Source organism: Zingiber officinale, chromosome 3A (assembly GCF_018446385.1).
Source record: "Zingiber officinale cultivar Zhangliang chromosome 3A, Zo_v1.1, whole genome shotgun sequence".
In the NCBI taxonomy this organism is placed as follows: Eukaryota; Viridiplantae; Streptophyta; class Magnoliopsida; order Zingiberales; family Zingiberaceae; genus Zingiber; species Zingiber officinale.
The window spans coordinates 132,877,259-132,949,347 of NC_055990.1; the positions used below are offsets into that span (position 1 = coordinate 132,877,259).

Below are 72,089 nucleotides of genomic sequence, written 5' to 3' on the forward strand. Positions count from 1 at the left end.
ACCTCTCCCTAGACTTAATCTTCCCTTCTCCCCCTTTGATCACATAAAAAATGAGGTAAAAAAAATCTAAGGGTAATTTAAATAAGAGAGTTTTTTTTATAAAAAATACTGATTTTCCAATAATTTTTAAAAAACTTATCAAGTGTTTTGAAAATTGTAAAAAAAACTTTGAAAAAAAAAGTTTGATGTCACTTTGCAACGTAAATAATTTAGAAACTTTAAGTTTTGCAAAAGAAATTTCCAAAAATAAAAAATTTCCAAGGAAAGAAAAAAAATTTGAGAAATGTTGACAACTATGTAAAACATTATCTAATCATTATTTAATACTTTATCAGTTAGTTAATTAAATATTTTATTTTGTTAATTGGCTTCCAGGCTGTGGCGAGACACTAGGCCTTCTTGATTATTGGATCATCAACCATTTCTAGATAAAGCCTCATAATGAAATCAAATATTTAATGTACTATTTGAAAACCCTAAGTCTAATTAAACTTTTAATTTAGACAAGTTTTTGGAACCCAATATAGGTTCCTTCCAACTGGGTTAATTAGAAAATTCTTTAGTATATATTTCTGAGAAAATTTTCTAACTTGTCCTTTGTGGTAATAAAAATATCAATTTAGACCATTAAATTTTCTACTACTTGTATTATATGAGCATGCATGATTTTTCAAGTTCTTTACTTCTTTTTGCAAAATATCATTTTCCAATTTTATTTTTTTAAATTCTTCTAATGGACAAGATTTGGCTAGAATTAATGTCAACTCTTTATTTTCTTTTTCAAGTTTACAATAGTCTTTAGTTAATAATTTAACATATTTAAACAACTTATCAGGTGAAAGAGATTGTACATAACTTATCTTGTCGATCTCATTGTCCATAGTTTCCTCTGAACTGTTGCTTTCTTCTGTTGACGCTCCCCCTTTATCGATACTCTCGATGCTTATTTCGGACGAGCTTTCTTTGTGTTCGACTTCTTGATGACTTGCTATCAATGCAAGTTTGGAAAAGGCTTTGACCTTTGATTCGGATGATGTTTCGTCCCATTTCGCCTTTAGGGTCTTGTATTTGCTCTTTTGGACGGGCTTCTTGTTCTCGCCTTTGTCCTTCTTGTTGATCTTTAACTTAGGGCAGTTGTCTTTAACGTGTCCTTCTTCATTGCAGTGGTAGCATCTTATTGTTCTTCTCTTTCTACCCTGCCGATGATTAGATTTTCTAGATTTAAGTAACTTTTTAAAACGTCTTATCATCATTATCATTTCGTCGTCATCGAGAGAGCACTTTGAATCTTGTTCGTCCATCTTTGCCTTAAGGGCAATGTCGTGCTTTGGCTCATTCTTTGTATTTGCATATCTTGATTTATGGACTTCAAAAGTTGAAAATAACTCTTCTAAGATAACAAATTCTAAATCCTTAGAGATATAGTAGGCATCTACTAATGATGGCCATTTCGTATCTCTAGGGAATGCATTAAGAGCGTACCTTAGTGAATCTCAGTTGTTTACCTTTTCTCTGAGATTCGAAAGTCCGGTGATGAGCTCCTTAATCCTCGAGTGAAGGTGTACAATGGTCTCATCTTCTTCAAATCGAAGGTTGGTGAGCTGGTTGCGAAGTAGGTCCCGTCTCGTAAGTTTCGCCTCCAAGGTTCCTTTGTGTAGTTCCAGGAATTTCTCCCAGAGTTCTTTTGCGGACTCATAGGCTCCGATCCAATTGACTTCTTGTGATGGTAAAATGCTCAGCAGATGAAACTTTGCTTTACCGCTTGCCACAAATTCAACTTGTTCCTTCTTCATCTATTGAAACTTTTCCTTGCCCGGTGCTTCAAAACCAAATTCTATTATTAATAATAAATCAAAGTCTATTTTGAAAAATACCTCCATTCTCTTTTTTTAGCTCGCGAACTCCCCCTCGAACTTTGGTGGGTAGTGAAGGGCGTTGGAATTTCGTTCTGTTTAAATTTCCCTGTACAAAAATTGTACAAGTACAGAACTATTCCTAGCAACCCGCATGTTCGATCAGACATGTGTTTGATCAATTAAGCAAGTTCTTGATGGATCAAAGCATACCTTGATCGAAGTACAAGATCGCTGGCCTCTTGTGTTGGTATTCAAAATCGATACAAAGAAAACTTGACTAATTACACAGCGAAATTAAAGAACTAGTCGTATCTTTCCTTTGTAGCTAAAGACCTCTTGATGTTCTGCCGTATTCCTCTCCTCTTTTTGGACGTCATGTGGACGACAATCTACCAAGACAACACCACCCTCCTTCTCTTCTCGGTTTCTAAACCGCCAGCTATAAAAGGAGGCTCTAGGATGGGGCACCTTCTAATCTTTTTCCTTCTTCTTTCCTCTTCTTCTTGTCGCCGGCCACCAATGGATTGCTAGGAAGGGGCGCCAACCCTAGCTAGGAGAGGAAGGGGGAAAGGGGCGCCGACCCTAAGCAAGGAGGAGGGGGAAAGGGGCGCCTGTTGGTTGCTACTCGGAACATCGTTCTATTTCCCTTGTATAAAAATTTGTACAAATACAGAACTTAACCTAGCTACCCATGTGCTCTACTGAAGTTAGACTTGTATTGCAAACGATGCTTAACATTATGAATCCAAGTTGCTCTTCAGAAGTTAAACTTGGATTGGAAATGATACTTAATATTTTTACTCCAAGTTTAACCGATGTGATCTTCCTAAGTTAAACCATATTACAGAAGTTAATTAAATATTTATTTCAAAGATTGACTTCTAGGTTAAACATGGCGAAGCACTAGACCTTTTTGGTTATGGGATCATCCACCACTTCCTAGACTGAGTCTTTCAAAGAAATTGGATATTTAACTTCTTACAATAATCCTAGGTTTAATTACAGAGATCACAATAGAAACATAAGATCAAAACACAAAATCGAAATACAAAATCGATAGCACAAAATCGAAACATAAAATCACTAGCCTCTTGTGTTGGTGTTTCAGAATCCATGCAAAGAAAACTAACTAATTAATTCGAAGCGGAAACCATTAATTAGTTATACCTTTCTTTGTAGCTAAAGACCTCTTGATCTTATGTTATATTCCTCTCCTTCTCTTGGACATCGTGTAGGTGACAATCTACCAAGATAACTCCACCCGAACCACTTCTTTGCCTCCAAGAAACTCGAGCCACCAAGGGATGCCAAAATAGGAAATTTCTTTCTCTTCTTCTTCCTCTCCAAGCAACCGACCACAAGAAGATGCCAACTTGATGTGTCGCTGGCCCTTAGGAAGCAAAAGAGAAAAGAAGAAAAGAGAGAATCGAAAATCTGACCACCAACCACCAAGGGATGCTAGGATACAACACCTCCTTCTCTTCTTCTTCTTCTCTATACAACCGACCACCAAGGATGAGGTTCTCTCCTTAATGCCGCCGGCTACAAAGAAGAGGGAAGGGGGAAGAGGATGGCCGACCACACCAAGGAAAAGAGAGGAGCTAAGAGAGATCAATTCAATAACCATAAGACAACCTCTACCTCTCTTTTATAATCCTTGGTTATGGCAAAAAAGGAAATTTTAATAATAATTAAAATCTCTTTCTTTTAAATTTCCTATTGTACATGGCAACAAAAAGAAAGTTTTAAAATTAATCTCTCTATTTTAAAACATGTAGACAACTATAAAAAGGAAAGATTAATTAAAACTTCTCTTTTTAAATCATAGTTATAAAAAAGGAAAGTTTTATCAAAAATTAAAATATCTCTTTTAAACATTATAGATAACTACAAATAAGGAAAGATTTTAACTAAATTAAAATCTCTCTTTAATCTTTTGTAGATAGCTATAAAAAGAAAGATTTTAAAATTTTAAAACTCTCTTTTAAAACCATGAGGATGGCTATAAAAGGAAAATTAAAATCTTTCTTTTAACCATTGTAGATAACTATAAAAAGGAAAGATTTTAACAAAATGAAATATCTCTTTTAACCATTGTAGGTAACTACAAATAAGGAAAGATTTTAACAACATTTTATTTTTAAAAACAAAACTTCCTTTTCCTTTTCTAGTGGCCGAGACCCCTAGCTTGGGCACCAAGCTTGGCCGGCCACCTCTTGGCTTCCAAGCCCATGCTTGGCCGGCCCCCTTGCACCAAGCAAGGATGTGGCCGATCCATTACTTAGGTAAGAAGTGGACTTTATGGATACAAGGATTTATAAAGGCTACAATAGGGACCGAGAGGAGAAATTGATTTTGGTCTCCTGATGAGCTTAAGCTTCCTGTGTTCACCCCGAACACCCAACTCAAGTTCATCAACAATAACTCATACCACTAAAGAGTTATTATTGAACTACCGCACAAATCCCAGATTACATTATGAGCTCCTTATTATGAGTGCATTAATCTCCCTGTGTTTAAGATATCGAATGCCCACTAATTAAATGAGTTACTGACAACTCACTTAATTAATATCTAGCTCCAAGAGTAGTACCACTAAACTTCATTATCATGCCGGACTAAATCCACATGCAGGGTTTACATGATAATCCTTATGAGCTCCTTAAGGGGACATCATCAACCTAGATTACTAGGACACAGTTTCCTTCTATAATCAACAACATACCATATAAATAATATCATTTCCCAACTTATCGGGCCTATTGATTTATCGAACTAAATCTCACCTATTGATAAATCAAAAAAATAAATACTAAGTATACGTGCTTGTTATTATATCAGGATTAAGAGTACACAAATCCATAATAACAGAGGTTTTGTTCTTTTATGCAATCAGTATAAAAAGAAACAACCTCAAATGGTCCTGCTCAATACACACATAGTGTACTAGTGTAATTTTATAATTAAGATAAACTAATACCAAATTACACTACAATCATTCCAATGGTTTATCCAATTCCATCTTAGTTGTGAGCTACTATTTATAATTTATAAGGAACTAATAACATGATCTTCTATGTGGCACCACACACCATGTTATCTACAATATAAATTAAATGGACAACTACATTTAACATAAATGTAGACATTTTACCAATGTGATTCTTATGTTCATACAAAAAGTTAGGCTTTAAGTATACATCCCAACAACGCCGACCCTAGAGGGAGAGAGAGGTGCCGTCGGCCACAAGTAAGGGAAAAGAGAATTAGGAAAATTAGGTCTTAGGAACCACCACCTACTCCTTTTTTATAGACTTGCCGTCGGTTACAAAGAAAGAATTAAAAATAACAGAATTATGTTTAGAAAAAAATCTCTCTTTCTATAACCAAATTCTATTTAGAAAAAATCTCTCTTTCTATAACCAAGTTAAACCAAACCTTTATATAGAGGCTACAACAGGGACCTAGAGGAGGATTTAGTTTAGGTCTCCTGATGGGCTTGGGCTTCCTGTGTTCGACCTGAACACCCAATCCAATTCCATCAATAATAACCCATACCACTAAAGGGTTATTATTGAACTACCGCACCAATCCCATATTACAATATAGACTCCTTTTTATCATGAGTATGTTAATCTCCCTGTGTTTAAGATATTATATGTCCGTTAATTAATTGAGTTACTAACAACTCAATTAATTAACATCTGATTCCAAGAGTAGTACCACTCAACTTTATTATCATGCCGGACTAAGTCCACCTGCATGGTTTACATGATAATCCTTATGAGCTCCTCAAGGGGGCATCATCAACCTAAATAATTAGGACACAATTTCATTCTATAATCAACAACACACTATATAAATAATACTATCTCCCAACTCATCGGACCTATTGATTTAACGAATAAATCTCACCCTTTGATAAGTTAAAGAAATAAATACTAAGTATACGTGCTTGTTATTATATAGGGATTAAGAGGACGCACATCCATAATAACAGAGGTTTTGTTCTTTTATATAGTCAGTATAAATCGAACAACCTCAGATGGTCCTGCTCAATACACATATAGTGTACTAGTGTAATTTTATAGTCAAGATAGACTAATACCAAATTACACTACAACCGTTCCAATGGTTTGTCTCTATCCATCTTGGTTGTGAGCTACTATTTATAATTTATAAGGAACCAATAGCATGATCTTCTGTGTGACACCACACACCATGTTATCTACAATATAAATTAAATGGGCAACTGCATCGACATATATATGAATATAAAATGCAAACATCTGACCAAAATGATTCTCATTTCAAAATATTTCAAAACAGATATTCATACAAAAGCTAGACTTATAGTATACATCCCAACAATCTCCTACTTATACTAAAAGACTATGCTGTCATAAATACTTCCATACATCTGATTCTCATCCCCTCAACATGCCTATCAAAAGCTCTCACCGGAAGGGCCTTAGTGAAGGGATCTGCCAAGTTATCTGCTGATGTAATCTTGGCGACAACAACCTCTCCTCGTTTTACGTTGTTTCGTATCAGGTGGTACTTGCGCTCAATGTGTTTACTTGCCTTATGGGCTCGTGGTTCCTTCGAGTTTGCTACTGCACCACCATTATCAGAATAAATTGTGATAACTTTGGGCAAACCAGGAATCACATCTAAGTACATTAAAAAGTTTCTGAGCTATACAACTTCTTTGGTCGCCTCAGAGGTTGCCACATACTCAGCTTTCATGGTGGAGTCTGAAACGCATTTCTACTTAACACTCCTCTATGCTATGACTCCACCTCCCAAAGTAAACACATACCTCGAGGTTGATTTACTGCTGTCCCTATTTGATTGGAAGTCCGAATCCGTGTAACCCAGAGGGAGCAAATCATCTGCCTAGTAAACCAGCATATAATCTCTAGTCCTTCTCAAGTACTTTAATATATGCTTTACGACAGTCTAATGTCTTGGTCTTGGATTACTTTGATATCTGCTAGCCATGGGCATGACAAAACAGATATCCGGTCTCATACATAACATCGCATACATTAGGTTTCCTACAACCGAAGCATAGGGAACTACCTTCATCTCCTCTATCTTCTTTAATGTCTTAGGACACATCTCTTTAGATAAAGGTACTCCATGCCGAAAAGGTAGAAAACCTTTCTTGGAGTTTTGCATGCTAAAACGAGCTAGAATAATATCGATGTATGAAGCTTGGGATAAACACATCATTCTTTTCTTGCGATCCCTTATTACTTTGATCCCAAGAATATGTCCACATTCTCCCAAGTCTTTCATATCAAACTGCTTGGACAACCATAACCTTATCTCTGACAACATTTTGACATTGTTGCCAATGAGCAAAATGTCATCTACGTATAGTATAAGAAATACCACCACGTTTCCGTCACTTTTCTTGTATACACAAGACTCATTCGGATACTGAATGAATCCATAAGACTGGATCACTTCATCAAACTGGATATTCCAAGATCTCGAAGCTTGCTTAAGCCCATAAATGGACCGATTGAGCTTACATACAAGATGTTTTTTATCCTTCGCAATGAATCCCTCTGGTTGGTTCATATAGATATTTTCTTCAAAACTTCTGTTAAGGAAAGTTGTTTTGACATTCATTTGCCAAATCTCATAATCCATATGAGTAACAATAGATAAAAGAATCTGGATAGACTTAAGCATGGCTACCGGCGAAAAAGTTTCCTCATAATCGATTCCCTTTTTCTTAGTATACCCCTTCGCAACAAGCCTCGCTTTAAAGGTTTCCACCTTCCCGTCTATTTCTCTTTTCCTTTTGTAGACTCATTTACATCCAATGGCTTACACCATTTGGTGGTTCTACAAGCTCCCAGACCTGATTAGAATGCATAGATTCTATTTCAGAGTTCATTGCATTTTGCCAAGATGCTGCATCTTTATCTTGGAGTGCTTTATTATATGTCCAGGGATCAACTTCCTATTCACCAGAGATCAAGTCCGAAGACTCTCCCAAAAACATGAATCATCAGGTTGCCTAACAACCCTCCCATTACGACGAAGCACTACCTATAATTGTGCATCATTTGTGACACGTGTTGCAATTACTTGTGGTATCTTATCTTGTACCGTTGGTACTAAAATAGAAGTGCTCTCTCTTATTTTCTCAAGAATAATTTTACTCATGGGCTTGTGGTTCATTACATAGTTCTCTTCTAAAAATCGAGCATTGGTGCTAACAATGACCTTCTGATCTTTAGGACTATAAAACAAACCACCTTTCGTTCCTCTAGGATATCCCATAAATAAGCGAACTTCTATACTTGATTCCAACTTATCAGCGTCTCCCTTCAGCACATGTGCTGGAGTACTCCAAATCCGAATGTGTTTCAAACTAGGCTTACACCCATTCCACAATTCTGTGAGAGTAGAGGGTACTAACTTAGAAGGTACCAAGTTTAGAATGTACGTCACCGTTTCCAGAGCATATCCCCAAAACAAATTTGGTAATTCTGAATAACTCATCATTGATCTAACCATTTCCATAAGAGTCATATTCCTTCATTCCGCTACACAATTCTGTTGGGGTGTACCAGGTGCAGACAATTGGGATTGAATCCCGACCTCTAATAAGTAACTCCTAAACTCTCCTAAGAGGTACTCTCCACCACGATCAGACCGTAGTGTCTTGATACTTTTACCATGACGTTTCTCCACATCAGTCTTGTACTCTTTGAACTTATCAAAGCACTCAGACTTGTAGCACATCAAGTAAATGTACCCATATCTCGAATAGTTGTCTATAAAAGAGACAAAATATTCGAAACCACCTCTTACCTAGATAGTCATAAGCCCACATAAATCAGAATGAACCAATTCCAACACTTCTTTGGCTCTATACCCCTTTGCCTTAAAAGGCCATTTGGTCATTTTTCCTTCCAAGCAATACTCGCAGGTCGGAATGTTTTCCACTACCAATGAACCCAAAGGTCCATCGACTATTAACCTTTGAATCCTACTCAAGTTAATATGACCCAACCTTAGATGCCAAAGATATGTTTGGTTCATTTCCAAAGGTTGCTTTCTCTTATTAGAATTAGAAGATGTGTTATTAATTTTCATTTGTTGCATCGTGGGAATTATTGGATTAAGAGTATACAAATTGCCAACCAACGCACCAGAATAGATAACCGCCCTGTTTTCCTTGAAAAGCACTTTGTCATCAAAAGAAACAGAATATCCATCCATAAATAATTTAGAAACTGAAACAAAGTTCTTTCTAAAACATGGTACGTAAAGACAATTTCTCAGAATAAAATTTTTATTCCTATCAAAAGATAAATAAACATCTCCTACTGCAACAGCCACCACTCTCGTAGTATTGCCCATGTAGATGGTGATTTCCCCTTCATGTAGTCGTCAGGTTTCCTAGAACCCCTGTAATGAATTGCAGACATGATCAGTGGCTCCCGTATCTACACACCAGGTACCGGTAGATAACACCCACTACAACAAAAATGTTAAACAACAACACCACAAAGACAACGGTTTTAGATGAAATTGTTGTAAATTTGGTTAAAGACAACGGTTTTATCTAAAACCGTTGTCTTTGAACTCCCATAAAATACAAAAGACAACAGTTTTGTGAAAACCGTTGTCGTTGATCAATTTTTTTTAAAATCAACAACGCATTTTACAATGGTTATCTAAAACCGTTGTCTTTAAGCGCTTTTTTAAGGGCTACGACAACAGTTTTGATAAACTATTGTCTTTGACTTTATTTGTTTCATCATTTCCCCTTGCAGTTTTACTTTCCCTCTCTCCGCAAATCTTTTTGGCGCCTTGTTTTCCCCTTCGCGCTCCCAAACCTAGCTAAGTAATTTTTCTTTCCTTTTCCTCATACAATCTCTTCACTCCATCCTGTTGGATCTTCCTCCACAACGAAGCGAGCACCTCCCATGGCTCGCTTTCTTGTTCCCGTCGGAATCGAATGGTTGCATCTGACCAAACAAACCACATCCATCGTAAGGTTAAGGTACAGGTTTTTTTCCCTCTCTCTTGAAGAAAAAGTCCATTTACGACTAACCCCACCCTCTACCCAGAGGAATCTTCCCTTCTCCTCATGTAACGCTTGCTCCTTTCTTCGATCTTGTCGCCCTTCTCTCTGCGAGAGCATATTTGAGGAATCTTCCCTAGCATCTCCTATGCCTTTCCAGCCGCGACATCCTCCCTCACCACCGGCCGCAACCCTCGGTCTATCTCTTTCCTCTACGTCGCCCAGGTCACCTCCTCATTCCTTGTATACGATTTTTGTCGCCGCTTGCTATTCTCGCTCTGGATTGTAGCTTGAGGATCTCCTGCCCCCTTTTGGAGTATATTTATTTTGCTACACAATCCTCGTTCGCGCGACATAATTGCAACTCCCTCTAGATGTCTTTTTTTGCAGTTATGTTAAAATCGTGGTTTTGCGCGCTTGCTTGGCTGTGTGCTGCTTCCTAGTGAATGGAAGTTGAGTTACCCAAAAATAAGAGCAAGTTACATATTCTGAGCTAATTTTTGAAATGGAACGCATTTTCCACAGAATTTTGCAATATATATATATATATATATATGTGCCGCAGAAGTTTATTTCTTGTTTAAATTCTTACTGCACTTTAATTGTTTGGACACTTTTACCTAATTCCAAATACTGATTATTGTACCATGCCTTTCAGGATTTTGCCCGCAGTCGTATGGTTAAATATCATAATTTTGATGTCTCTTTCTTTGCAAAGAAAACATGCTCAGGTGTTAGTCTTAGTAGGTGAGGTTACTTGTTGAAAATATCCAATCGTTCTGTTGTAAGAAATTGAGCATTTATTACACTCTACCTGCAAAATTTTTGAGGATGAGCTGTTGGATGAGTCTCCTTGATTACCATGTTTTGGCTACCTTGTTGGCTACATTTGATTCTCGATATCTAGGGTGAAGAATTGAATATTTACTATGCGATGTGTTTCCATTGAGTTTTGAGCTTATCTCGGGCTTTAAATCACGGACATCGTGAGGTAGGTTTGATTCAATGCGCTGCTTTATGCTAATCCAAAGGCTTAGGGAAAATGTAATTGTGTGAGCAATTGTATTGGCTGGAAGGATAATCAAACAGTGATATTTTTTCTACAAATCTTGATTCGCAAGAACCTTGTCATTTTGTAACTACAAATGTTGTAACTTTGTGAGCTCAAGTTCATCGAATTTGTTATTGTTCTATTCTGTGCAATCAAAATGGTCCTTATTTATCAATCATGTTTTAATCACTTTCTACATGCCAGGTAGCGTGTGTTCTAATGTTCAAGCTTCAGTGAGATGATTTCCCAATTTTTATCTAATCTCAAATTCTAGCAAAGTATCAACTAATATATGCAGAACCATGGTGCTTTTGCAGGTTTTTAGGATAATGAGGGACATTGGTTGGATCCCCATTAAAGCAAACAGAGAGCAAGCATATATCCACCTCAATAATAAAATACCTAATCATTTGAAGTTTGACCTGAATTGTCTTCTTGTAACTCATGGAAGACTTTTGTCACAGGTGTTATGTTAGAAGAGGTAATCAGAACACGGGAGATGGGAGCATGCGGTAATCAGAACACGCTTGTCCTTATCCTAATTTTCTAGATAATCCTTCTTTATACTTTACAGCCAATGTATTAATCCTTAAGGAATTTAATGTTGTTTTTCTTCTGCTGAAACAGGAATAAGATGCTCTGATGCTATCTAATTTTGCACTTGAGAATCAATTACACACAGCTAGGTAAGAGTTAAGTCATGCTCTGTATCAAGTATGAAAACTCTTAGACAAGTGCATGTTTTGTTGACCAGCTGCTTTATGCATCAGCATATATTATTTTTTTCCTTTTGCGCATGTAGTTATATCATATTTTTATCTTTAATTTGGTCATTTACTTTTCTCATTAAAGTTTGTTGTATGGATTAAAGCTCGAGGATATAGAAGTTTTGTCCAAATTAAACATAACGTCATAGATTTTGCCAACACATTAAAATGAGTCCAACTCAAGTACAACTACATCAACAACTTCCCTTTAAGTTTCTGAAAAATAATTGTACCATAACTAGAGATGATACTATAGGAAGGTTCAAGTCTATCTAAGTACTCACTAGAATCCATGACCTTGCTTGCCTTTCATGTAGTCATGTTGGCTTCTAGGAGATGATATCATAACTAGAGATCTCAGCATCCAAGTCGTTACAAAGAAAATAACCTATAATCCAAACCTCTAAGAACAAAGAATCCGATGCCGATGATTCCTCCTTGGCATGTAGGCTGCAGAGAATTACCCTTATTTTCCTGGCCAGGAGCCTTCCGTCCTTGGGGACGCTGATTTCTTGCTTAAGGTACTTGGATTTTTTTTGGATAGGAGTTTCAAATAATCTCTGGGGTTAAGGAAGTCGGTTTGAAGCAATAAGAGGCGAAGAATTTAGCTGCCCTAAGTTGGAGTTCTGTTTTAGGTTAGTACAACGGGTTGTGTGCCTGACATTTGACGTATGAATCTATGGTCTTTCACCAACTATGTTGGATGTTTGAGATTTGGTCTTTTAGAATTTTATTGCTGGAAATCAGTCATTCCTGTATTGTTCCAAACTCAAACAATCTAACTGTCTCATATTATCTATTTATCCTTGTGCACATTATTGGAATTATTGATCCAGTGTCATGGTTGATAAATTGGCGGTATAATAGCATTTTATGCATTATTAAAAGGAATTGTATTTTGTTGATACTTGTTTGATACTTTGCCTAATAGTAGTGTATTGTTGTTATCTTCACATTCCAATTTTTTCACAGTTAGATTTGCTATATATTCAGTAAAAGAACTATTTGTAATACTTGTTTAGGACCCCCAGCCTACTAGTAATCGTGAGTTTACTGATACATTACTTTTTTTTGTTCGAGAATGATTGTATATCACATTGTGGAGCAATTTATTGAATATACTCTTCATCTTTGCTAAGAATAAAGTGATAGAAGGAAGAACTACTATTTCTTACAATACCATCTGCTGGTCATACTCTAAGTTGTCTTGCTGCAATCAATCATATATGATTTGTTGTAACTTATTTAATGCTCTTAAATGAAAAAAAAATCCCTGACATATTTGCCTTTTCTTCCAGTGCATGTCAGAGGCAGGAGTTGATGGTGCCCTTATTGTGCAACCAATAAACCATATGTTTGATCATTCTTTAGTAACTAGGTTGTATTCCTTTTTTTTTTTTGCTTTATATGCAACACAAACAAACTAGTATTCTACTTTGTACATTCATTTGATGAAGTGTAGTTATGTAAACGTTAGGTTAAGATTTTTGGATCAGGAAAAAAGTTGATTTTCTTTTGTATTTTAATGCAATAGTGTTTTGAGGCGTCATCCATCCAAATTTGTTGGTTGCATTATGGAGGAGGAGAAGAAGGTGACTACAATCGAGGAAAATGGGGAGGATTAGGATTGGGAGAGGTGGAAGCAGCATTTTACGGAGATTGAAGAACACGAGAAACTTGTTTCCGTCTTAAAGGTAAAATCTTCTAGTCTTCGATTGATGTTTTCAGATTGGTGGTGGAGTTGGGTCGGTTAATATTTATTTATAAAGAAAACTGTTTTACTTTTATGTTCAATTACATGGTTATTTCATTGTCAGTCGTCTTGTGCATCCGCTTGTGATTAATCAATTAAGAGAATCAACCATTTGAGGGGAATATTGTAAAGAGCGAGGGAATCAGATAAGAAATGTTTGGGTTTAGAAGTATAAAATAACTTAAACAGTGTAAAAAAACCCTCAAAGAGTCCTTGTGACAAGTTGAAATGATATCAACTGGTTCTAATAGTTATACTGATCCATAAAATTGGTATAGTTAGCACAATTTGGTTTATGCCAATGTTAGTTCAGATCTTATTATAGGTTTGTAAAGGTTATATGAAAATGATTCACATGGTATAGGCCATCAACTTGCTGGTAAAATCAATCTTGTTCAAAGTTTTGGACCATGGTCACTCTGGCTTGTTATGCCCAAAGAGAGTAGCACAAAAACACCACTAATTAGAAGTTGAAGCTTAACTGAATATACTAAACTTGATTTCCTCTTGTTAGAGTCAAGTTTATTATGTTCTAGTGTACAATTTTATTCGTACCACTGTGGCTTTAGTTTTGCTGATAGTTTCATGCTATGTGATGGCCTTATTTTAGTCACAATTAAATGAGGCTATTTTAAGAGAGGATTATGGAGAAGCTGCAAAGCTGAAGTTGGCCATAACTGGTGCTACAAAAAAGGATATTGTTGGAGCAGTATTGACTATTATGAATGTATGAAACTTATCTTATGCACTTATTGTATTTAATTTATATTCTAAGCACTCTTGTTGCCACAGAGAGCTATAGAGGAAGAGTGATACAGTGATGCAACTTTCATTCATGATCATGTTGGGGCAGGACTGGTCAGTTTATTGGAATTAACTTGTTGCTAATTCTTACATCATCTTCATTAAGCTATGCTTGTCCCAATTTTTTGGTTTCAGCTACATGAAGCTATTCACTCCATTGAGCTTTATTCATTTTGCTATATGCAAGGCTATAACAGTGGCTGCCAATTCTTATATACTGATTGAAAAAGAATCAGCAAGTGAGAAAAAAGAGTTCAATGAAATCCTACAAGTTGAAGATTGTGATGAGACTTGTTCATTAGTTGGCTATTGTTCATTAGTTATAAATGAAACTTATTTGTTTATTTGTATTGAGATAAATTTTATTTAAACATGAGACATGTTTCTTCTTTTGTGATTGTAATTCTTGTATAAGTAACATTTTGAATGAAATTGATGTGAGGAATATTCTTTCTTTTGTGATTATGATTCTTTATTATATATTTATATTGAAATATAATATATTGGTATTAAAAGATAATAATTTAAAAGACAATGGTTTAAAACAGTTGTTGTTGTCTATCACCCTCAAAGACAACGGTTAAAAACTGTTGTCGTAGCCCCCAAAATGATTGTAACGGGCAATGTTATTAAAAAATACTCTAAACAACAACGGTTTTAAACTGTTGTCTTTTCATTCAAAAATAATGGTTTTAAACCGTTGTCTTTTCATTCAAAGACAACGGTTTTAAACCGTTGCAAAATTGTTGTCTTTTCAGTCAAAGACAACGGTTTAAAACCGTTGTCGTAGCCCCCCACTTTTAACAATACTGCCAATTACAACGGTTTTAAAGGCTTACGACAACGGTTTTTAACCGTTGTCTTTTAATGTTTTTGTTGTAGTGACCACTAAACATATTTCAACAACTAATGAATAAGATACACCTTTATTGTTTTCTTGCCTAGCAGCCTGATTTTGGTGTCCGAAGAGTTCCTTGAGATTGAGCATCATGTCATAGGTAGTGGGTAGGGCTTGATGCTGATGTTGCAGTACATTTGACATAGAACCCAAAATGTAACATCGCGTCATCTCATCTACCTTGACCCATTTCCTATGTCTCCTCTTCACTAGAATCCTTATCAGGCACGCTAGGATAGACCTCAAGAAGTACGAACTTGTATTCTTCAGCAGTTAAGACAATGTCCAAGTTTCGTTTCCAATCAATATAATTTGGACTAGTAAGTTTATTTTCTTTTAAAATAACAGCAAGAGAATTGAAAGCCATTTTGAAATCCTGAGAATCACAAAATAAAATATTTGGTCAAAACTTTAGAATTTAAAATAATATTGATTCCTCAAACAATATAATTTAAATTCACCAATACTTCAAAACACCGTGAATTTTGTATGTCACGATAGTGTGGACGTATACTAATTCAAACATTTGTAAGAGGAGGTTTTACCCATTAATTTTACTATCTTGTCAACCTAACTTTATAACAAAAAAATTAATTGTTGGTTCATCTTCAGTCATACAAATAATAGTAGTGACTCCGATGGGGAGGATACTATTAAATGCGCCTAAGTATATACCATTACTTGATACTTAGTCGATTAATTAGGATTGTGCCCCTTCAGATGGAGAAGATCACACATACCTAAATAATTTCCTATAATCATTCATAGAGGAAATTTGATATAGTGATCCGCAAACAAACTCATCCGATATGGAGGAAGACACTTAAAGCCAATGCGCAAGTTTGAATGCATCACTTACAAACCAGTAATGGAGATCGTGGAATTTATTTAAATAATCTCTCTCCTACTTAGATATTTAAATTGAGGAATTTTAACATCCACACATATCACAACACATAAAAATAACATCATCACAGCACATACAAACATAATATAAAGACAATAAATATGAAAATAAATTTCCAACTATTATGGCCTTAACTAACGCTGTCCTCCAATATGACGTCAATGGATCAAGCTGTCGTGTCTATCTCGTTTCCTTCTCCACTGCGCCTCTGGTCCTTAAAATAGCACCACGCATAGCAAGGATACAAGTCGCAACTAAAATAAAATTTACATTTATCGATCCTATATTCCACAAAGGAATTTACATGTAATCTAGATCGAATAAAATGTAAATAATAATAATAATAATACGACAACCAACTGTATTTAATTATTACAATCATGCACACACAAACAACCTCGACATGCCCGAGGGTTCAAATCATACACAAACACACAAAGCCATAATAGTTAGATCTAGGATGCCTACAACCACAGAGTTAATCTATCTAGCACATCCTACTATTATCCGGCCTAAATTTTGTATGAACAGTGCATAATTTAACTGAAAACCAATCACACAGAACCAGAAAACTTACTCTGATACCCCTTGAAGGGCGCTAGAATTCCATTTTGTTTAAATTTCCCTGTACAAAAATTGTACAAGTACAGAACTATTCCTAACAACCCGCATGTTCAATCAGGCATGTGTTTGATCAATCAAGCAAGTTCTTAACGAATCAAAGCACACCTTGATCGAAGTACACGATCGCTGGCCTCTTGTGTTGGTATTCAAAATCGATACAAAGAAAACTCGACTAATTACGCAACGAAATTAAAGAACTAATCGTACATTTCCTTTGTAGCTAAAGACCTCTTGATCTTCTGCCGTATTCCTCTCATCTTCTTGGGCATCGAGTGGGCGACGATCTACCAAGACAACACCACCCTCTTTCTCTTCTTGGTTTCCAAACCACCAGCTACAAAAGGAGGCTCTAGGATGGGGCACCTTCTAATCTTTTTCCTTCTTCTTTCCTTTTCTTCCTCTTTTTTATCTTCTTCTTGCCGCCGACCACCAATGGATTGCTAGGAAGGGGCGCCGACCCTAGCTAGGAGAGGAAGGGGGAAAGGGGAGTTGACCCTAAGCAAGGAGGAGAGGGAAAGGGGTGCTGGCCCTAGAGGGAGAGAGAGGTGTCGCCGGCCACAAGCAAGGGAAAAGAGAATTAGAAAAATTAGGTTTTAGGAGCCACCACTTACTCCTTTTTTTATAGGCTTGCCGTCGGTTACAAAGAAAGAAAAATAACAAAATTCTGTTTAGAAAAAATCTCTCTTTCTATAACCGAATTCTGTTTAGAAAAAATCTTTCTTTCTATAACCAAGTTAAATCAAACCAAGTTAAACCAAACCAAGTTAAGTTAAACCAAATCAAGTTAAGTTAAACCAAACCAAGTTAAGTTAAACTAAACCAAGTTAAATCAAACTCAGTTAAACCAAACCAAGTTATGGATGGGTGGATGCGAGGCTTTATATAGAGGCTACAATAGGTACCTAGAGGAGGAATTGATTTAGGCCTCCTGATGGGCTTGGGCTTCCTGTGTTCGGCCCGAACACCCAACCCAAGTCCATCAATAATAACCCATACCACTAAAGAGTTATTATTAAACTACCGCACCAATCCCATATTACAATATGGGCTCCTTCTTATCATGAGTGCGTTAATCTCCCTGTGTGTAAGATATCATATGCCCGTTAATTAATTGAGTTACTGACAACTCAATTAATTAACATATGATTCCAAGAGTAGTAGCACTCAACTTTATTATCATGCCGGACTAAGTCCACTTGCAGAGTTTACATGATAATCCTTATGAGCTCCTCAAGGGGACACCATTAACCTAAATAATTAGGATACATTTTCCTTCTATAATCAATAACACACCATATAAATAATATTATCTTTCAACTCATCGGGCCTATTGATTTAATGAATAAATCTCACCCATTGATAAGTTAAAGAAATAAATACTAAGTATACATGCTTGTTATTATATAGGGATTAAGAGGATGCACATCCATAATAACAGAAGTTTTATTTTTTTATATAGTCAGTATAAATCGAACAACCTCAGATGGTCCTGCTCAATACACACATAGTGTACTAGTGTAATTTTATAGTCAAGATAGACTAATACCAAATTACACTACAACCGTTCCAATGGTTTGTTCCTATTCATCTTGGTTGTGAGCTACTATTTATAATTTATAAGGAATCGATAACATGATCTTCTGTGTGACACCACACACCATGTTATCTACAATATAAATTAAATGGGCAACTGCATCGACATATATATGAATATAAAATACAAACATTTAACCAAAGTGATTCTCATTTCAAAATATTTCAAAACAGATATTTATACAAAAGTTAGGCTTATAGTATACATCCCAACAGGTAGATGCTGTTAGGATCGATGGTCGCGGCAAGAGAGGGGGGGTGTGAATAGCCGTCCCCAAATTGCTCGTTTCTTCCTACGATTAGGGTTAGCGCAGCGGAAATAACTAAATAGAAACGCAAAAAGGAAAGATCAAACCTCAAACTCGAACTCGACGATGTAACGAGGTTCGGAGATGAAACTCCTACTCCTCGGCGTGTCCGTAAGGTGGACGAAGCCTATTAATCCATCGGTGGATGAGTCCCCGGAAAACCGGCTAATAAGAACTCCTTCTGAGTGGAGAAACCTCACCACAAACTCTTGCAACAGCAATAAGGAGTACAAGTACAAGAAGCACAGCAAGATACAAATATAAAGATGAATGTAACAACTCTTGCTTGCCTTCTCGTCGTCGACTGAAATCTGTAGATGAAGCACCAACTTCACAGAATCACAGCAGCAGCTGAAACCAGTCGAAGAAGTCGAGGAAGCTCACGCGAAGCTTCGGAAGCGAGCTTAACAAAGCTCTAGAACAGCAGAAGCAATAACTTGCAGAAGCAAGAAGAAGATCAAGAAGAAGCAGAAGCTTCGGAGAAGAAGAATAAATGAATGCTGTAGAAGCCCTTGATCTCCTTTTATAACCTGCACTGCAAAGAAGACAGCGAAGAAGACGGAGATAGCCGTTGTCACTCACAACGGCTATATCTGGACCGATCAGGCTCCACCCTGATCGGTCTGCGGCCTCCCTGATCGGTCTTGGGGACCGATCAGGATAAGCCTGGACCGATCAGGCTAAGTCCTGATCGGTCCAGGAAGACCCTGATCGGTCCTGGGGACCGATCAGAGCTTCCTCTGATCGGTCCAGGGACCGATCAGCATGCATGTCTCCCGAACTTCTTGCCTTCTGATCGTTGTTTCGATCTTCAGACAAACAATCGAAATTCAGCAGGTTGGACGCCTTGATCGGTCACCGGACCGATCCGGATACTAATGTATCCGGATCGATCCAGCGATCGATCCGAGCTTGGATTTTGCCCAAACCAAGTCCCAAGCCTTCCAACCAACATTCGGTCAACCTTGACTGTTGGTACATCATGCTTAGCATCCGGTCACTCCTTGACTGCTAAGACTCCCAACCAAGTGTCGGTCAATCCCTTTGACCCACTTGGACTTTTCTCTTCGTGCCAAGTATCGGTCACTCCCTTGACCTACTTGACCTTCTCAACACCGGATGTCCGATCACCCTTGATCCATCTGGATTTTTCCCCGGCTTCACTCACGGGACTTTCACCTAGCTTCACTCACTAGGATTTTCACCGCCTAACTTCACTCACCAGGACTTCACTCTGCCTGACTTTCCAGTTGGCTTCATTCACCGGGACTTTCCACATCCGGTCCAGAGAACTAGAGCCCTCTCGACCACGGTTCGGAGAACGAGCTCGAGCCCTCTCACTTCCATCGGTCGAGCGAGCTCCGAGCCCTCTCGACCACGGTCGAAGAGCGAGCTACGAGCCCTCTCCGACTTCCCATATGCGAAGCTTCCATACTTGGACTTCTCCGTGCCAAGTCTCCATACTTGGACTTTTCCCGTGCCAAGCTCCCTGCTTGGACTTTTCACCATGCCAAACTCCCTGCTTGGACTTTTCCGAGTCAGGCCAACTCACCTCGGGTCAACCAGGTCAATCCGGTTGCACCCACAATCTTCCAAGCTTGTATCCTTGTAAAACATCAAGATACAACTTTTCTGTTCACGTCAAACATTGTCAAACATAACTCGTCAAACATCAAAACACAACTCGAGTCAAGTCAACTCGAGTCTGGTCAACCAGGTCAACCTTGACCTAAGGTTGCACCAACAATCTCCCCCTTTTTGATGTTTGACAAAACCCATAATCAGACCCATACTCAAGTTAGGTTAACCCGATAACCTAACTTAGGTTTTTCAATGTTCTTCCCTGAACATTCTCTAGACATTCTCCATTCTCCTTTCTAGTCTCCCCCTTTTTGACACACATCAAAAAGAGTGAATCAAGGTCAAGAGTTTCTTCCTAATGAAAGTCTCATACCTTTCATTGAAACTCTTAATTTTCCCCTTGATACTAAGGTCCAACAATTAACTTAGTGATAATCCCATATCACTCAAGTCTTTAGGAGTAAAAACTCCCCCTAAAAGTCAACTCCCCTTGACTAATAGGTAAAACTCCCCCTAAATGTCAACTCCCCCTTGACCATTGCACCAACAATGTCTTGGAGAGTTTCAACCCTTTAGAAATCCAAAACACCAACTTCATTGCTGAAATTTCAGAAATTTCAGACAGCACAGTCGAAACTGGCACGCCCTGATCGGTCACCAGACCGATCCAGCCTTCCCTGGATCGGTCACAGTGACCGATCCACAACTTCCTGGACCGATCAGACTCCCTTCTGATCGGTCCACAACCTCTGATATCAGTTTCTGAATTTCCTTCCGAAATTCAGAAACCCCTACAAAATTTCAGAAAATTTCAAAAATTATAAAATTTTGAGGATACATTCCTCATAACATATGCTATAAAGGAAAAATAGTTTTCTATGAAAATAGCTTCCATTTTTCAATCTTGATACAAAGTTCACAAGTCTTTGAAATAGCTCAAAGTTAACTCATCTTTGTATCACTTTGTTCAATGATGAAAGCTATCACTAGAAAAGCTTCATCAAGGTTTTTCAAATCAATTTTAAAATGATTTTAAACCCTTTAATTTGGGACCACAATCTTTGGGCTAAATGTACATGACTTGTACATAAGCTTTCCCTATGATCCCCAATTTTGAATTAGGCTCATCTAGGTACAAGAACTATGCACCTTGATCCTAACTCATCATCCTAATATCTCACACACATCTAAGGTGTATCAAACACATCCAAGTCAATTTTGATGTGAGATATGAGTTTAGGTTATCTTAGGCTAAGGTCTCATGCATTTTCTAAACATCAATTTGATTTCCATATCAAATTGTGTTTTTAACCTTAAATCAATTTCATTGATTATAAATGCAAGAAATGATGACATGACATAAAATGATATCATACATAATAACATGTGCCAAAGTCATGATGTCATGGCATAAAGTGTGAAACTTAAATAAAGCATGACATTTAACTAACCTAAGCATTATCATGCCATTTTAAATGATCATAAAATAAATATGATGTCATGACATGGCATATGGCAAGCAATATATGGCAAATAACACATAAAGGTATAGAAAATACCTAATTCTAGCATTAGTTGCCATTTTTGATAGTTTTGATCATTTTTCCATAAATTCTATATTCCTAAGTGTAATAGACCTAAAATCATATCCTCAAGACTTTTAGATCACTATGTGTCAACTAGATTGACTCTAGAAAATTCCTCAAATGTTGTTGGCACATCCTAATTATCTTAGGAATAATTTTCACTTTCATTTTCAAGGCTTGATTATACCTTGAAAAATCCTAAAGTGCCACCTTTTGCCATGATTAGGTTAACTACCTATTCAAGTAAGGTTGGCATACCTTAAACTCATCTAGCGTGATGAGATCACGCTCCTAGGAATCCAATACCTATTGGAGCTTATTGGGTTCACTAAGTATTCACTAGGGATGACTTCCCTAGCAACCCTTCTAATGACCCTCCTAGGCTTTAAAGCCTTGGTCATTTGGGACTCATCAAGATCCACTCTAGGGGTGACTCCCCTTGTGACCTTGGTGATGGTCTTCCTAGCCCTAGATTTTGTTCCATAATCGAATGGAACATTATGATAAGTGGGCTTGACCACTTGGGACTTAGGTTTGTGACCCAAACCTTTCTTGTCCTTGGACATTGGTTTTTGACCCTTAAACCCTAGAGATGACTTCTCCAAGTTCTTAAGAGCCTTTTCCAAAGTATCAAGTCTTGACCTCAAGACTTGATTCTCCTTCTCTAATACCTCAATTTTTAATTTTTCTTTTTTTCTTTGAGGTATTCCTAGGCATATGTCTAGATGATTTGGGATTTCTACCTAGATTTTCCTTAGCCTTAGATGAGTTAATTCTAGGGTTGACATTTCTAGTATTATCCTTATCTAGGTTAGCATGTTTGGCTCCTAAGCTCATGTATTGGTTCCTAAAGTTAACATGCTTATCATTCTTGACAATAGCAATAAGGCTACTAGCATGCATCCTACTAGAATTGCAAGAATGTGCCTTAGAGATTACCTTAGGGTTTGCCTTAGCTCCCCGTATCGATGTGCTCGGTCTCTTGTCCTTGTGAGATTGCCTTGCCCTCGGACATTGGCTCCTATAGTGTCCCTTTCGCTTGCATTGGAAGCACACCACGTGCTCCTTGCTCTTGCGTATCGGGACTCCGGCTTCCTTGATCTTTGGCGTCGGTGGAGTCTTCCTAACCCTCTTTGGACACTTACTCTTGTAATGTCCATACTCTCTACACTCAAAGCACATTATGTGTAATTTATTTGAAATTGAAATGCTTGAGTTACCTAGGGTTGAGGATGGATGAAGACTTTCTTCTTCATCCCTTCCGGAGGTAGAAGCTTCTTCCTCTTGCTCCATTCTTGAAGAAGAACTCTCCTCCTCTTCTTTCTTAGATGTTGAGTAGCCCTCAACTTCTAATTCCTCTTCTCCATGATGTGAGCTACTTGGCTCACTTGACTCCTCTTCATGACTTGAAGTGGAGCTTCCCTCATTGAACTTGGCCAAGTTGTTCCACAACTCCTTGGCATTGTTATATCCACCTACCTTACACAAAATGTCATTAGATAATGAAAATTCAAGAATTTTCGTTACCTCATCGTTGATTGTGGATTAGTGGATTTGCTCCTTCGTCCACTTTTTCTTCTCTAGGGTTTCTCCGTCTTTATCCATCGAATGAGTAAACCCTACCTGCACACAACTCCAATGAACTAGGTTAGTCATAAGAAAGTACTTCATTCTTACCTTCCAAAACGCGAAGTCGTCGCGATCGTAGAAAGGTGGAATCATGACATCTTCTCCAAATAGATCCATTCTCTAGCTCGTGCTCCCCCGGGTGTTGATCCAACGAAGAGCGACCTCGCTCTGATACCACTTGTTAGGATCGATGGTCGTTGCTAGAGAGGGGGGGTGTGAATAGCCGTCCCCAAATTGCTCGTTTCTTCCTACGATTAGGGTTAGCGCAGCGGAAATAACTAAATAGAAACGCAAAAAGGAAAGATCAAACCTTAAACTCGAACTCGACGATGTAACGAGGTTCGGAGATGAAACTCCTACTCCTCGGCGTGTCCGTAAGGTGGACAAAGCCTATCAATCCGTCGGTGGATGAGTCCCCGGAAAACCGGCTAATAAGAACTCCTTCTGGGTGGAGAAACCTCACCACAAACTCTTGCAACAGCAATAAGGAGTACAAGTACAAGAAGCACAGCAAGATACAAATATAAAGATGAATGTAACAACTCTTGCTTGCCTTCTCGTCGTCGACTGAAATCTGAACTTCACAGAATCACAGCAGCAGCTGAAACCAGTCGAAGAAGTCGAGGAAGCTCACGCGAAGCTTCGGAAGCGAGCTTAACAAAGCTCTAGAACAGCAGAAGCAATAACTTGCAGAAGCAAGAAGAAGATCAAGAAGAAGCAGAAGCTTCGGAGAAGAAGAATAAATGAATGCTGTAGAAGCCCTTGATCTCCTTTTATAACCTGCACTGCAAAGAAGACAGCGAAGAAGACAGAGATAGCCGTTGTCACTCACAACGGCTATATTTGGACCGATCAGGCTCCACCCTGATCGGTCTGCGGCCTCCCTGATCGGTCTTGGGGACCGATCAGGCTAAGTCCTGATCGGTCCAGGAAGACCCTGATCGGTCCTGGGGACCGATCAGAGCTTCCTCTGATCGGTCCAGGGACCGATCAGCATGCATGTCTCCCGAACTTCTTGCCTTCTGATCGTTGTTTCCTGATCGGTTTGCAGACCGATCGAGATAACCTCGATGAGCTCTTGTTTGTTCTTGATCGGTCACCGGCCGATCCGAGATACCAATGTATCCTGGATCGATCCCGATCGATCGAGCTTAATTTTGCCCAAACCAAGTCCCAAGCCTTCAAACCAACATCCGGTCAACCTTGACCTGTTGGTACATCATGCTAGCATCCGGACTCCCTTGACCTGCTAAGACTCCCAACCAAGTGTCCGGTCAATCCCTTTGACCCACTTGGACTTTCTCTTCTCGTGAGTATCCGGTCACTTCCTTGACCTACTTGACCTTCTCAACACCGGATGTCCGATCACCTTGATCCATCTGGATTTTCCCTGCCCGGCTTCACTCACGGGACTTTCACCTAGCTTCACTCACTAGGGTTTCACGCTTCACTCACGAGATTTCCAATCGCGGCTTCACTCACGGGACTTATCAACTGCCTAGCTTCACTCACGGGACTTTCCACTACCGAGTTACAGCCCTCTCTGACCACAGTTCGGAGAACGAGCTACCGAGCCCTCTCCGACTTCCATCCGGTCTAGAGAACGAGCTCCCGAGCCCTCTCTGACCACAGTCCAGAGAACGAGCTACCGAGCCCTCTCCGACTTCCCATGTGCGAAGCTTCCATACTTGGACTTCTCCGTGCCAAGTCTCCATACTTGGACTTTTCCCGTGCCAAGCTCCCTGCTTGGACTTTTCACCATGCCAAACTCCTTGCTTGGACTTTTCCGAGTCAGGCCAACTCACCTCGGGTCAACCAGGTCAATCCTTGACCACGGGTTGCACCCACAATCTCCCAAGCTTGTATCCTTGTAAAATATCAAGATACAACTTTTCTGTTCATGTCAAACATTGTCAAACATAACTCGTCAAACATCAAAACACAACTCGAGTCAAGTCAACTCGAGTCTGGTCAACCAGGTCAACCTTGACCTAAGGTTGCACCAACAGATGCTTGGTTTGGCCATCCCGTGTGCTTCGTTCGACGGTTAGTCCTCCTGAAGTGAACCTCACTCTGATACCACTTGTTGGACCGAATAGGCTGGTTGGAGAGGGTTGAGTTGCCTGAAACAAAAAAACTAAACACCTTCTCGATCTTTTAACTCAGGTTAGCAACAATAGAAAATAAAATTAAACAATAAGAAACTAAAGAAAGAGACATCGGAATTTACTTAGTTACAACTTAGGTGGTTGTTAATCTAAGTCAAATAAAAGCTCTTAAAAAGTCTCTTTCACTGAAGGTGGAGAAGCCTCTTACACTCGTTAATATCTCAGACTATTGCAAGGAAATGACTACACAAGTTGTTATATCTTTCCTAGGTTTAGGGGTCTTTTTATAGCCCTTGGAAAATCTTATCCGCAGGCTGAAAGCGCCTTCTATAGGGCTGGAAGGCGCCTCCAGCGAGGCGCTCATGGATAAAACTTTATCCACGGCCAACGACTCATTTCAGCATGGTCGAAGGTGTTGGAGCAATCCCGATGGTTCGCGGGACCATGTGTTTTGGTGTTTGGGCAAAGAGTTTAAGTTAGGTTCATCCTTGTATTTGATATATGTATTTGAGTTGTGCAGGTTTGCAGGATACACATGTGACTCAGGTTGATGGCTTCGGTTCGGGTGAAGGATGGAGCATCCAAGGGACCGTGGGCAAGGCAGCGAGGATAAGGGCCGAGGGAAGCGACTTCGAGGCATACGCGAAGGATGACATTGGGGACGAGCCGCGGGTTTGAATGCATCCGAGGGACGAGAGCCAAAGGAAGTAGGCTTAAAGGCAAGAGGTTAAAGCTACAAATGAAGCGTCAAATGAGTCATAAGGGTGAGGGTACGAGTGCATGAGAGATTGTACTCGGAGTAAAATCCTAGTTTTAAGGTTTTACTGTAGCAGTACTGTAGCGCTACTGTAGCAGTACTGTAGCAGTCGACTGCATGTTTTAGCAGTCGACTGGTGCAGTCGACTGGGGTAGTCGACTGGCAGCGAACAGAATGTCTCTGTTCGCTCGGTTAGTGTGGAATCGAGCCGTTGGGATGTAATAGTCGAATTTTCACATAGGGCAGTCGACTGCATGTTTTAGCAGTCGACTGGTAGGCGGGGTTTTCCAACCCGTGGCCTATATAACCAAGCCTTGGGAGCTTGGTTGAGGTTGACGAAATTAGATTTGGTTAAGGTCTAATTAATAGTCTACAAGTGCTCAAGAGTTTCCCTTGTGTCCAAGAGGTCTTGGTGAGGTTTCTCCACCCACAAGGAGGTTTGAACTAGCCGGAGATCTTCCGGGGAGTAATCCACTGACGGATAGGGATCGTCCACCTTACGGATACGCCGTGGAGTAGGAGCTTTATCTCCGAATCACGTAAATGATCGTGTAGCTTGGTTTGCATTTCTTGTCTTGTATTTTGTTTAGCTTGTTTATTTTTGTATTATTCCGCTGCGCAAGCTAACAACGTAGGAAGCGAACGATTTGGGGGCGCCGTCTATCCAACCCCCCTTCAAGCCGGCCGCCCGATCCCCAACAGAAGGTGCCTTCCATAGCCTTGGAGGGCACATTCTCACTATTCATTGAAGGCGACTTCCATAGAAGGCGCGGTGGCGTCTTCAGCATCTTTTGAAGGCGCCTCCAGCAGCACTTCCAGCTCCATTTCACTACTTTACTGTTGCGATCTCCTGGGTGATTTCAGCCACCAGAATAGGGCTCACCGAAACCTAATTTTCGGCCTTCTCCTCGAGCAGCCTTTCTCCCCGACTTCTCGTCCCTCGAATGTCACGTACATTCTTCTCGTCCACCAGTGTACTCTTCCGCGGTACCTCGTCCCTCAGACGTACTGATCCCGTCGGTTCTCTCCCGTGTCGTCCTTCTCACTAGCCGCATCTTCCGCTCGACTTCCTATGCTCCTAAGCACTTGTACACTTAGACACAGGGATCATAACATAACAATACCTAACCTAACTTGGTTGATCACACCAAAAATAACCTTGGGGTTCCAACAGAAGCTTTTTCTTGCTCCGATGTCAAGGAATGATGCTCCCTCTCAATCCTAGAGGCGGAGACCTCTTCATCTTCATCCTCTTGCACATGAAATAAGGAGTACACTCCTTTGCCTTTGTCTTCATGCTCTCTAGAGTATGGACCTTTTTCTTCTTCTTCTTCCCGTGTTGAGCACCTCTTTAACTTCGGATTCTTCTTCCCCTTGGTCTTGATCCAATGAGTCACCCTCTTTGGATTCTTCTTAGTTTGGTGCAATGGAGGGGACCTCATGGATTTTAGTCAATTTGCTCCATTGCTTACTTAGCAAGGGCACACTTAATTAATTGAAAACAAATAATAAAAGTAAAAAAGTAAGAGATAAAGGGCTATTTGATTACAACCAAAGTTGTTAACCCAAGACAAATAGAAGCACTAACAAACTCTCTTTTCAATAATATTGGAGGTGGAGAAGACCCTTACAACAGTCAGAAGCTCAGAAATAAAATACAGAAATGAGTATAAGGTGTGTTGTTGAACTCCTATCTTGAGGGTGTTATTTATAGCCCTCTGGGCAAAAGTTAATGTTGTCGACGTGACATTGGAGACATTTCTAATGACATCCAGGGCGTCTCCAATGAGATAGAATCTCATTCATATCGCAATGGCTCCTCAATGGTTCTGCGACATTGGAAGCACCTCTGATTATCTGGAGGCATCTCGACTATTGTTCATTTGAGGTGCCTCCAGTCCATCAGAGGTGTCTCAAGCCCCATTTGCGACAACTTAACTGTTGTGCATCTGAGGTGCCACCAATCAATTGAGGCGCCTCAGGTCTTCAAGTCAACTTCTGAGTTGACCATTTTTCGGACTCCACTCACTCGGGTGTTCCTCCGGTCATTCAAAGTTGAGCTTACTCGAACCCAACTCTGACCTTCTCCTTAAGCATACTTCCTCCCAGTTTCTCGTCTCTCGGATACGCCATGCGTGTCCTCCTTGCTCCATCAGTGTACTTTTTCGTAACTCCTCATCCTTCAGAAGCACCAAGCCGGTAGATTCTATTATTGTGTCATCATTCTCGCTCGCTGCATCTTCTGCTCGACTTCTTGTGTTCCTAAGTTCCTGCACACTCAGACACAAGACATCAAATATATAGGGTATAACTTAACTTGATTGATCACGTCAAAATTATCCTAGGGTACTTATAATAGTATCGTCTTTGATCTCGACTATGACTATGTCCGATTGGAAGAGTTTGGTTCTAGAAATAGATATTTGTCGATGGAGATATGATATGCGCTCGACCCTTATATGAAGGGGAGATTGATATTATCACCTTTGATTTCGATTCCGACTATGTCCGAGTCAGATAGTTCTTGTCCAGAAATGGACATTTGCCAATGGAGATATGATATGCACTCGACCTTTATATGAATGGAGATTGATATTGTCGCATTTGATCTCGACTCGTGATAATGTTCGAGTCGGGAGAGTTTGAGCCCAGAAAAGGATATTTACCGATAGAGATATGATATGCGCTTGACTCTTGTACTAAGCGGAGATTGATATCGTTACCTTTGATCTTGACCACGACTATATTCGAGTCGAGGGAGTTTGGCTCAGAGACGGGCATTTGCCGATGGAGATATAATATGCACTTGATCCTTGTACGAATAGGAGGTTGATATTGTCACCTTTGATCTCGACCTTAATTATGTCCGAATTAAAAGAGTTTGAATCCTGAAAAGAGTAATATGTGCACACTAAATCGAGTATAGGCAGAAATAATATATTTACCGCTATATGAATTAAACTACCATGTAATATAAGAGCATTGAAAAAGCTAAGATCACATAAGGAAAATGTAACCATATGAGGTAGGAGACTTATCTTGCCATGGAAAAAAGCTCCTTTGAGACTACCAACGGAGGTTCAAGTTGTTCACCAAGAGACAATTTCTAGTGAACAACCTAAAGCAAACAACTTCTTGAACTGACAGACATGAGAAGCGACTAATCCGATGGAGTAGCCTATGCCAGTTTGGTTCAGACATTGCGTCAAACATCTTCCTCACATCCTTGTATAGTTGCTCATCCTTGTATACATAGAGAGACTGCAAACTATAAATTACCATAGATCTTGCAATTATTTGTTTGAAAATAGTACCAGCAATCCACTCCCATTGAAGGGAAGAGGAGGAAGTCAAACAATGTTGTCATTTGTCGAAAGATGCGCAACAAGAATCATCGATGGACGGGAGCATGGCTTGGGAAGAGGCGGCACAATAAGTTGTTTGTGGCAACTATTTGTAGTGACGTGGGCAACTTCTAGGCATGTGATTGGCGATGGTGATGATGACATTGATGAGGGATGGGCCACAAGGGAAAAAAAGAGAAGGGGTCGACATTGACGACGAAATGGAAGGTTCAAGTGAGAATGACTTCTAACAGTCCATAGACTACAGTCAAAAGTTAAAGTAGACTCAACAAAACTTCTCAATTTGCTTCTGTCGATGCGGCCCCATAGGCAAACAACGGAAGTGCTGAGGAGTTGCTTGGAGGAGTGGAAATCATCCTTCCCATGTGGCTTGAACCCATCCATCCAAAGGCTTCCGGGCCATGTCCTTCTCCTTCTTTTCTTTGTTGGCAATCAAGAGATGGAGAAAGATTGTGATTGAGAATAGCAACTAGCCTTTAGAGAAGACGTTCTCTTAGTGTTTGAACTTATTTTGTAAAACAAATTAATCACCAACAAATAAGAACAACTTAAAAATTCAAAACTCCTTACAACCTAGAAGCATAGTTGTTAGTTTCATGGAAGTAATAATTTTGATTTTCTAAAAATCTGGCATGAGGAAGGAAACACAAATCTGCCCATATGATTGTTTGGTTGAATAATTAAGGAAAATGTTGGATCGGATGAGTGCGATAGGGGGGGTGAATATCACACTTTTTAAAATTTTTCTTTTCGTATTTAAAAGCAAGTAGAGTAAGCAACGGAAAGTAAATGACTCGATTCGGTTACTTGGTTCGGAGCGTAGGTCGACTCCTACTCCAAGGCCCGCAATTCTTGACCGTACCAATGGGCAATCCACTATAATCATTCTTTCCGAAATTCTCGAAAAAAAGCAAATCGTACAAATAAGTAAGATAGTAACAACCTATTATCTTATAAATGAAATAAAACAATGCAAGCTAAGAAATGATATACCGAGAAAATATATAATTTGAAACTTGGTCAGTACTTCCGGACGGAGTAGCTTGAAGAGTCATAGACGACTTGTAGCATGATCAGCTTGCACAGAGGAGAGCTTTGAGATGATAAGTAAGTATTGTTCAGCCTCAGACCTCGAGTCCCTTTTTATAAGTAACTTTGAGGTTCGGTCGACCGATCCCTCTGTTCGGTCGACTGAACTAGCTCCCTTCCTTCCTGGCTGGAGTCTGACGCTGGCTTGATCTTTTGCATTAACTGGTCATTAAGGGTTCGATCGATCGATCCCCTTGTTCGGTCGACCGAACATGCTCCTTCCCTGTTCGTCGAGATTTGCCGAGATTTATATTTACTGTGCATTAATGGTTGATTGGTTCGGTCGACCGATCAGTTCTATTTCCTTTTGCTTCTGATCGATGCTGATGAACTGGCCTGTATTGAGTCAGCTTAGTTTGGTCGACCGATCCCTACGTTCTGTCGACCGATCCGGCCGAACCTGCAACACAGAGTTAAACAAAGTATCCCTGCAACACAAATGTTAGCACAGTAATATATATAATGCATGAGTAATATTAGATAGTAGAACTGTCTTGATCTCAACTTAGAAACCTTCCCAATTTCTTCAGTTGGATCAACGACCTTGGGTTGTTCCCTTTAGGAACTCGACCTCACTGTCGCTCCTCCAGTTGTTTACCTCAACTTACCTGCCAAACATGGTCCTCCAGACATGTTTAGACTTTGCCTACTCAGTATATGATCGCTTGATCCACTAAGAACTTTCCTGCAATATTATATTAGCCAACATCAATAATAATGTAGAATACAATGGTAAATCTAAACCTAGATTTACCGAGATCCGCTGGTCCGGTCAACCGCGCGTGGTCGACTGGAAATCATCCGATCAACCTTACTTGGAGTTCACTCCTCCAATATTTCTCATTACCTAAGGTTATCTCCCCCTAGGTTTTCCACCACTTGGCTTCACTTACCAAGACTCAGTATTCGGCTACTCAGGGATCAGGTCCTCCAGACCTATTCACCTGACTTCCACGATCTACCGAGATTTCCCTTACCTCAGTATTCGGTTACCCAAGGATCAGGTCCTCCAGACCTATCCACCTGACTTCCACGATATACCGAGATTTCCCTTGCCTCAGTATTCGGCTACCCAGGGATCAGGTCCTCCATACCTATCCACATGGCTTCCACGATATACCGAGATTTCCCTTGCCTAGCCTACAACTAGGACTTTCCAAGACTCAGTTGACTTCTCACCCTTGCCTAGCCATGATTAGGACTTCTCATGATCAAGCACACTTAAACATATTTGTCAGATATTAAAACCTTGGAGGTCGATTGCACCAACAGAAAATGCTCAGAGTGGTCACTCAACGTCTTTCACTCATGTTTCCATAGATTCATCAAAATGTTCCAGTTTGAAAATCTCACCACGATGATGCAGCGACAAAAATTCATCCCGGTATAAAGAAAGATAACATTGAGGTATTCTCTTAGATTTCTACTTGTAGTACCGCGATTTCTTACGGAGAGTAACAAACATCAAAGGATTCATCAGGAGTTACCTGACAAGACTACTTTGATGTCTAAGTTAGTATAAAAGTTTGATAATAACGGAAAGAAGGAGAAGTGTCGTTAGAAAATACCCCTTTTACGTTCTCTTCCCCTTTACCTTTATAGAGAGAAATCCCTAAAGACTCCTCGCATTTAAGGATCATTAAGCGGTCATGAAGTGGTCATTAAAGGATCATTAAAGGGTATTGTTGTAACCAGAGCCGACCCTGGGCCAGGGCTACCAGGGCCCCTACCCAGGGCCCAAAATTTTAAGGGGCCTAATATATATATATATAAAGATTTTTTTATTGGCCCTTTTCTCTTCCTCACCGAAGCAAGACCTTGTGATTCTAATCGTCGAAACCCTCCGTCGCCGCACCTCCCCTCGTCGCTCCCTCCTTCGTCGCCGAAACCCTTCCTTGCAGACTCGCCGTCACCGCACCCTCCCTCGCCGCCACCGCACCTTCCCTCCCTCGCCACCGCCGTCGCCGCACCTTCCCTCCCTTGTCACTGAAACAACGGAATCCTCCCTGGCCCAGGGACATATTTGCCTCTCTCAGAGGCACCCTCCATTGGTGAGACGAGCAGTCTCTAGCTCTCTCTTCTATTGTTGTTTTTCCCACTGTGTCGGTGCCCTAGGTTTTGTTTTCCTTCTTAAAGGTGTAAGGTGTGTTTTATTCATTCAAATTTCTTTATAATGCATTGGACAGAAAAATGAGACCCCCTGTGCTCCCTTCGGTTACTTCTCCCTTCCCTGCCTCTGTATCGTTGTTTGTACTTTGAGGAGCAGCTCACCCCTCATTGATTGATGCTAGCTTTGTGCTCATTTGCCTATTTCACTGTTCCATATTCTTTGTCGTCTTCTGTAGTCACTGAACTAGTTTCAAGCTCTGCCCTCCCTCGCCTCGTGCATTTCATTTTCTTATTAATCATGTTTTATTTCGGTATAAATTGGAAATTCCTGCTCCATTCATTTTTAGATCTTAATCAGCCTAATCATGTTTTATTTCTGCAGAAATTGATAATTTTCTTATTAGACTGATAACTTGGATTATGTGAGGATGGGTATTATTTGTTTCTTGATGTTTGAGTGTTGTCTTGTAGCCATCATATTCATGTTTAGCTTTATCTTTGCAAAATGCTCCAAAAGTACTAATTGATAAAAGATATTCTGGAGTGATAGGCAAGTCCAGAATATGCCTATATTGGAGTAAAATTTCATAAATTTCAAAATAGGAGCAGTGCTCATATTCATAAATTGGAGTAATATTTCTAAACATGCTTATATTGTTGTTAGGTAGTTGGTAGTTTCATTATAAAAAAAATGTCAATTTTCTAAACATGACAATTTAACTATATTCTCTACATTCACTTTCATTTTTTTCTTTTGATTTAGTGAAGAGGAAGCGAAGAAGAAGGTTTACAACATCTATGTGAGTGATTCTTTAGATTTGGATGTGAAATTGACAAGGAGACATTTAACAAGATGGAAGGTTTGTGTTAATTATGAGGAACTAATATTTTCTTTACTTTTTTTCTTTATTTAAAGAGAAAAAATAGTGTTGTTCTATTTCTATAATGTTTAAGTTTTTATAAACTGAAATTTGTTTTACTTTCTGTACTGAGTAATCAAGTAGGTCATTTACTATGGAAATTTTTTGATTGCCACATGATGCCTTAGTCAATTTTAAATTTTAAAAATTTATAGCATTTTTAATTTTGTTATTGCTTGGATTTCTATATATAAAATTTAATTCATTTATATGGAGTTTTCACTTATTTAGGATAAAAAGATTTTATTTTTAACTACTCTATTGAATATATTGTTAAGATACTCAAACTCAAAGTGAATATATTTATGATAGATTTTTCTGATGTTTTCTTCGTTCTTCTAGATTCCTATGCTGATGCTGAAAATAAAGATTATGGAGATAAATTAATTAGGCTACACTTCTTTATTATTTTTCAATTTGGTGTCAAAATTTTATGTTAAATTACTATACTTATTTTTTTGCATTCTTGAGTTAAAAATTTTTCTATTGTCAGTAATTTTTTTTTGTTAAGAATTCTAAGTGATTGTTCTTTCAAAACACTTCTTGTATTTTAAATGAAATTGATTACAAATAAATTTGTTATTCTTGGATAATTTAATAGTGTAGGAATGGAAAAAGAATTTATATATATAGTTTTGGAATTGATGTTTCATTCTTATTTTTAGGTTAGAATTATATAAATTTATACATAAATAAAAAAATAATAGTCATCATAAGATAAAAACTCTTTGTACAACTAAAAAGTTTCCTTATTCTATTTTTAGAAATAAGATTTTATAGATTATAATAATTAATTACTTAAGTTGATGAATGGATAAAATTAGGGCATAATTAATAATTTCGCCCAGGGCATTTCAATAATCAAGACCGGCTCTGGTTGTAATCACAATATCTTTTAATTTTAGTAATTGTCGCATGTCGGGAGCTCGAGAGGTATGCTGGTCGACAACTCGACAAATCGGCAAGTCAGATTGGCTTGAAAGATCGGATCGACTCGGAAGGTCGGATACTGCCACATAACATCTACGTTGACTAAGTCTTGAAGGATACTACTCAGACTCTTTGTTGACAAAGTCAAGAGCCCACCATGTCATCCATATCAAATATGTTTACTTTAGTTGATTCTCTTAACACATCTAGTTTGTTTGATTACTAAATTTATCTAATTAGATAAATGGACCAACTTGCTAGTTATTCACAATGATCAAGCGAACTGTTAAAAATTAGACAAATAACAAAGTTAACGTAAATTGATTCATTATGATATTCCGCTAGTATAAATAATCAACATAAATTGATTCATTATTATATTCCACTAGTATAAATAATCAACCTTAGTGGTATCTTACTCTTCTAATCATATCTAATTAAAAACTCATTTAAATAGCATTGTGGTTGTATTAAATTTACAATAAGCAATTAAGTTATGCTTACAGTGATAAAAGGTGAATACGTTCGTCTTAGTGCCTCTATCAACACATCTTAGAACTAACACGGAGGAGGTAAAGTACGGACGACTACTAATATTTAAAATAGTGACTAACACATAAGATAAATATTTACTTCGATTTTATCAAAATTTGAATCTCAAATTTTATAGTGACAATACTTCATGTGTTAATCACTACATCGTCCCCGAGAAAAAATAAGTCATGCTCACATAATTATTAAATCATGTTTTGATTGATTTTTTTTAAAAATGATTTATTTTGTAAATATGCAAAATTAGAGGTGCATTTAAGATTTTGCCCCTTAAACCGCTGCAGGCATTAAATGAGCCAGCGACTTGATGGGACTTCTCTCATTTATTCCGTTAAAAAGACCCAATCGCCACAATTTAGTTATGCTTCAAACACAATTAAAGTAGAAAGCAACTATTGACTTGTCTCAATTGATAATAAAGAAAACACCTAATTATTTTAAAATTATTAAATTATGTATCTATTTTATTTTTTTATCTCTCCGTATTCATTAGTATCCATCCTAATTAATTTTTAGATGGTATTTAGTTAAATAATAAAAATGATTATAGGTATAAATTTATAGTAAAATGAAATGAGAATAAAAATAAAAATAAAACTTATCTAGCTATATGAGTTTGGTTGATTCTCATAAATCTAGAAATCATTATTAAATTATCATTTTCAAACTTACAATCCAAATACTATCTTTTACTATCATTCCATTTCCTCATTCCCAAATCTATCAACTAAACACCCCTTAGTATAATAATCAATTTAGATACTATTTATCAGTATAATTATATATCCCGAATAGATTGTTACAGTATAACAATTGATTAAAAAATTTAATTTATATTTTAAAAATTTGTACTTTCAACTGTTTTATGTATTCGTCTAGTTCTCCTGATTATATTCATGCTCTCAAATAAAATCTCTATATGCTATATTGAGAACAATACTATTTGAACTCGAATATGTCTAAATTGATTGTTATATTGTAATAATTGATTAAAAAATTTAATTTGTGTTTAAAAAATTATTTCTCTCAAGATGACATATGGAAATGATGTGTTAGGACATAATTATAATTAGGAAAACTAAACAAGTATATAAAATTTGATTCTATATCATTCTAATCTTTGGAGGTCAATCTTGTTAGTCACAAAATATTTATGAAATAATTATTTTTTTTAGAAAATAAGCTTTATTATGTATAAACTAAAAGTAGAAGAAAAAAATCATTAAAACCATACATTTTTTTATTAATTGAGGTATTTAGGCTTTCGGTCCGACTAATCTCAAAGGTGAGTGGTCTTTTCTTAATTTATCCACCAGGTAAATTTGAAAGTGTGAGTGGATCATAACGTGATAGTCCAACACCACCAATAGTTTGAGCACTGCGGGTGTATTATATGTTCGATAAAAAATCAAACATTGCGTGGGTTAATTACCGTGTCTCTTACACTACGCTATGTCTAGGAGCAAAACAATTTTTTATACCAGGTATCCAGATCTTTAACCTAATTAATCCTATGGTAGACAGTCTAATCCCATATTCTATCAACCAAGTAAATCCAAGAAGCATGGTGGCTCCTAACATGACTCCCCAGTTTCATCAGTAGTTCAATCATGGTGGCTCCCATATTCTGCATAGGAATTGACCCTGATTATTTGAGAAATACACTTTGCCTCTTACCACCACACCCATCCTTAGAGTAAAACATGTGGCAAAGATGGCTTGCTCATCCCAAGTGTTTTCTCACTGTCGGCCTCACAATAAGACGAAGAGAGTAAATCATGATAACCAAATGACCTTTTTAGACGAGAGGAATTTTATATGATAGAAGTGTCAAATTAAGCAAAGGGTTTATATCTCTATAAATAACTATAGGATCAACCTTATATAACATCCAAAGTCAGCATATGACCTTTTGCCAAACTTAGAAGTTTTTTATTTTTATTTTAAATTTTTTTATTAAAGTTTTCTATTTCATTTCCTTTCCTTTTTTTTAGCCTTTTCTTTTTATTTTTTATTTCAAATTAACTATTAAAAAACAAGAAAATTATGTTTTTTTTTTATGATTTCCTATTTGTCGTTTCTTTCTTTTTTCCCTATTTTTATTTTGTTTTGTTTTTCTTTTTTCACTTCTAATTAGCATATTAAAAATTTTAAAAAGAGAAACTAAAAAAAAACTAAAGTTAGAGCTACTTTCGGAAAAGCCACTCCAAGACACGAGTATTTTGGATAAAACCTTCTGAGTGAAATATTGTTTTGATGATATGAATAAAAAGAATAGCTTTTTGTTATTTTTCTGCCACAGAAATTCACTTTGAAATCATCATATTAAATATTATATTTATTCTGTCTTCAATAAATTAATTTTAAAATTAAATTATTAAACTAATTTAAATATTTAACAGTCTTAGAAGTTCTAAATTTATGATGGATATTTATTTAGATATTTAATTATATAGAGTCATTAAATATTTTTAGCCATAACTATTTATCAATTTTAAAGGTATTAATTTCATGTTAACTTAGTACAATTGTATTTATAAAAAATTTCTTTTCAACTTTTTAAAATTAAAATCTAAAAAAATCATTAATATTTATAATTAAAAGTGTTTAATGACTACTATTGGATTAAATTTTTATTAAAGTCAATGTCGATTACTATCGGTCATAAATTTGAAATGGAAGGGCAATTTGCAAATAAAATTAAAGGGTCCACTTGATAAATTCTAAAGTTTGCCTTAAATTTTATGAAAAAATATATCATTTCATTTAATTTAAATGCGCACTAAACCACCATTTATCTCCAGCTCTCCTTTCTCATCCATTCCTTCTTCTTCGATTGAATGAAATGGAGATTGTGGTTAGCTCGATCGTGCAGAAGAGGGATCTCATCACCCTCGATCTCCTCAGATCCAATCGCTCATCCAAAGCCCTCGGTCCACCGCTCAAGATCTCTTCTGACAACGACGATCTCCCTCCCCTGGTGCGTGCGCAATCAATCGATTTTGTTGTTGTTGTTCTTTTTTTTTTTCCCCATTTTGAGTAGTCGTTGATCGATGGGGCGATCGCGTCGCAGGACCTCAACCGGGCCCTCGATGACGATGGCCTGAGGCAGGCGGCGCTCCCCGGGAGTCAGAGCGTGTGCACCATCGAGAAGGTGAAGCGGGCGCTGGAGCGTGAGACGGAGCGGCAGAGGGTCGGCGGTGGAGGGGGTTCTGCTTCGACTTCGGCTTCTCCTTCTCCCTCGTCGTCATCCTCATCGGTCACCACGGCCTCGATCAGGCGCCGCGCGGACCGAGGAGACGAGGGGCTAGCGGCGGACGGAGGAGACGGAGACTCCGCCTCCGTCGCCGCCAGAGGGAGCCTCGTGGTGGTTGGGTGCCCCAGTTGCCTCTCCTACGTTCTGATACCGAAGAGGAACCCGAGGTGCCCCCGTTGCGACGCGCGTCTCGCTGCGGCGTCGGTGCTGTCTCCGCCGCCGCCGCCACCACCACCGACGAAGAGACCACGAATCGACCTCAATTTTTCGCTTAGCACCCTCTAGTTTCTATTATTACAAATCCATGCGATGAAGGGCTTTTGCATGTAAATTTTTCTCTGTCGTTTAAAAAAGCACAAAATTTTATTTTTTTTAAAAAAATTATTTCCATTTTACTTTGTATTTTTTGTTGATTTGTAGACGTTTGTTTTGCTAATCAATTCACCCCCCTCCCAAATTTTTCTTTAATGCATTTATTTGATTGGTTCCATATTTTTTCATAGTTTATTCTTATTCTGAGGAAAATTGTCCTTATTTTTACCGATATTTTGCAAATTAGCCCAATCAGGGACTAATAGAGTAAATAAAGCACAACCAAATATGAAATCTAACAAACATGGTCCATAATAAAAATATGGATGTGCAGGACTGATGTCGTCTTCAAGTAGATCAGAACTTAAATATTTAACACACGGATCTGATTCACGGAAACTCCAGTTTTTTTTAATGCAGATCGATGCATTGATTCTGATAGGTTGGAAACATCAGTTAAGCAATGCATAAATGTTTTGGCAATTCTAACTGAGAAGTAATTGAAATTGAAAGCTGAAAGAAAGAAAAATGTCTAGTGTTTTCTTTCTGAACTGCTCTTGTTAATTGGATCGGGTTGTATTTGCTGGTTAGTTGGCAGCTCTTTTTCATGCATTAAAATTGAGCAGTAGGTTTTCTTCTGAAAAGGAGGGTCTTTTAAATGAGCTGACACTGATGGGTCTGGGTGTCATCCAGATCATAGACACAACATCATTGATGGATATTCTTTCATGCACATTTTCTATTTTTCTATTTTTCTTTCTTTCTTTTTCCCACACTGATCAGGCTTGCTATCCTGCTAACAGAATGATTTGTAATGCTTTAATAAACTACGACCAATTGAGCTTTGCTCATTTGTCTCTCAAATGTGGGCTCCTAGGCCTTGGCCATGTTACTGACATTCACTCAAGTTTGGGTGTGCTACACCGAAATATTGTTGCATAGTGTTCGTAGCCATGCATTTGCTTGAGCAAACATTTGTGCCACTTCGTTGCAAGTTTACAATCGCTAGTTTACGAGGCTATCTAGAATACAGTTAGCGTAGTGAGTAAAGACATGAGAAGATCATCGAGTTCTACATTGTGACATGACATTCACACAAGGATATTATGTTTTACTCAGAGATTGTGTATTACATTGCAAAATTCTATATTCACATGAGATAGTATTACAATACATGGAGACGAGATTATGTTCAAAAATAGCATACTAGTTCCTCTGATTCACAACAATGCAAGCAAAAAAACAATGCATCCTACATTTTGATGTCCACATTTGAATAATCCAGCACGAGGCAAATAGTTACTCTTAGTGTAGCGCTAGGCAAAACAATTGAAGAATACATCTTTAGTCACCAATCCCTTTGTTTTTGTGTTTTGCGGGTAAAGATTACTGCAAGGGATCAACTTGGAGATCGAGCGATGACATGTACTTGCCTTGCTCAAAGATTGGATATGAGGAAACATTATCCTCAAGAGAGAACCTGAACTCAATTATATTCCAAAAATGCATCCTCATAACGGTGAATGAGGTCCATGCCTTTGGTTTCCAATATGATCCAACTCATCGTCAAAGAACCCATCGCTGTTTGATGGAGAAGGAAGAGTGGGTTCATACTTTGAAATTGGCTCATTGAATTCATCAGTGTACTCAGGAGTTAGTACAACTTTCCTAATGCGATTCATGCTCGAGTTGTATGAGCTAGTTTCATAGTCTGAGCCTGAGCTAAAGAGCATACTTTCGCCCGGCCTCACTCCCTCATTCAAGTCTTCAAGTGGTACAGCACCTTCTAGTGCTCTAACAATCTGTGAATTATTTCCGACATAAGTAAAATTTGGAAATGCATACTAAAATCACTAGCGATCGCACCTGACTCATTTTGGGTCGTTTCTTGGCCGAATGACGAATGCTAGCAGCAGCACATCCCACCATGCGTGCCATTTCCACGAGATCATATTTTCCATTTAAGCGTGGATCGGCTAGTTCATAATAATCTCCATCAGCCAAAGCTCGCGACAAAGTTGGCCTCGCCTATTTGAATCAAGTTAAACGATATTATTAATCGATATGCCACAATAATATTAAGAACTATGGCAACCTTACCCAATCTACAAAGCTATCTTCCATGAATGAATGAGTGTCGGCAGGTCTTCTTCCTGTTATTATCTCAAGTAGCATTACTCCATACGAGAAGACATCAGATTTCTCTGTTAGCTTTCCGCTCGATGCATATTCAGGAGCTAAATACCTAGCCATCGACGAAAGAAAGAAAACAAGAATCATTATTTCTCAAAAACAAAGAAGATATCTACTAAATATTCTGCAAACATATATCCAATTTCTCACCCAAAGGTTCCCATCACTCTGGTCGAAACATGAGTGTGATTGTCTAATGAAAGCTTAGCCAAACCAAAATCTGCCACCTGAACAAATGTTTTAATAGTATAGTGATCACAGAACAAATTTCAACAAAAATATACAACTTCCATACCATTGCTTCAAATTTGAGGTCCAGAAGAATGTTTGCAGACTTGATATCCCGGTGAATTATTTTAGGATGACCTTCATTTCATGATGATGATGATGATAATTTATTCAGAGCTTAGCTTACAAAAATGAACAATAACACGCACGATTTTATTTACTCACAGTCTTCATGCAAGTAGGCAAGGCCTCTAGCTGATCCTAACGCAATTTTCAGTCTCCTCGACCAATCCATCACTGGGAGTCCCTTCCCTACGATCCATAAAGTAGATCATCAAAGTAGCTAGGAAAAGAATCACATTGATTCGCTCTTCAAAATTGGGCAAGCACTTTACCATGGAGGTGGTATTCAAGGGTCTTGTTAGGAACAAATTCATAGACCAACATCCTCTGTGCACCAGAGATGCAGTAGCCAATTAGAGACACGAGGTGGCGATGGTGAACCCGACCAATGATGTCGACCTCGGCATGGAACTCCCTCTCCCCTTGTCCGCTCCCTGACTTGAGCTGCTTCACCGCAATCTCCTTCCCGTTGGGCAGCACTCCTTTATAGACGTACCCAAACCCTCCTTGCCCAAGCAGATTGGAAGGGGAGAAGCCACTTGTGGCCGCTACGAGCTCCTCGTACGTGAACGTGCTACTGTTGAACGCCGCAAGGGCGACGATGGGGGAGGGAGGCGGCAAGGGTTTTGGGCAGTGGGTTTCTGTAAATCCTACACTCATATCATCGTGCTTCGTCATGCTACAGGGCAGCCCCTGCAGTACTGGCCCGACTTTAACTGCATGGTCTCCATGGTGCCACTTTGGAGGTGGCGCACTGTAAAAGCCACTGTCTACAGATCGCACATGAATTTGTTTGAGGACAAATAAAATTAAGATAAGAATTGGCGATGAGAATTTGATAACATCACCTTTGAATGAAGGATCGGAATAGTATTTCATTGTATCGTGAGGCCTCTTCTTCTTCTTGGCACAGCAACAAGCGCACACAAAGATCAAGAACACAGCAACTAGCCCAACCACTGCCACCACTCCTATGACTATGACGATCGGCAAATTCGCCTTAGGTTGATCGACTTGATTAGAGTTTGTCGATAACTTTAAAGATGTTATTGAATTCTTTGAGTACTCCAACCCTGATGTAAAATGAAACAATGACGACGAGGACCTTGGTGATGGGAAAATTGAAGAGAGATCGCTTTTAACAGAGGAGAACTAGTACCATTTGCAGGTGGCACCATTAATGAGGAGCTTGGTGGAGGAGGTGAGGATGATGGTGAAGGAGACGAGGATAAAAAACTCCTCGAAGAAGTTGAATTATTCACTAGTTGGGGAGCTGAAGACATTTTTCCAAAGATGGGACTCCGGATCTATTAGTTTCACCACCCTTTCTATAACTTCTCATTTGGATTTGTATGCCAAGAATCCCTGAAAAAAAATTCATGCTTGATTCAAATGCATCCAGTATAGCTCATTGTATTCAAAATGTAAGAAAATTTTAGTAGAAATGAAGAAGAAAGGAAGAAAGAAACTTACAACAAAATGTTTTTATCTTGCACAATTGAATTTCTTTTGAAACTAAAGAAACAGGGAGAGGAAAAGAGATGGTGCAACATGCACCACTCTCTTATCTTTAGAAAGCTATGTAGGATCTAATATATTGGGAGGTGAGATGAATTAAAGGCGAGAAGGAAGACAAACAACATGGCAAGAAAACGAAGAGAAAAAAAATGAGAAAAAAGAGAACTAAATTTGTTAAGAGGTTACCTACACACAAATTATTCTGGTGAATTAAGTTTGATTGAATTTTGAGTTAAATTTTATTAAATTATTAGTTTGTTTAGGCCAAGTCAACATATATATATATATATATATATATATATATATATATATATATATATATATATAGATTTGTTATACTACGGACTCTATCCTGCGGATTGTTACGGACAACTGCCATGTCATCTAATTTAATTTTGTTTAATTAAATATTTTCTCTTTCTTAATTTTTTTTCTTCTTCTTGCTGTAACGAAGCTCGCGCCTCGTCGCCGCTCGCCATCGCCTGTCCGCCGGCCACTCGACCATTGCCTCCTGATGCGCCGGAATCCGGCCGCGATCTCGCCGGATTCCGGTCGCGATCGCGTCCGGAATCCGGCGCGATCGCGGCTGGATTCCGGACGCGATCGCGACTGGACGCTCGCGACTGGATGCTCGTGAGTGGACGCGATCGTGCCAGATTCTGGCGAGATCGCGGCCGGATTCCGGCGCGATCGTGGCCGGAATCTGGCACGATCGCGTCCAGTCGCGATAGAGCCCGGAATCCGGCCGCGATCGTGCCAGATTCCGGCCACGATCGCGCCGGAATCCGGCCGCGATCTCGCCGGAATCTGGCACGATCGTGTCCAGTCGCGAGCGTCCAGTCGCGATATTGCCTGGAGTCCAGCCGCGATCCCCGACGGGTTCACCCTTGGGCTATAGTGCGGGTGGGCCCAGGCGGCCGGAGGCCGCCGGCGGTGGGCAGATGGCCGGCGTCAGGGCAGGTGGCGGGCATGCGACGAGGAACAGTGAATGTTCTCGGCGAAACGAGAACGAACGAAGGAAGAAAAGAAAACAAAACAAAGAAGAAAGAGAAAATTTTTTATAAAAAAATAATAAAATAATGACATGTCATTGAGTCCGTAGTAATCCGTAAATAATGGTCCGTAGCATAACATTTCTCTCTCTCTCTATATATATATATATATATGTATATATATATAACTTATTGAATTTTGAGTTAAATTTTATTAAATTATTAGTTTGTTTAGGCCAAGTCAACATATATATATATATATATATATATATATATATATATATATATATATATATATATAAAATAGCACATGATTGATTGATTTTCTAAAAAATAAGTCATATTAAAATTTCAACAAATATTTTTACATCAATAAAATAAATCTTTATATTTTAAATTTTGCACTGGTGGGAGGTGTGAATTGAAGAAGGGAGATATGAATTGAAGAAGCCAACAACCAAAGGTAAAAAAAAAAAAAAAAAACCCTGAGTGGGATGGACTTGTTAGGTTAATGGATTAGAATGTATTAATGGGTTGGTTGACATCAGATAGGATAACAATTATCCTACATGCTATCAAGAAAGGAAGATTAAAGAGAAAACAAAAAAAGAATCTCTTAAAACGAAGAAAAATACGTTGTTCTCTGAATGTTACCACAATAAGAAATTTTATTATGAATAAATGATAATTCTTCAACATCTAAACAAGACTCTTATATATACTACAACTTAAGGCTTAAATAAAGAAAAAAACTACAATTAATAGATCTTAATTTCAATGTTATAAAGAAAGGAAATAGATATTTTATATAAAAAAAAGTAGATAATTGAACGATATTAACTCAAAACAGGATGTAGATCAAAACAAATTCTCTCCTATAAATACTAGAAAAAATTATCCTAAAAATAAAAATTTTCAAAAATAACAAAAAGACTTTGAAAAGGGTTTAAATGGTGGAATTGGGGCTAAAATTTAGTAGTTACGATTTCATCCATAACAAACGTAGGTTTTCAAATTCTGCACGTGTAGCCACCGACAGAGTCTAATTCTAAGTATCGAGTCAAAAGTTATGTCTTTTAAAGTTTGAAGAGTCATATTGAATTTTATCATGGATTGAGTCTGCATTAGTCTCCCTGGGTTGAAAAGAACTTACCCTCAAGTTCATATTAGCTTCATCAACATCCGTCGACTAAGGAGTTAAGTGTTTCACATTGAAAACATTAGAAGTCTTCAGATAACTAGGAATGTGCAACCTGTAAGCATTATCGTTAATCTTCTGTAGTCTCTCACATGTTCTAATTTTCTGATTCTTTAACTTATTATACTCTCTAACAGGAAAATAATCACAAGTCAATATAGCCCCGACAAAATCTCTAATTTCAAAAAGTACCTGCCAATGATGACTATCGACCCGAGCCTTATACTTGGTATTGCTTTTTATAATTGCTAGTTTTAGCTGCTCATGAATACCTTGAAAATGGTCTACCATTTCATCCCATTAGGACTAATTTGCCCTACACATGGTGTTAGTTAGAGCCCTAGAGCCAATCATTTGATGATTGTATTATGGACTTGTTGTATCATATTCTTATATAAATAAAGGCATTTGGTTTTTGGTTATTATGCTTACTTGTATTGGTGCCAAATAAACTAAGTATAATAACGTCCTTGAGTAGAAGGTTTTTACCTATATCAATCGATTGGTTGAATCGATAGTGAGATGATATAGGGAACACTACTCTTAATCATTCCTAGTCGAGTATTAACATTCAGGGACAATGTTAATGCAATAAGACTAGCATGTAGGTCAACTCGATGACTTGATCTCACAAGTCATGGATATAGAGATATCAAGTTGACACATGGGTATGCATTGGAGAATGTATACTGAATGACCCGCCATGAGAAAGTATCATGGATCGTTATATGAGTGTCATATACTTTCTCATGTGGCTATTAGTATGACTACTAATCCTTAGACCTGAAGTCACCATGGTTCCCTACATAAGGAGTTATGTACTTTGGTTTCGTCAAATGTCACCCGTAACTGGGTGGACTATAAAGGCAATTACTGGGTATGTAACAAATTATGTGGAGGGATGTGAGTGATGTAGATGAGATCTATCCCTCCTATATGACGGGAGAGACATCGATATTCTTGATAGAGTGAGACCACGAAGTGCATGACCATGCCCAAATGAGTCAATATGAGATATTGAGCTCATTTGATTTAGTGAGTCTACTTGGAGTTCAAGATTTATATTGATTAGAGGATGACATGGTCTATGCCTCGCATTGATCAATCTAGATGTCTAGGATAGAAGGACAATGTCATATTTTGTGAGGAGTCACAATTAATAGTCACAAGGTGATGTTGGACCTCAACATTCTTATAACTTGGGTAGTAATGATGTGTTGCTAGATACCGCTCATTACTTATACTTCTAAATAGGGTTAGGAGCATTGCCAACGTTATAAGAACCTATAGGGTCACACACAAAGGACAATTAGATGGAGATTAGGTTCATATGATGAACCAAGAGGATTAGATTCATGTGATGAATCAAATTGGATTAAGAGTAATCCTAATTGGGCTAATTGAGTTGGACTCAAGTTGATTCATGTGTTCAATGAGTCTAATTTAGATTATGACTCATTGAATCAATTTAATTAAATGAATTAGATTCATTATATTAAATTGGCTTGAATCAAATGGTTGGATTAGATCAACCATGGGAGTTATAATGTCAAGTTTGACTTGACTTGAGCGGAAGAGGAAAAGTCAAGTTTGACTTGACTTTATGCCGCATCATTTGTGAGTTGGCATTAAGTGGCCAATGATGATGTGCCACATCATCATGTTTAGCACATGTGTGTGCCACCTCATGGAGGTTACAAATCTCCTCTTTAATGGATACATTAAATGAGAATGGAGGTTTCAATTCCTTGAGTGGCCGGCCACTTATTGTGATGAATGAAATTTGATTTTCATTCAAGGCTCATTCAACTCATCTTCTTCCTTGCTCTCTCTTCTTGCTCTCCCTCTCCTCTCTTGGCCGAACACTCCATAGGTGCCAGCACACCTTTTTGTTTGGCCTCTCCACCTAGTTTGTTCGTGTGGATACTTCTAGAGGATCGTACGCTTGACGATGTTGAGATCCGGCGAACTGTTGGACGAGCGGGATTGCGAAGGGCATCGCATCAAGGGTAACTTCTTTTTCCTAGAGTAGATCTAGATGTAAGAAAATCATACTCGTATTTTTGTTTTATTTTACTTCGCACGGATCCGGTGGCTTGGGGTTTCGGGGTTTCCGCGACGCGAAAAAGCGGTTTTCGCGGCCCGAAAAACCCCAACAGTGGTATCAGAGCCACGTGCGAAGTCTTGTACGAGTTTATTTTGTATTTTTATGAAAAATAGTAGTTCTGTAATATTCTGTAAATTTCCTATTTTTATAGTTTTTATGGGTATTTTTCTCGTAGAAGCGAAGCACAAGTGTTTCGACACTTGTAGGCTTCGACTACCGAGAAGATTTTTCCGAAACGGCAAGGTTTCACCCCAAATCTTTTTGGGACAGCGGGCTAAGGCGTTGTAGGATCACTTAGGAACACTCGCAATGGTTAGATCACGGGTAGGGGCACTGCCCCTGGCCCCGCAAGGGGATTCGTTCCGCGATTGCACCCTAAAACCCGCTAAACGGAACCGCCGGGAATTTTACTCATAAAAAATTATAAAAATTGTAGTAAAAATTACAGAAAATTATAGAAAATACATAATTTAGAATTATGTATTATTTTGTGATAGTCATGGCCCCAAAAGACCCAATTTGATTGGAAATGTGTTATAATTCATAATACGGCCTGCGTGCCGTCATGTGATGTGCGTGTTGTATATTTGATTCGCGACCTGCGCGTCGTGCCTTTCTCTAGTTTTATATTCTTGTTGTAAATTAGTTTAGACTCGAATGTAACTCGAGTTTCAAAAATTGTAATGTACAAAATTGGAGCGGTGGAAGGTCCAATTGAGACGGAGTTACGAGGAGGGCGCGAGCAACACAAGGTGGTCAAAGGGAGGAGCTTGAGAAGCTGTTGACCTTAGGTTGACCATCTGATCTTCTCATTGGCTTGAGAAGATCGTAGTAGGGCCATGACTAATCACAAATAATTTAATTAATTGCTTGAATGTATGTGATGCATAATTAGTAATTAATTAGTACCTAACGATTAGATTAGATCTAAATAGTGTACAAGATGCACCCTCTCGATTAGATTAGATCTTAATCGTGTCAACTCAAATGCCTACCGTGCCGTGATACCTATCACTACCTCGATCACATGTGTTGTTGAATCTGCCAAAGCAGAGCAACACATATTATCTTGGTAGGGTACGGAGGGACAATCTTGGTCTTGCTTATCAACGCATGAGCGAGTACAAACTCAATTAGATTGAGTATTCCTAGTTAACTCGGTTGGATCGAGTACAACTATAGGCATTCTTCCAACGGTTGGAAAGATAGGACATAAATCACATTTATATTAATTCTTGTGCGTATTAGCCAAAGCTAACTCAAGTTTTAAAATAACTGTGGATAATGATCCTATAAACAAGAGTTACATAGAGAAATAATTGGTAAATCGTTACCTACCGATCATACTAAATCTTGGGCGTATTAGCCAAAGCTAACTCAAGGGTTAGTATGATGTGGATCTTGTCCCACATGAATTATAAAATTCAGTGGGAGCATCATTTAGTTAAAAGCCTAATTAAATGATTTAAAAGAATATGATATTTATTTTCTGCATTTTTCTGTTGTAGATAACCATGACGTCGAATACGAACTCTTTCTCCCTGCGTTTTGTTCTTGAGAAGGACAAGCTCAACGGAGCAAATTTCCTGGACTGGTACAGGAACTTGAGAATAGTTCTCACCCAAGAACGTAAACTGTACGTTCTGGAGCAGCCCATTCCGGAGGCTCCTCCTGCCACTGCCACGCGAGCTGACCGAGATGCTTACAAGAAGCATCAAGATGACGCATTAGATGTGTCCTATCTGATGCTCGCGACCATAAACTCTGAGCTTCAGAAGCAACATGAGTTGATGGGAGCTTACGATATGGTTGAACATCTTCGTTAACTATATCAGGGACAAGCTAGGCACGAGAGATTCGAGATCTCAAAGTCACTGTTTCAGTGCAAGATGTCAGATGGGGCTCCCGTAGGTCCATATGTACTCAAAATGATTGGGTACATATAAAACCTATAGAGGTTGGGATTCCCACTTGGCCAAGAGCTGGCCACTGACCTGATCTTGCAATCCTTGCCGGATAGCTATAGTCAATTCGTTCTAAACTACAACATGAACGAAATCGACAAGCCACTGCCCGAGCTGCTTAGTATGTTAAGAACTGCTGAGCTGCACCTTAAGAAGGTTAAGCCCCACTTTGTTCTGATGGTTCAGAAACACAAGGGCAAGGGCAAGCCCAAAGGAAAAGGAAAGTCCCAAGCCAAGGGCAAAGGCAAGGCATTGAAGCCTAAAGGAGGGGTCGCCAAGGATGCTACCTGCTTCCACTGCGGTTAGACCGGGCACTGGAAGAGGAACTGCAAGGTGTACCTGGAAGATCTTAAGAAGAAGCGAAGTGAGACTTCCACTTCAGGTATATATGTTATAGAAGTCAATCTATCTATTTCTTCATCATGAGTATTAGATACCGGATGTGCTTCTCACATTTGTACTAATGTGCAGACGCTGAGAAATAGTAGGGCATTGGCAAAGGGCGAGGTGGACCTACGCGTAGACAATGGAGCACGGGTTGCTGCTGTTGCTGTAGGGACTTATTTTCTATCTCTGCCCTCTGGGCTTGTATTAGAGTTGGATGATTGTTGTTATGTGTCTGCTTTAACTAAGAACATAATTTCAGTTTCTTGTTTGGACAAGAAAGGTTTCTCTTTTATAATAAAGGACAAATGTTGTTCTGTTTATTTAAAAGATATGTTCTATTGTAGTGTACCTTTGATGAACGGACTCTACATTCTAGACCTTGAAAGCCCTATCTATAACATAAATACCAAGAGGTTCAAGTCAAATGACATGAACCAAACCTATCTCTGGCACTGTCGCTTAAGTCATATAAATGACTATCCCAGCTCCATAAGGATGGTTTGTTGGACTCATTTGATTTTGAATCTTATGAGACGTGTGAGTCATGCCTACTAGGCAAGATGACCAAGACTCCCTTTAGTGGGCACAGCAAAAGAGCGACTGATTTGTTAGGACTTATACATAGTGATGTATGTGGCCCTTTCAATGTCGCTGCTAGAGGCGGTTATAGGTACTTCATTACATTTACTGATGACTTTAGTAGATATGGTTATGTGTACTTGATGACACATAAGTCAGAATCCTTTGAAAAGTTCAAAGAATTCAAGAATGAAGTACAGAACCAGCTTGGCAAGAGTATTAAGATACTTCGATCAGATCGAGGTGGTGAATACCTTAGCCATGAGTTTCATGACTATCTAGCTGAGTGTGGGATCTTATCCCAACTCACTCCTCCTGGAACACCACAGTGGAATGATATATCCGAAAGGAGGAATCATACCCTATTAGATATGGTACGGTCTATGATAAGTCACACAGATTTTCCTACATTTCTTTGGGGCTATGCTCTAGACACGATAACTTTTATACTCAAACGAGTTCCATCCAATGTCGTGATAAAGACACCATATATGATATGGACTGGGAGAGATGCCTAGGTGTATTTTATGAGGATTTGGGGTTTTGAGGCTTACGTTCGACGTCAAGTCTCAGACAAGTTAGGACCCAAATCCGACAAGTGCTACTTTATTGGATATCCCAAGGAAACTAAGGGATATTACTTCTACATTCCCAGTCAGCACAAGGTAGTTGTGGCAAAGACTGAGGTCTTTCTAGAAAGGGACTTTGTTTCTAGAAAGACTAGTGGGAGTACGTTCGATCTTGAAGAAGTTCAAGATGCCGACCATAGCACTAAAGCCTCGATGGAAGTTGAACTGGAACCACAAAGTGTTGTGGATGATGTTGTTCCACAAAGAGTTGAGGAACAACAACCAGTTCAAGTAGACATACCTCTTCGCAGGTCTGATAGGGTACGTCGTCAGCCTGAGAGATACTCATTTCTCTTGTCTGACCACGATGACGTTGTGCTCATAGAGGATGAGCCTACCACCTATCAGGAAGCTGTGATGAGACCAGATTTCAAGAAATGGCTAGAGGCCATGAGATCCGAAATGGAATCCATGTACACCAACCAAGTATGGACTTTGGTTGATCCACCTGAAGGGGTAAAACCCAATGGGTGTAAGTGGGTCTTTAAGAGAAAGACTGACATGGATGGACTTATTTATAAGGGTCGCTTGGTAGCTAAAGGTTTCAAGCAGATTCATGGTATTGACTATGATGAAACCTTTTCTCCAGTAGCGATGTTTAAGTCCATTCGGATCATGCTTGCTATTGCAGCATACCATGACTATGAGATATGGTAGATGGATGTCAAAACCGCGTTTCTGAATGGAAACCTGCTCGAGGATGTGTACATGACACAACCTAAGGGTTTTGTAGATCCACAGCATACTAACAGAGTATGCAAGCTGCATAGGTCCATTTATGGACTAAAGCAAGCTTCTCAGAGTTGGAATCTTTGATTCTATGATGCAATCAAACAGTTTGGTTTCATCAAGAATGAAGATGAACCTTGTGTCTACAAGAAGGTTGTAGGGGATATAGTTGTCTTTCTCATATTGTATGTGGATGACATACTACTCATTGGGAAAGACATCCCTTTGCTGCAGTATGTCAAGACTTGGCTAGGGACATGTTTCTCAATGAAGGACTTAGGTGAAGCATCCCGCATTCTAGGGATACAGATCTATAGAGATAGATCTAGGAGATTGCTTGGCATAAGTCAGAGTACATATATTGACAAGGTACTCCTTCAGTTTTCCATGCAGAACTCCAAGAAGGGATTTCTGCCGATGTCACATGGCGTGAGTCTTTCGAAGACTCAAGGTCCCTCTTCTAGAGAGGAGAGAGACCGCATGGATCAGATCCCTTATGCTTCAGCCATAGGATCTATCATGTACGTCATGCTATGTACTCGTCCTGATATCTCGTATGCTTTGAACATGACGAGCAGATACCAGTCAGATCCAGATGAAAGTCACTGGATAGCGGTCAAGAATATTCTTAAGTACTTAAGAAGGACTAAAGAATATTTCTTGATATATGGAGACGATGATGAGCTAGCTGTAAAGGGTTACAGTGATGCTAGCTTCCAGACCGACCAGGATGATTATCAATCATAGTCAGGGTTCATGTTTTGCATTAATGGTGGTGCTGTGAGCTGGAAGAGTTCGAAGCAGAACACAGTAGCTGATTCTACGACAGAGGCCAAGTACATTGCTGCATCAGAGGCAGCAAAGGAGGCAGTTTGGATCCACAAGTTCATCACTGAACTTGGGGTGGTTCCTAGTATCGCTGACCCTATTGAGCTCTATTGTGACAACAATGGAGCTATAGCACAGGCGAAGGAACCTCGCTGACACCAGCGGACCAAACACATACTACGGCGCTTCCATCTCATTCGAGAGATTATCGAGAGAGGAGATGTGAAGATTTGCAGGGTACCTACAGAGACTAACATCGCAGATCCCTTGATCAAGGCTTTGGCACAGAGGAAGCATGATGGCCACACTAGGTCATTGTGGCTTAGAGCCTACACTGATTGACACTAGTGCTAGTGGGAGATTGTTAGTTAGAACCCTAGAGCCAATTATTTGATGATTGTATTATGGACTTATTGTATCATATTCTTATATAAATAAAGGCATTTGGTTTTTGGTTATTATGCTTACTTGTATTGGTGCCAAATAAACTAAGTATAATAGCATCCTTGAGTAGAAGGTTCTTACCTATATCAATCGATTGGTTGAATTGATAGTGAGATGATATAGGGAACACTGCTCTTAATCATTCCTAGTCGAGTATTAACATTCAGGGACAATGTTAATGCAATAAGACTAGCATGTAGGTCAACTCGATGACTTGATCTCACAAGTCATGGATATAGAGATATCAAGTTGACACATGGGTATGCATTGAAGAATGTATACTGAATGACCCGCCATGAGAAAGTATCATGGATTGTTATATGAGTGTCATATACTTTCTCATATGGCTATTAATATGACTACTAGTCCTTAGACCTGAAGTCACCATGGTTCCCTACATAAGGAGTTATGTACTTTGGTTTCGTCAAACGTCACCCGTAACTGGGTGGACTATAAAGGTGATTACTGGGTATGTAACAAATTATGCGGAGGGATGTGAGCGATGTAGATGAGATCTATCCCTCCTATATGACAGGAGAGACATCGATATTCTTGATAGAGTGAGACCACGAAGTGCATGACCATGCCCAAATGAGTCAATATGAGATATTGAGCTCATTTGATTTAGTGAGTCTACTTGGAGTTCAAGATTTAGATTGATTAGAGGATGACACAGTCTATGCCTCACATTGATCAATCTAGATGTCTAGAATAGAAGGACAATGTCATATTTTGTGAGGAGTCACAATTAATAGTCACAAGGTGATGTTGGATCTCAACATTCTTATAACTTAGGTAGTAATGATGTGTTGCTAGATACCGCTCATTACTTATATTTCTAAATGGTTTAGGAGCATTGCCAACGTTATAAGAACCTATAGGGTCACACACAAAGGACAATTAGATGGAGATTAGGTTCATATGATGAACCAAGAGAATTAGATCCATGTGATGAATCAAATTGGATTAAGAGTAATCCTAATTGGGCTAATTGAGTTGGACTCAAGTTGATTTATGTGTTCAATGAGTCTAATTTAGATTATGACTCATTAAATCAATTGGATTAAATGAATTAGATTCATTATATTAAATTAGCTTGAATCAAATGGTTGGATTAGATCAACCATGGGAGTTATAATTTCAAGTTTGACTTGACTTGAGAGGAAGAGGAAAAGTCAAGTTTGACTTGACTTTATGCCGCATCATTTGTGAGTTGGCATTAAGTGACCAATGATGATGTGCCACATCATCATGTTTAGCACATGTGTGTGCCACCTCATGGAGGTTACAAATCTCCTCTTTAATGGCTACATTAAATGAGAATGGAGGTTTCAATTCCTTGAGTGGCCGGCTACTTATTGTGATGAATGAAATTTGATTTTCATTTAAGGCTCATTCAACTCATCTTCTTCCTTGCTCTCTCTTCTTGCTCTCCCTCTCCTCTCTTGGCCGAACACTCCATAGGTGCTAGCACACCTTTTTGTTTGGCCTCTCCACCTAGTTTGTTCGTGTGGATACTTCTAGAGGATCGTACGCTTGACGATGTTGAGATCCGGCGAACCGTTGGACGAGCGGGATTGCGAAGGGCATCACATCAAGGGTAACTTCTTTTTCCTAGTGTAGATCTGGATGTAAGAAACTCGTACTCGTATTTTTGTTTTATTTTACTTCGCACGGATCCGGTGGCTTGGGGTTTCGGGGTTTCAGTGATGCGAAAAAGCGATTTTCGCGTCTCGAAAAACCCAACACATGGAACATGGGCTAAGTCCAGAATGACCGATGGATTCCGCCCATAGATAATCTCAAAAGGACTTAATCCTGTGGTTCTATTTCTTAATCTGTTGTAGGCAAACTTTACTTGAGATAATGTCTAGTCCCGCTGCTTTGGTTTAGTTCCTGCGAGGCATCTCAAAAGATTGCTTATACTCTGATTCACCATCTCAATTTGTCTATCTGTTTGAGGTTGGTAAACACTGCTAAAGTTTAACTGTGTCCCTAATTTTTCTTATAAGATTTTCCAGAAATAACTGATGAATTTAGTATTTTGATCTAGAGTCATGGGCCTAGGAACGCCATGTAAATACATTATCTCCTTGAAGTAAAGATGGACAATCCGAGCAGCATCCATATGTTGGACTCGGGTGAGGCCGGTGAGAGGGGAGGTGAATTTCCTGAAATAGGAGTTAGCGAAATTCTTTTGCTTAGAATTTAGCAAGGATATATGTAATATATCCAATATATATATTTTAAATATATATATTTGATATCTCAAGAGAAAGACTAAAACGATTAAAATTCAATCTAATGGAATTCATAGCTGAAAACATGGATGAAATAATTAATAATAAATGTAAAAAAGTATATGTGAATTTAGGGATTTATTAATTTTTTTTTTGTATTTTTATTGAGTCATTTTAGATAATTCATGGGGATAAATGGGTTAGGCCTTTCTAAAGCTTGTTTTGAATACCCAATTAAAGTGGGAGTTGATTGATTTCATTAATCTAGGTTTATGATTAATTAAGCCTAAGTATAAATAAGGAAACTTAGGGGGCGTTTGGTACGCACGTTTTCCATTTTCATTTTCTGGAAAACGCGCGTTTTCTGGAAAATGGTGTTTGGTTTGCGTTTTCTGCGCGCGTTTTCTAAAAAATTGACTATCGTTTTCTAGAAAAACAGAGAATGACAAAAAGTCATTTTCTGTTTTCTAGAAAACGCGCGTTTTCCAGAAAATGAAAATGAAAACGGTGCAAACCAAACGCACCCTTAGATTTTCCGCTCATTCTCACCCAATCCCTTTCCCCTCTCCCGTTCGGTGCAATCTCGCCCGATCCATCATCGTCACCGGCTGCTGCCCAAGCTCCATCGCCGGTGTAGCGCATCCTCCTCTCACTGCCACCTCCCATCGTCGATGTCAACCCCCTCTCATCGCCCCTTTCTCCGTCGATCCACCGCCATCTCCTTGTCACCTCCCTCTTCACGCACACGCGATGTCCCTTGTGGACGTCGTTGCATCGGCGGCCCACAAGCCTCGATTCCATTCTGCCCCTTTTCTTTTCTCATTCCGATCTCCTCGTTGATGTCGGCTGCCCCTACCACCGACAGTCAGGAGCACCATTCGGAAGTCCATCTGCCATCCTGAGGGTTCGCTGCTCATCTCCTGTTCACTGATCTTGAGAAAACCACTACCCACTATTGTCGCTGACCTAACCTCACAGCGAATAGTTGCCGCTGACACGGATTTTTGTCGAGCTCATTGTGACTCACCCTTGCCGGCCATTGCTTCGTCAGTTGAGCTGCCGCCATTGGGTCTCTGACGTTATCCATTATGAGAGCCGCTAAACTCCCTGTAGAGCCACTACCACTCCTCTCCGCAGCCACTGCGGTGATTTCACTACGCCGATGAAGGAGAAGGTATGGGTTGTGAAGGTGTTATGGGATAAATTAGGTGGTTTCAATTAAGGTTTGCTAATTAGTTAAGGGATTGGGTTTAGTTATTTGATTCATGGTAGATTGGCTATAATACATGTTCCATGTTGCAGAGTTTAGATTCAATTTGAAGTATACCCTTGGACTTGAAGAATGTTTAACATGACTTACATTTGAGGTGGGTAGATCTTGCATATCTTTTTGATAGCTTTGATTATAGTGCATGATTGTTTACTGCCATGTCTGATGAGATTACAGTTACTCGTCTACTTTAAATCTATCCTATAGTGCTCCTGAGTTGATACCTTATTGATTGTCCTTATATGTTGATCTATTGTTGATAGATATGCAGTTATGTTTATTATTCATGATTGGGTTTATATATATATACATGATATTACTAGACCCTAGTGTAGGATGATCATACCGTTGTATAGGATATTGAGCATCTTGCTAAAACTGTGTTTGTTATTTCATACTATGGTATAGGATATTAAGTATCTTAATAGACCCTTGTTGTTATTTAGACATATAGCTTATGTTCATGAATTTATATTATAGTATGGTTATAGACTTATCTTAAAATTTGGTGTTGGCCATTTTCATATCACGTGGCACATCAAATTAATTAAGATTGAAACTCATTGCAACTAAAGACAAGCATTGTGGTATGAAGTCTCAAGTCATATTTTCCAAGGATAACTAGTGAGTGTGTGTTAAAATCTAGAATTAATTCAAATCGACTTATTACATCAACAAGGTCAATTATGCTTTTCCATTCGATTCACATTGCAAATTGTATTTTTCTACCATCAAAGATTAAGATCAAGGAAAATTCATTCTCATCTAAACTTGATTAAACTCCACCTCATCAAGTTAACCACAATTAAATTCAGATTCTTAAATATCAACTCATCAAATGAGTTAATTCTTATGAATTCTGGTTAAATTCATAGAAATGAAGTGTTCAAACATTTAATATGCACAAACACAGTAGCCATAAAATCTTCCATTACATACATGAATTGAGCATTCATTATACAAGCATGCTCAAAGTACAAAGATTGAATGTAAAGATCAAGGAATTTCCAACTAATAACCGAATCTAACAATCTAGCTATAACAGAATTTCAAGTTCAAGTTGAACATAAATTGCAAACTATTAAAACAATATTCGGATTGTAGAACTCAAACAGAAATGAAATTGCAAAAGTATATCAGAAACAAAATTTCAGAAGTAAACTCAAACAGAACATGAAGTGGAAAATGCTAAACAAAGAATTAAGAGCAATCAAACAATCAGATTTTCAGATCTAAGCAAGTTCAAGAACAATTCAAAGACAAAGATAAAGAAAAATCAAACCTAAAAACATTCCACATCCAAACCCCGAGCTCCAACTGCTCCTCTCTGCCAAAACAGAGATGCTCTCGGAAACCTCCCCTCAAACACCCAACGAACAATAATCAAGCTTTTAACTATTACCAGGTGACGCTCACAGATCCGAGAAACCTCCCTCTAAGCTCACACCAAACTGGTAACCTTATCAGCCAAAGATCAAAGCTCAGATTATGAAAATTGCAATTCAGATCAGTTGATCAAATCGATCCAGTTTCGCTGTGAAATGAAGATCGAAAGAGGATCAGAAACTCCAAGAAACCTCCCTCTAAGCTTTGTTGAATGCGAATAACGCTGATCAGGAACCTCCCTCGATCAGGTATGCGGCGGTGAAACAAAATCAGAATCGCAGCTGAAGAAACCTCCCTTCTGCCACTCTCTGCTCTCGGAGGATGAACGCCGGCTGCTCGAAATTGCTGTCGGAGAAGAAAGGCTGCTCTCGGATCTGGAATTGTGGAACGGAGCCTCGGCGTCACGGAGAAGAAGACGAAGGTGAACAGTGATCGCGAAAATACCGAGCCCAGGGAAGCACTGTAGCTTCTCACGCTATTTAAATCAACCTCACATCTGATCCAATGGCTGAGAATGCTCGGAGCTAGATCAACGGTGAAAGATAACCTAAAATCCGATCCAAAGGCCCTGATCTTCATCTACGGTCCAGATCTACTCCTTATTAGGTTGGATGGTCCGGATCTTCAATGGATGGTGTAGATCTGCTCCAATCTTAAATGAATGGCTACAATTATTCTGGAGCTTGATCGTCTCGTTAAAACTCCGATCCGAGCACAAATTTGGTTCAAATTCATCCCAGTCCAAGAACCTTTGATGCCTACAAAATAACAATCAAATATTAGCATCAAATAAATCCATAATATAATAATTTACATTTAAGCCCAAAATCGATACAATGCATAAAAATGTGATGTAAATATGGGTTCTATCTATAAAAACTACATAAAACCATGAATGAATGAATGAAAATAGTGTAATAAAATCATGGTTATCAAATTCCCCCACACTTACTCTTGAACGTCTCGTGCAAGTCAAGAAAAATTAAAAATCCTACTTAAATCACACCCCCTAACAAATTTCTAAACATGATTAGAAAATAAAGAAAGTAAACCATCTAAGATTATCACATTCCAAAATCTCTAGTATTCATGGACTTAAAACTTTACTCTTGGTTAACAACATAATAATTTCCATCTATCATGAGTAAATTGAAATTGATTTCACACTAAAAACCTCACAAGATAGAGTTTTTGTGACCCTCATCCTATTCACATGTAATCACAAAAAAAAAAAAAAAAAATGGAGGGCACTCATGCTACTTGTGTTTCTTGCCCTATCATATGCTTGCTTATCTTCTACTCTCTACCATGATCATGGATACAAATCACAATATGAAGGTTAATCATGGAAAAGAAAATGTAAGGATATGAATTAAGTGCACATCAAGGCATTAGTTGCAAGAAAATATAAGAAAAGAAAGAATTAACTCAAATAAAAGAAAAGAAAGAAAGATTTAGCTTTAGTGGAAAACATGGATACAAAGAATGCTATATAATTGAGTACTTGGCCATACTTCCCTCTTTCTCTTCTTCCTTACTCTCCTACAATTGCATATCCAATGATTCCTCAATTCAATACTTAGCCTTCCCAAAATTTGACACACATTAGTAGAACTTAACCTTCATTGCATTTGTTTCCTTCTTGTTTTAGCTGTAGAACTCATTGTACACTTCCCTTTTAATTGTTTCTTTCAAGTTCTAACTAATGCTCCTACTAATCCTTGAACTCTAAGGCTTTTCCTTCTAAATTTTGACCATTTGTTTCACCTTGCATCACTGACCATTGCAAAATCTTCACTTCTAAATTTCAGAATTTCATCATCTGTTATGATGTCAATTTAAACCTTCTTGTTCTCTAATTGTGCATTCAATCAATGAGACAACTTGGATCATACCTTACCTCCCCCACACTTAAATCTGTGTCCGTCTCGGACAAACCAAATAGAGCACACTAAATTTAGTAGCCTACTTATATCACTGATCTTAATTCAAATTCTCGGATTAAGTATCAAGATTTGGAATTCCAAGTCATTTTATCCTGAAGATTGAATAGTTGAACTTGTCAATGTCCCTCATTTAGCACTTAATCAGTAAAAACTTGAATTCAATCTTCTTTTTGATCAGAACATCAATTATAAGATTAGTACAGCTGCTGATCAGTGAGTACATTTTAGTTCTGTCCACTTAATTTGTGTCCCTATTTTGTATCAACTTCTCAGTCCAAAAATCTTAGAAACTCTGGATAAACTAGATTAGCATTTACAAGACAAGAACAACATCCAGACTTCAATTTTTCAAGTGATAAGCTTGCTCTAAAAACCAATTAACATAGCAACTGCAGGTTTCCTGAATTTCCTGTACAGTTTCTAAATTTTATATCAACTCATCATCGTCTATCCTCTAAAAATTCTAATTTCTTTACATCTAGCCTTTTAAGATCCTTATCAAATCATCCTCCAAAGATTTCTGAATTTTAGCAACTTAAACTTGCTACAACTCATTTTCCAAAATGCAGAAATGCTTCATTCAGTTTTCAGCCAGCACAAATTTAGATTTCTGCAAAATTCTATAGAGTTTCAGATTTCAATCTCTGATTTCATAAATCAGATTTAGACCTTTCAAAAGGCTGCTCGGGAACATTCATCAACATTGGCACATAAACTCAGCCCACTATCTTCAGAGTTGGAATTGCAATGTCACTTCAACTCAACTTTTCAGCTTGTTGCTGCAATGAAGTATCAATTTCAATCCTCAACATTTAGACTTCTCAAACCTTTCCTTCATTATAACTTGTAGCTATTTCTATATTAGCTGGAAAATGATTCCATCTATGATTTGAAACCAATAGATTAAATTCACATAGATTTAAAGTAAACTGTTCTCAGCTTTCATCTCTTCACTGCTTTTAGTATCAATTGGCTGACATCATTTCCATTTATTTCTTTTAAAACCTTATAATACCATCAGGAATGCTTCTTGAATTGAATGACAATCACTAATCGAAGTTCAAATCCTGCTCCTTGATCAGGTTCTCAACAACAGATCCATGTTTCAACAGCTTACAGATTAACATTTCAGTAGCTATGTAGGTATGTGCTTTTAGTATCAATTGGCTGACATCATTTCCATTTATTTCTTTTAAAACCTTATAATACCATCAGGAATGCTTCTTGAATTGAATGACAATCACTAATCGAAGTTCAAATCCTGCTCCTTAATCAGGTTCTCAACAACAGATCCATGTTTCAACAGCTTACAGATTAACATTTCAGTAGCTATGTAGGTATGTTACATGAAGAATTCTCTTGCCAAGAATAGAACACAGCAATAACCAAATTAACCAACATTTGTTACTGAAAATACAAGATCTTTACTTAAGTTTCTCAATGATTTGAAGCCTGCTGATAAAAGTTGGCACACACTTGATATAACTCAAAAACTAAAAATCTATTTTTCACCTCACTGTTTTAAGTATCAAGTTTTACCCTTTCTTTCTTCTTTTCAGCTTCAATGATGCCATCTTCAAGTGCTTCATGAGTGGAATAGTAATAAAATTTTGAATCTTGATCCATAATGATCAAATTTCTAGCAGATAAACATTACTGCTTCTACAGAGAAACTGTTTGCAGTTTCAAATAGCAGCTTCTAGAATTCAGCAAGTTTAAGAATCTACTTCTTCACTGTTTTGAGCACCTTGATTCCATCCAGTAGATTTGTGGAGAATTGGAAAAGATGTAAACAAGATTTACTTCTGAGAATACAAGAGTTTCAATTAATTTCCCAATGATTTAAAGGCTAGTAAAGAAATATTGGTACTCATTTGATACTCAATTAAACTGAATTATGTTTCCTTTCTTGCTGCCCTTATTGCATTCTTTTCAACTTCAAATGGTTCAAATATTTTACTTGCCAAACTTATAAAGTTCCTGATCAAACTTGACAATTTAGTCTCCGTAATGAACTTAATTCCATTATGTTTTGATCATTCGAACAACCTTGATCTCTAAACAAGCTCATCTTTTCATTTCTGAATTCTTACAACTGAATGGTAAAGTTTCTATTCTTGAAGTTCTTCTGTGCATTTGATTACTAAAGCATTTTTGCATCAATCCCTGATTCTGTTCATAGCAACAACCAAATAGAAAATGCAATCTGGTACAACTCCACAAATCCAAAACCTTATTCTGCAAAATTCCAGCTCCAACAACATTTCTACTTTTCTGTTTCAGACATGGTACAACTCATGGGCAGCCCCTCCAACAGAATTTTTAGATTTTTGCATTTCAAAACCTTCTTCAACATGTTTTTGAATAATTCAAAAATATCACCAAAGTAACAATTTTCAGAATTCAAGTCTATTTAAGCTTGCTTTATACATGAATAAGCTCAAGGAATGATTCTATTTAGCATTGCAATCTTAAGAGGTTGGATTTAAAACCTTGCTATTCAAAAACAGAATTATCAGGTGGCTCAAGAAATCCTTCACAAAACAACCATTTAATAATTGTTGGATCGAGACGCGCTAGAGGGGGGGGGGGGGAATAGCGCTCGCGGCTAATTCGTTGGATTCGTAAAATTATCGGAGTTTAAATCACGCAGTGGAAAAGAAAAATAAACACAGAGACACAGGATAATTTACTTCGTTCGGAGCCTAGATCGACTCCTACTCGAAGGTCCGCGATCCTTGATCGCTTTCCGTGGGCAACAACTATAAGCTCATAAAAACTATTACAAACTAATTACAATTCAAAGCAGTAAAAAGATTATACTGACAACAAAAGACTAAATCTGAAGCTCTGGATTGTCGGGGTGTCGTTGCAGCACTTCGGGATCGTCTTGTAGGCAGCTTGTAGTAGAAAGATCGCTTGGAAGAAGATATATTGAGCTGTTGGTCAAAATCCTCTTATAAAGGGTGTTCAAGGCGCCTCCATCAGGCTCCAAGGCGCCTTGAATCCCTAAGTATTATCCCGTAAATAATTCTGCGATGAAACTTTGACCGCTGCCTCTTATCCAGCTTAAGGCGCCTTCATCAGTGTCCAAGGCGCCTTGAGCTTCCTTCAAGGCACCTCCAACCCTTCTAGACAGCTAGCTTCGGCTCGCACCCGAGGCGCCTCCAAGCTCCATGGAGGCGCCTTGGACACTGTTCATCCGAAGTTTGTTGGTGCGGGAAGCATCCGACGATCGAACCTAAGTTTTGATAATGGCAAAGGATTCAAAGTTAAGGTGCTTTGTTTTCTGACAGCTTTTGCTGAGTGTTTCAGGAAAGTCCTAACTGCGGTTAGGCAAGGTAAAACCCTAGGGGGTGGTAACCCTAGGTCATAGGGGGTGGTAACCCTATGCGGAAAGTCTTGGCAGGACGATGGCTTCAGGCAAAAGTCCTAGGGGGTGGTAACCCTAGGTGGAAAGTCCTGGTGTCGCGAACCAGGTGAAAGTCTGAACTGGCCGGTGAAGCGGATGTTCAGCAGAAAGTCCGGAAGCATCGAGTGCCGAGCAAAAGTCCAGTCGATCTGGAGGATCGTACTGGCAAGTGGAGTAGGTGAGGACGCGTTCCCCGTAGAGGGAACAGTAGGCGTCGGGTCGACCTAGGGTTTCCGGTGGGAAACCTGAAGTCAGACCCGGACAGTTCGAAGGCTGTCAAAACTTTTTATTCATTATGTTTCTGTGCTAACTTTGTTTTGCAGGGTATGTGTTTGGGACTAACACATTTTGCAGAAACAAAGGGGCAAGTTACAACTCGGATGAACAGTGTCCGAGGCGCCTCCATGGAGCTTGGAGGCGCCTCGGGTGCGAGCCAGGAAAAGGCCAGCGCAGCAGACTGGAGGCGCCTTGAATGGAGTTCAAGGCGCCTTGGACCGGAGGTTGAAGGCGCCTTGGATAGGCTGAAGGCGCCTTGAACCAGATAGAGTTCGACCAGGTCAGTGCTGATCCACGCGGGTGACTCGGCTCGTTCAAGGCGCCTTGGTGAACAGTATAAGGCGCCTTGAACCCCCTTTTCGACAAGCAGCTTCAAATATCTTCTTCCAAGTGAACTATCTTCTTCCAAGCTGCCTACGAGACGATTCAGAAGTGTTGCAACGACACCCCGACAACCCGGAGCTTCAGATTTAGTCCTTTGTTGTCGGTATAATCTTTTACTGCTTTGAACTGTAATTAGTTTGTAATAGTTCTTACGAGCTTATAGTTGTTGCCCACGGAAAGCGATCAAGGATCGCGGGCCTTCGAGTAGGAGTCGATCAAGGCTCCGAACGAAGTAAATCCTCCTGTCTCTGTGTGCTTGCTTTCTTATTTTCCGCTGCGTTTTAATTACTCGAGTGTTTTCCGAAAAACGAGATAGCCGCGAGCGCTATTCACCCCCCCTCTAGCGCGTCTCGATCCAACAATTGGTATCAGAGCGGGGTCATTTTGAATTGGTGCAACCACCTTTCAAAACAAATTTTTCGCAGTTTTTTTTATTTTCGGAGTCGAATTAGAATTTAGCCTTATAGCTATATTCTAATTTTTGTTTCCCTCGAATCGACTTTTGCTCGAAGTAGGTGCAACACCACTCGAGTTCGTTTTTATTATTCTTTATTCCAGCACTACTAATCCAAGACTTAGTCTTGGAACATATTCTGTTGTTTTCTTTTGTTACATATTATAAATGGCCCAACAAGAGGGTTTCAGCATTGTACGTCCCCCGCTATTCTCCGGAGAGGATTTTGGCTACTGGAAGGGAAGAATGGAAACGTATCTAAAGATACAATTCAAAACGTGGATGATCATAAAGACGGGACTGAAACTGCCAATCGATGACGACGGCAAAACTACACCCTGCGAGAAGTGGGACGCTTCTTTAATAAAAAAGGTGGAAGCCAACGCCAAAGCTACCTGCACCCTCCAGTGTGGTCTTACCAAGGAAGAACTCAACAGAGTTGGCCCGTTCTCCTCTGCAAAGGAGCTCTGGGAAAAGCTCATCGAACTCCATGAAGGCACTGACGACACCAAGGTAAGTAAAAGAGATCTTTTGCTTAATAAATTATATAATCTAAAAATGCAGGAAGGCGAAACGGCGAGTTCTCTTCACGCGAGAATACAAGACATCCTTAACTCTCTTCACGGAATTGGCCAAAAGATAGAAAATCGGGACATAATAAGGTATGCCCTAAACTCGTTTCCAAGGAATACATTGTGGGCATCAATGGTAGATGCCTACAAAGTTTCCAAGGATTTATCTTCTTTAAAACTAGATGAACTTTTTAGTGAATTTGAACTTCATGAGCAGACTAATGCACAGCCTACCGAGAAAGGTATTGCGTTGGTTGCAGGTACAAGCCGAACCCGGGAACCGAGACCACGACGGAGAACCGAACCAGCATCGGAAGCTGAACCAGACTCTGACGATGAAGAAGGTGACATTACAACCGAGCTGGTAAACCTCGTGAAGAAGCTCTACAAGACGAAAGGATTCGACAAAAGAGATCTAAAGAAGGCAGTAAAATCAAAGGAAGGCCCATAAAATACAAAGATGAAGTTTGAAGTTACATGCTACGGGTGTAACCAAAAAGGGCACATCAAAACCAACTGCCCTAACCTGAAGGAGGTCAAAAAGCAAAGAAGGAAAAAGGTTCTTAAGGCAACATGGGACGAATCTTCATCGGAGGACGACGACGACGAGCTCGAACAAACAAGTCTACTCGCATTAATGGCCCGGGACCAAGTCGTTGAATATGGATGCGAGAGCGAGTCTGAGGCAGAGTCCGAGCAAAGCCACGGATCCGTATCCGTTTCCGAAGGACCAGACCCGCTGTAAGTATCTCCCGGTTGAACATTTTAGTTAGCTATTTATTGCGCAAATTAGCTAAGTCAAACCTGAAAGTAAAGTCACTTCTAAAGGAAGTAAGTGTCCTTAAAGAAGTGGCTGACACCAAACCCTCACCTGACCAGAGTCAGACTGAATTTCCAACTCAAGTTCAAAAACTTGAGGAAGAAAATTCAAGTCTAACAAATCAGGTTAAAGATTTAGAAAATACCTTAGAACGGTTTACTTTGGGCTCCAAGAATTTGAACTTGATTCTTGGGACACAAAGAGCCGTCTATAACAGAACTGGGCTGGGATACAAAAGTAAATATAGATCTTATTTATCATTAATAAACAAACAAAGTATTAAATCAGTCCAAGCATGGGTCTCCAAGTCTAACTTGGTCAATCAAGTTGGACTTGGCCAATACTGGGTTCCGAAGGATCAAATATATTACCTCGATAGACCATATCGAGGCCATGATCCAGGGGGAGCAAAAAGAAAAACAATCCTAAAAATTTAAAATTCAAAATTCAAAATTCGAAATTGAAATTAAAAATTAAACTCAAAATTAAAATCAAATTCGAAATTGAAATTAAAAATTAAACTCAAAATTAAAAGCAACTTCAAAATTTAAAATTAAGTTATAAATTCAAGATTCAATTAAAACTCAAAATGAAGATAGAGGATCGAGACTCGCTGGCACCCCCAACTAAACTACCCGGCAGGGTAACTGAACCTAATCTACCCGAAATGGGTAAAACAAGAGTAGATCACCCGGCAGGGTAATTAAGGTTAGATTAAAACGGACTAAGGTTAACTTGAACCACAGTACTGGTGAAGTTTTTGGATGATAGTACGTTAGGGAAGCTTGGGCATCGCATGTCTAGGAAGATATGGCTTCGACCTGGTGCATTTGGCCAAGTGGAACTGACCGAAGCTACCCTTAAATGGATCCTAGCTAGTTAGACCAAGGTTTAGTACTAAGCTCAATGGGTAGGACTATTTGGAAAACCTCGAAGGCATGGTTACTTTAATGAGTTCCTTGTGACTCACCATAGCCCAGAAGTTTATCCAAAGAATGCTTACTTGTTGAACCCAAAGCTAAACCTGAATCTAACACAAAGTTAACCCAAACCTTAAAATTGAATTATAATTCATCTCACAACAATTATAGGATTCCCTGTTTGATAATTTAGATCGAGTGAGATGACTAAGGAATTAAAAGTTCAAATTCAAAATTAAATTCGTAATTAATATCATGTTTTTTAATGAAATCAATTTAAAATTTATTTGAAAATTTTCAAAATTATTTAAAAAATCTTTTGAAAACTCAATTTCAAAATTATTTTAAAACTCTTTTCAAAACTAATTTCAAAATTATTTAAAAAATCTTTTGAAAACTCAATTTCAAAATTAATTTTAAAACTCAATTTCAAAATTAATTTTAAAACTCAATTTCAAAATTATTTTAAAACTCTTTTCAAAACTAATTTCAAAATTATTTAAAAAATCTTTTGAAAACTCAATTTCAAAATTATTTTCAAAATTATTTTAAAACTCTTTTCAAAACTAATTTCAAAATTATTTAAAAAATCTTTTGAAAACTCAATTTCAAAATTAATTTTAAAACTCAATTTCAAAATTAATTTTAAAACTCAATTTCAAAATTATTTACAAAATTATTTTAAAACTCTTTTCAAAACTAATTTCAAAATTATTTAAAAAATCTTTTGAAAACTCAATTTCAAAATTATTTACAAAATTATTTTAAAACTCTTTTCAAAACTAATTTCAAAATTATTTAAAAAATCTTTTGAAAACTCAATTTCAAAATTATTTACAAAATTATTTTAAAACTCTTTTCAAAACTAATTTCAAAATTATTTAAAAAAATCTTTTGAAAACTCAATTTCAAAATTATTTACAAAATTATTTTAAAACTCTTTTCAAAACTAATTTCAAAATTATTTAAAAAATCTTTTGAAAACTCAATTTCAAAATTAATTTTAAAACTCAATTTCAAAATTATTTTAAAACTCTTTTCAAAACTAATTATTTAAAAAAATCTTTTGAAAACTCAATCTCAAAATTAATTTTAAAACTCAATTTCAAAATTAATTTTAAAACTCAATTTCAAAATTATTTAAAAAATCTTTTCAAAATTATTTTAAAAATTCGTTTCAAACTATTTTCAAAATCATTCAAAAATCTTTTCAAAATTATTTAAAAAAATCTTTTGAAAACTCAATTAATTTTAAAACTCATTTTCAAAATTAATTTTAAAACTCAATTTCGAAATTAAACTAAATTTCAAAATTATTTCAAAACTAAATTTCAAAACTCTTTCAAAAATTTATCTCTAACAAGTTTACTTCAATTTAACTATCGTGAAATCCATTAAAATAATTCAACCACTTCCTATGTAGGAATTGGATCAATGGATGTTGGATAGTGGCTGCTCCAGACACATGACTGGAGATAAATTGAAGTTTACTAAACTCACGTACAAGAACTTAGGATCAGTTGCATTCGGTAACGAAGGTCAACTTAAGGTAATCGGAAGAGGTAATATCGAACTCAACTCCGATTTTATTATTCGAAAAGTCCTTTTAGTTGAAAATTTCAAGTTTAATTTACTAAGTATAAGTCAATTGTGTGATAGCGGATACTTAGTAACTTTTGACAAAACCAGGTGTTTAGTTAAAAACATTGAAAATCCTGAAATCTTACTTAAGGGACTTAGGATAAATAATATGTATTCAATTAATCTACCGACATCCTCAACAAAGTGTTTTCTAACACAAGAAGAGGAAACTGATTTGTGGCACAGAAGATTGTGTCACACTCACACTAGACTCATTTCAAAAATGAGTCATAATGGTTTAGTTAAAGGTTTACCAAAACTAAAATTCATTGAAAATTCTATCTGTAATGCTTGTCAACAGGGAAAACAAACTAAGTCAACACACAAATCAACAAATCTTGAAAGAACCAGCTCCTTACTTGAGCTCCTTCACCTTGACTTATTTGATTCACATGGAGTTAAGTCACTAAGCAAGAACCAGTATTGCTTAGTAATAATTGATGACTACTCTAGATTTTCATGGGTAAAATTCCTAAAAACTAAAGATGAAACCTATGAAATATTTAGTAACTTTTGTAAATTAATAGAAAATGAAAAGATACTAAAATTAAAAGAATAAGAAGTGATCACGGAGGAATTTGAAAATCATAAATTTACCCAATTTTGTAAAATAAATGGATATCAACATGAATTTTCATGTCCTAGAACCCCCCAACAAAATGGTCTGGTGGAACGTAAAAATAGAACTCTACAAGAAGCCGCTAGAACCATGTTAAATGAATATAATTTAAATCACCAATTTTGGGCAGAAGCAATAAATACTGCAAACCATATTCAAAATCGAATCTTGATCAACAAATTTCACAAGAAAACCCCTTATGAACTATATTATCATAAAATTCCTAACTTAAATTATTTAAAAGTATTTGGATGTAAAGTTCACATTTTAAATACTAAAGATTATTTAAGAAAATTCACACCCAAATCTAACAAAGGAATATTTTTAGGATACTCCTCAAATAGTCGAGCCTATAGAGTCTACAATCAAAACACCCTAAAAGTTGAAGAAACAACTAATATAATATTTGATGAAGAAAATAATCTACCAAATATAAATGAGAATGTTGAAATTGATCCAAGAAATATAGAAGATAATGAAATTCAACCAAATCTTAATAAACCAGAGGAACCAGCCCCTGCCCCACTTATCAGACCAACTAGGGCCAGTACCTCTCACCCATCTGATCAAATTTTGGGTGATCCAAATCTAGGAGTCAGAACTAGATCCTCCTATAGAATCCACAGTCAGATTGCCCTAATTTCTAAAATCGAACCAAAAACAATAGAAGAAGCACTACCTGACCCGGACTGGATCATAGCTATGCAGGAAGAGTTAGCCCAATTTGAGAGAAATCAAGTCTGGGAACTTGTATCTAAACCCTCAAATAAATCAATAATCGATACAAAATGGGTATTTAGAAACAAGCTAGATGATCAAGGCGAAATAATTAGAAATAAGGCTAGGCTTGTAGCTAAAGGATTTAGCCAAGTTGAAGGTTTGGACTATGATGAAACCTATGCCCCAGTAGCTAGACTCGAATCCATTAGAATGTTGTTAGCCTATGCAGCAAACAAAGGATTTAAACTATACCAAATGGATGTCAAATCAGCATTCTTAAATGGATTTATTAAGGAGGAAGTATATGTAAGCCAACCCCCAGGATTTGAGGACTTAGGATATCCTAATCATGTATTTAAGTTAAAAAAGGCCTTGTACGGACTTAAACAAGCCCCTAGGGCATGGTATGAACGATTATCAAATCACTTAATATCCAAAGGTTTCAACCAAGGTCAAATAGATCCAACTCTATTTGTAAAAACTGTAGAAAAAGACATCTTCATAGCTCAAATCTATGTTGATGATATAATTTTTGGATCAAATAACTCTAAATTTTTAAAAGAATTTATTAAATTAATGGAAAATGAATTTGAAATGAGTATGGTTGGTGAACTTAATTTTTTCTTAGGCTTACAAATAAAACTAACTAAAGATGGAATATATATTTATCAAACTAAATATGCAAAGGAATTAATAAAAAAATTCTGCATGGAAAATTCAAAAATAATAAATACTCCAATGGCAACCAACATTAACATAGACTCTGACCCTGAAGGAAAACCAGTAGATCCAAAGTACTATAGGAGTGCCATAGGAAGCTTGCTTTACCTAACTGCAAGCCGACCCGACATATTATTTGCGGTTGGTATGTGCGCAAGATACCAATCTTGTGCAAAAGAGTCACATTTAACCTATGTTAAAAGAATACTTAGGTACATTAAAGGTACTCTAAATATAGGACTCTGGTACCCTAGAACTTGCACCTTTGACCTTCTTGGCTATTCTGACTCGGATTACGCCGGATGCAAGTTAGATAGAAAAAGCACAAGTGGTAGTTGTCAATTTCTAGGACAATGCCTAGTAAGTTGGTCAAGTAGAAAGCAACATTGTGTGGCTTTGTCTACCACTGAAGCTGAATATATAGCCTTAGGTGACTGCACATCTCAATTGCTTTGGATGATGCACACTCTTAAAGACTATCAACTGAACTATCATAACACAAAAATCTCAATTGATAACATAAGTTCCATAAATTTAACAAAAAACCCAATTCATCACTCAAGGACTAAACATATAGAAGTGAAACACCATTTTGTAAGGGATCATGTAGCTAAGGGTGATATTATACTCAACTATGTTGAGTCAAAATCAAATCTAGCTGACATCTTCACAAAACCCTTACCTGAACTTGAGTTCAGCTCACTTAGAAGACAAATAGGAATGTGTTGGGTAGAATAGACAATGTTTCTTTAAAAAAAAAAAATGATTTGCTTTTAAAATTTCTAGGAAAATACTTATTTCAAAATTCCAATTTCTTAGAATTTTCAAAAATTCTGGATTTAGCTTAGGTTTTCCCCTAGATATCATGTACCCCTAGCTTTAAGCCAGAGCATCTCACAATTACCTAGGTATACCTTGCTTGTGTTTGACAAACTTAGAATGGCGTGAGGTGCATAGGGTACAGCCTGGACTCAGGAATGCTTATATTTGTGCATCAATATGAGTCTGGGCGTTAAACACATCATAAATATTAATCAAGTCAAGTCTTCCAGCTCTAGCCAACTCTAGCTGGACCAAATGGACTTAATTTGACTAACCATGTGAAAGCTACTGCCCTCTAGGCAATCAGCAAGTAGCTAAAGGTTAGACAATTGGGAAACGTGTGTTTCAATTTTTTTTAAGGTTCTAATCAAATTACTTTACCTGATTATTTTAAGGCTCTGATACTTAATCAAATTAAACTCAGTAATTTAATTTGACTCATGCTTGGACTAGAAAACAAACTACTGCTACTCCCTGTGTCCTAAAACTAAATATTTTTTAATATCAAAGTTTCTTCAAAATGCATATTCAAAACTTAATTACAGTTTTTCAAAACTTGTCCATGTAATTAAGTATTCAAATATTTTCAAAACTAGTCAACTTTTTATAACGTTTTAAAGTTTTCAAGTGACCTCATATTTTATAACTTCTAAGCAAATCCCTTTATTGAAAATTCAAATACTCATATTTTCAAACTTAGTTAATTTTAAGACTATTTTAACTAGACTTAGTTAGATTGTACTCTAAGCTTAGCTATTTGGCAAAATATTTTCTCAATACAAATTATTTCGAAGCTAAATATATAGCTAAGTATTTTCAAATTTGGCAATCTAAGAAGAATATTTATTGTTATCCCTCTTTGAAAATTTTCCTTCAGAAAAATACAAATCTACTTTCAAACTGGTTTATTTTTGATATATGGCAAAGGGGGAGAGTAGGTAAATTAAAGTTAAAAGAAAATTCAAAGTATTTAATAAAAGGAGGGCTTTTATTAAGGGGGAGTCTAATATTACCAAGTTAAAAGTTTCCAGCTTAACTGTTATTGCATTTGAAGTTTATTTACTTAAGCTTGGTTAACTTTATGCATATGTTGTTTTTATTAACTTTGAATTACGTATTGCCATAATCAAAAAGGTGTTGGTGCGGGAAGCATCCGA

The 72,089-nt window shown here is 38.0% G+C and overlaps 2 protein-coding genes and 1 long non-coding RNA gene across 3 annotated transcripts; 1 reads left to right on the forward strand and 2 right to left on the reverse strand.

Moving 5' to 3' along the window:
- Nucleotides 1-27,682: 27,682 nt before the first annotated feature.
- LOC122054043 lies at nt 27,683-29,851 on the reverse strand. The gene is made up of 3 exons (XR_006132535.1): nt 29,593-29,851; nt 29,002-29,521; nt 27,683-28,548 (listed from the first exon to the last, which is right to left on the reverse strand). It is a non-coding gene; the product is annotated as an uncharacterized LOC122054043 (long non-coding RNA).
- An 8,169-nt stretch (nt 29,852-38,020) lies between these two features.
- LOC122054044 lies at nt 38,021-38,837 on the forward strand. The gene is made up of 2 exons (XM_042615890.1): nt 38,021-38,223; nt 38,317-38,837. Exons 1-2 carry the CDS (start codon nt 38,089-38,091, stop codon nt 38,782-38,784), a joined length of 603 nt encoding a protein of 200 aa, XP_042471824.1. The 5' UTR covers nt 38,021-38,088; the 3' UTR covers nt 38,785-38,837.
- Nucleotides 38,838-40,053: 1,216 nt separating this feature from the next.
- Nucleotides 40,054-55,771, reverse strand: LOC122050674 (proline-rich receptor-like protein kinase PERK15). Its single transcript, XM_042611562.1, has 8 exons — nt 55,495-55,771; nt 41,628-42,428; nt 41,458-41,544; nt 41,300-41,370; nt 41,155-41,231; nt 40,912-41,056; nt 40,678-40,839; nt 40,054-40,613 (listed from the first exon to the last, which is right to left on the reverse strand). The coding sequence occupies exons 1-8, from the start codon at nt 55,769-55,771 to the stop codon at nt 40,323-40,325; spliced, it is 1,911 nt and encodes a 636-aa protein (XP_042467496.1). The 3' UTR covers nt 40,054-40,322.
- Between the last annotated feature and the right edge of the window lie 16,318 nt (nt 55,772-72,089).

Bases quoted from the DNA above. Each gene is read 5' to 3' on its own strand.
- LOC122054044 (XM_042615890.1), top strand. From the start codon at position 38,089: ATGGAGATTGTGGTTAGCTCGATCGTGCAGAAGAGGGATCTCATCACC. The intron at 38,224-38,316 runs GTGCGTGCGCAA...ATCGCGTCGCAG, and splicing joins ACGACGATCTCCCTCCCCTG to GACCTCAACCGGGCCCTCGA.
- LOC122050674 (XM_042611562.1), bottom strand. From the start codon at position 55,771: ATGGAATCGAGGCTTGTGGGCCGCCGATGCAACGACGTCCACAAGGGA. The intron at 42,429-55,494 runs GTGCGTTTGGTT...ATTTTACATCAG, and splicing joins AATGAGCGGAAAATCTAAGG to GGTTGGAGTACTCAAAGAAT. The intron at 40,614-40,677 runs GTGCGATCGCTA...AATAATTCACAG, and splicing joins AACGACCCAAAATGAGTCAG to ATTGTTAGAGCACTAGAAGG.